At 33.9% G+C, this 72,089-nt stretch overlaps 2 protein-coding genes and 1 non-coding gene across 5 annotated transcripts in view; 1 reads left to right on the forward strand and 2 right to left on the reverse strand.

Annotated features, from left to right (window-relative positions):
- The first annotated feature begins 1,143 nt into the window (after positions 1-1,143).
- On the forward strand, positions 1,144-1,248 carry LOC114186434. Its single transcript, XR_003605092.1, has one exon. It is a non-coding gene; the product is annotated as a small nucleolar RNA R71 (small nucleolar RNA).
- A 10,328-nt stretch (positions 1,249-11,576) lies between these two features.
- On the reverse strand, positions 11,577-35,576 carry LOC114185116 (chromatin modification-related protein EAF1 B-like). Of its 3 annotated transcripts, XM_028072642.1 has the most exons (24): positions 35,105-35,576; positions 33,063-33,254; positions 32,904-32,958; positions 32,720-32,817; positions 31,190-32,588; positions 30,974-31,093; positions 30,632-30,838; positions 29,641-29,814; positions 28,950-29,030; positions 28,729-28,786; positions 28,119-28,630; positions 27,958-28,011; positions 25,317-25,374; positions 25,024-25,220; positions 24,873-24,926; positions 24,683-24,763; positions 21,584-21,721; positions 21,360-21,479; positions 19,677-19,768; positions 19,278-19,490; positions 18,799-19,183; positions 16,746-18,525; positions 12,348-12,461; positions 11,577-11,969 (listed from the first exon to the last, which is right to left on the reverse strand). In XM_028072642.1, the coding sequence occupies exons 2-22, from the start codon at positions 33,203-33,205 to the stop codon at positions 16,828-16,830; spliced, it is 5,937 nt and encodes a 1,978-aa protein (XP_027928443.1). In that variant the 5' UTR covers positions 33,206-33,254; positions 35,105-35,576; the 3' UTR covers positions 11,577-11,969; positions 12,348-12,461; positions 16,746-16,827. The 3 variants fall into 3 exon arrangements, with proteins under 3 accessions (XP_027928443.1, XP_027928442.1, XP_027928444.1); XM_028072641.1 differs by lacking the exon at positions 12,348-12,461 and having other exon boundaries at positions 35,105-35,575; XM_028072643.1 differs by lacking the exon at positions 12,348-12,461 and having other exon boundaries at positions 21,360-21,476; positions 35,105-35,574.
- A 32,370-nt stretch (positions 35,577-67,946) lies between these two features.
- The window catches only part of LOC114183066 (pentatricopeptide repeat-containing protein At5g48730, chloroplastic), a 5,294-nt gene continuing 1,151 nt past the window's right edge, over positions 67,947-72,089 (reverse strand). The window contains exons 2-3 of the mRNA XM_028069917.1: positions 69,129-69,535; positions 67,947-68,694 (exon numbers count right to left, since the gene is read on the reverse strand). Coding sequence (XP_027925718.1) covers positions 67,980-68,694; positions 69,129-69,535 — 1,122 coding nt within the window. The 3' untranslated portion in view covers positions 67,947-67,979. The remainder of the gene's footprint in view (positions 68,695-69,128; positions 69,536-72,089) is intronic.

Here is a 72,089-nt window from a genome sequence, read left to right on the forward strand (position 1 = left end):
TTAGGAGCTCTTTCATGAATTTTGCATATGTCGGCATCTACTCCATAGCCTCCACAAAAGAGATGTTAATCTGCAGTCGCTTGAAAATGTCCATGAATCTTGCAAACTGCCTTTCCTTGTCTTTTTTGGAAGGAGTTTGAGGGTATGGAAGGCTCTTCAACTGAGGTACATGTTTCTCACCCTTCTCTCTCTTTTTCTCCTCACTTGTATTTTTTTCTTCTTTTTCTTCTCTTTTATTTACAAACTCTCTTTTATTTTGTTCTTCCTCTCCCTCACACTCATTTTTTTCTTTCTCTCTTTTTTTCCTCCAACACTTCCTCCTTTACACCCAAGTTGTCTCCAATCCCTCTTCCCACAATTTTACCACTTCTGGTGGTAATTGATTTACAATGCTCCTTGGGATTAGTCTGTGTGTTGGCTGAAAATTGACCTGCCTGCTGATCTGATAATTTTTTTGCCAATTGACCAACCTGTGTTTCAAGATTCATGATTGAAGCTTCTGTATTTTTCTGATTAGTCAAAGAAGCTTGCATAAAATTTTCTAGAGTATCCTCCAATTTAGTTGTTTTGTCATGCACCGAAGGATAATGTTGTTGTTGTTGTTGTTGATAAGGAGGTTGTTTGTTTGAAGGACAAACATCTTGCTTCCATCCAAAATTCTGATTTTGATTTTTTCTCCACCCTTCTAAAAAGTTATTATTGTTGGAGAAATTTCCTGGTCTTCCTTGGTTACTCACATATTGAACTTCTCCTTGTGAGCTACTCTGATAAGAACAATGACCATTTGGATGATCGCCTCCACAGAAGTCACATCTCCTGGGTTGTTGACTGGGAGAAGATTGCACAACTTGCAACTACTCTGGTAATTTAGACATCTGCTTCGTTAGTGCTTCAATCTGTTAAGTCAGAATTTTATTCTGAGCTAAGATCGCATCTGTAGTACTAAGATCAAACACTCCTTTCCTCTGAACAGTTTGCCTATTATGCTGAGCTTGATGATTCGTGGATGCTAATGCCTCAATGATTCTTGTTGCTTACTCTGCATGTACACTCATCATTGTTCCACCTGCTGCTGCATCTAATATCATCTTGGTATAAAGCCTTAGACCGTTACAGAATATGTTCAGTTGAGCAATATCTTCAAATCTGTGATTTGGGCATTTCCTCAATAAAGAATTGAACCGCTCCCAAGCTTCACAAAATGGCTCATCTGGTCCTTGCCTAAACGTTGAAATATCAGCTTTGGCTTTGATGTAGCAAGATGGTGGAAAGAATCTACTTAAGAATTTCTCCTCAACATCCTTCCAACTGTTCAAACTCTGATTTGGATATGACTTAAGCCATTCCTTTGCTTTACCTGCCAAAGAAAAAGGAAATAAACGCATGTATACATGCTCAAGATCTCCTTCTTGAAAGCCCATGGTTCCTATCAATTCATAGAATGTAGAGAGATGAGTATATGGATCTTCATTATCGATCCAGTGAATTGATGAGAACTGATTAAACTGAGGAAAGCTGGGTTCATCTCCAAAGTTTTGGTCGTGGGTGGTATTACTATGCTAGAAAAATATCTTGGCCCTTGTTGCATAGCATAATCTCTAAGTGTCTTTCTGGTTAGAGCTGGTCTTTGATTCTCCATGTTTTCTTATGGAAGTACTGGAAGGTTCTTCCCTTGTCTTTCCTTGCTTCTTTTTGTTTTCTCCTCTGTTTCTTCTCATTGTCTTTTCTATCTCCGGGTCAAATGCTAATCGATCTTCAAGAACCTGACCTCTTAAGAGCATAAATCAAAACAGCTCAAGCAAGGATTAGTACAAAGGAGAAAATTGAATAAGCTATCTAATTAAGAAAGATATACTTGTTGGTCTCTTGGCAAGCGTACCAAAAGTCAACTGTAGTATAATGATTTAAAGTATGAGTGTCGAACCCACGAGGAACGGATTCAGTTAAAATAAATAATTATCTCGATCAGCATATATATATATATATATATATATATATATATATATATATATATATATATATATATATATATATACAAAAATTTCAATTTGATAGATCACTGGTAGTTAAACTAAATTACATAAACAGAATATAGTAAAAACATAAAATTTAGATGAAAGATCGGTAAGAAAAACTGAGATTGAATTTCATCTATCTCTCTTGTCTGTAATCTGGATGAATATAATACAGAACATCTGAAAATACCAATATTGATGAACATTCAAAAATCATTTATATCGATCGCTCGTTTATAAAATTCATAAGATTAGTTCCCTGAATATTGATTCCTCTCATATTCAGCAAACTATCCAACATTACGGTCAAATGTTAAAAGCAATTGATATATTGAGATCTATTCCTAGCATCACAGTATATCAAGTATCATTATTCAAATCAGATTTTCAGAAAATACTTCCCAGTCAGATCTAAAAATCAAAATCAAACATCTATTGATCAGATAGAATCAAGCATTAAGAACAGAACAATAATACCAATATTGAGTAAAACAGAAATGCTATATATAATTATCACCAGATTACATTCAAGTTTGAGTAGATTACATTCAATCTCAAAGGAGAAGATTAGCCACTCATGACAACCATCAAAACCTATGAACTAAAGAAGAATAAGAAAATATGAACTGTTTTTATGCTCCTGGTCGCAGCTCCAGCAAGTCTGCAGTTCTTCTTCAAATTCCCCAGCTAGTATGCAGTTCTGAACTTCCACACTATATATACAACACGAACTCTCGCTTGGGTAAGATAGAGTACTTCAGCATGAAGAAAGGGTATCGCTTAGGCGACCCAATTCTAGCTTGAGCGAGAATCATATAACTGCAGAGGCTCCTTCACGAATTTTCGCTAAGGTGAGCTAAAGCTCGCCTGAGCGAGAAAGGTGGCAAGTGTCTCGCTTAGGCGAGAAGACTTTGGCTTGGGCGAGCATGTCCTAGCTTGAGCAAAACATCTATGCTTTGAGCGACCTGTTGCACACATTCCTCCTTTTCTTCTTTATTTCTTGCTTTCTCCTTCGATCTTCTTGAGTTCTCTTTAATCTTTCCTGAAAACACACAAAATAGGATCAAATGATTTCTTTAAATAAAAACTTGGAAGCATGTGATTAAAACTCAATTTTCTTAGATTTAGGGAGAATCAATATGAAATGAACACAATTTAAAAGCATAAGTGCCAGACTTTGCTATGAATCTTTACTGAATTTTGGCACTTATCAAACTGTCGGGCAATAGCTACAAACACAAAAATCTCTGGACAACTTAGCGCTTGGCGATGTGGACGATCCCGCCAGGCGACAGCTAGGGGAGTAGTGGGCACTGCAAGATGTGGCGCCTGGCGGTAAGGGAGGTTTTGCTAGGCGATACCTAGAAATCCAGAGACCTCTAGAGCGACTGGCGCCTGGTGACAAGAGGCTTCCGCTAGGTGGGTTGCAATTGAATTTCGCTTGGCGACACTTATGTAGCGCCAGGCGATAGCGTGGTGGATAGGGTTGTTCACTTGGGAGTGGTGTGTGGTCTACAATGCTTTGGATGGTACCTTAAGTATGAAGCTTGCTAAGGCATTCCTTGAGTTGCGGCTCGGAATTGAGGATAAACACGTGGCGATCCCGGTTGTGGCCTGGTGATATTGGATAACCGATGTGAGTATGAGAGTTGTGGCTCATATGGATGGGCTTCACTTAATTAGGCAAATCACATGTTGTGGCCAATGAGGTTGTGAATCTTGTGTTGAGAATACAAATTGTGGTTCGTATTGGGAACTCCCCCTAGCGTTATGGATGGTGGTTCGTAACAGGATAGTCTCGAACATGTGTCTACGCGTTATGGCTTGTAAAGGTGGAACCACGAGTTGTGACTTGTGGCAAGAGATGGTAAATAAACCCGCCCCCGTGGGTATTGCTCGAACTTGCCCCCGTTTTGACGGGAAATTCCCGTATTGACTGGGTATGGGTATGGGTATGGGGAATCCCCAATTTTTTCAATTGGGTATGGGGATGGGGATGGGGATGGGGATGTACATATCCCCGCCACAATACCCGTCCCTGCCATATCTCTATCCTCGTTTAAATTATTAAAATATTCACAACTAATTAACCCTATATATATATATATATACTCTATTTTTTATTTCTTTTAATTATTTGGTCTATTATGAAACTCATTCGCATCTCCAATATATTTATTATCTTATCATAACTTTTATGTAATTATGTTAAAATGATGTATGTCAATTAAAAAAAAAATCATTTCTAACATTTGAATATTTCTATTATTTTTTAATATTTTTATTTATTGTATATTTTCCTTTCACATGAGAATGTTTAATACTCTCAATTTAAAGTGTTTGATAACATAAACATTTCATTACTAGGTAATATAAAAAAATTACTTATTATTATTAATTTTTGTTTCATTTGAAGAACTTTTTTGGTTGGTTAAAATAATTTTTGTTATTTCTCAACCATTAAGTTTATATGTTGATATTTGAAAAGTTTTCTTAGACCTCTGAGATATTTTTCCTCTTATCATACCCTTAATTATACATTTGTTTTCATTTGTGCGATTCCTTTCAATAGTCTCCAAATTGTTTATAAGATACAAATTTGTTAATTTGTTAATATTTTTATTTTTTGTGTATTTTCATCATGTAAAATACTATTTCGATATATTTTATCTAATTATTTTTTATTTTCTAACTCATTACAATCATACTTTAATTTTTTCACTATAATTGAATACATAATTTTTATTTACTACAATATAAAAATTTAATGTAATTGCCATGAATATTTTTTTATCACCATCCAACATATATTGGAGTTCAAAAGATACAAGATCTATGTTAAAATTTTATTATTATGTTTATTATTTATTCTTTGTGTCATTTTGATCAAGTGATGTATTATAACTTTTATTAGTGTATAAAAAAGAGATTCATTATAATTTAAAAAATTAAAGTAAACAAAAATTTAAAATATATTTTAATTTGAATATTTTTTCTCCTTTTCTATTTTTTTAAAATAATTTTAAAATTTATCAACTAGGTTACATTAATGTTTGCAAATTTAATAAATGTTTTGGTTCTCATGAAATTTTATTTGGTATTCTAATCTAAAATGTAAACAATTATAATTTATTTTAAAGTATTTGATATCGAAAAAACAATCATCCTCCTAATATTGAATATCTGATAATATTATGTTTCTTTTACCGTAATTTTTTATTATCTTATAAAAATTAATTAAAATTAATATTAAAGTAGTAAGAAAACGGGTACGGGTATGGGTACGAGATTATACTCGGTGGGGATGAGGATGAGACAAAAGTTTGATACCCGTTGGGTTTGGGTATATAGGAATAGGGATGAATTTTTTTTACGGGGATGGGTGTGGGATAGTGAAACCCGTCCCCGTCCCGCCTCGTTGTCATCCCTACTTGTGGCAGCAAGGGCTATCTTAAGGTCATCATCCAAGGATGTAGAACGTGGATGAACATGGTTATGACCAAGTTTTATGGAATCGAAGGATAGAGGTTCTCTGACGAGTGTGTGCGCTTTATTTTTTTTTGGTTATGTATATATTTATATTGTTGCTCACCCTATCTGCTTGTGTTTGGTGATGATCGTGTAATTCGATACACGGGAGTAAATGATGTTGCAGGTAGAGCTGGTGAGGCATAGTGCTAGAGAGGGGCAACATGGAAGTTTTATTTTTATGGTTTATATCTACTATTTCTAAACATGAATTACTATCAGTTTTTAAATATGTAAACATTGAGTTAAAGCACGAATTTTAGATTTTAGCATTTTTAATAAAGTTGAAATTTTTCTGCGTTTTGGGAAAAAGGTTTTATAAAATGCGATATTATTACTATTATTATTTCTATTTTATTTAAATTAGTAATATCTGGCTAAGATGTTACAGGAGATATAAAAAGAAAATGAACAAACAACAAACAAATGCATAGAATTCCTCTAGAAATGAAAATAAAGCTAGAAGATTGAAGGGAAGATTTCCTCCTTGTAAGCATTGCAACAAAATGGGTCATCCTCTATTCAAGTGTTGGAGAAGGTATGATGCTAAGTGTAACAAGTGCAGCGAACTTGGACACTAAGTTGTGATTTGCAGGAACAAAATCCAGTAGCAAGAAGAAGATACTAAAATTGCAAATGAAGAAGAGGAAAATCAATTTTTTATGACAACTTTTTCTTCAAGCAATATCTCAAGTGAATCCTGGCTAATTGATAATGGATGTAGCAATCACATGAAGGAACTCTTTAGGAAACTTAAGCCTTCAAAAATTTCAAAAGTTAAGATAAGCCATGGCGGTTATATTCTTGTAAAAGGAATCAGAACCATTCTTGTATGTACCCGACCTAGAACAAAATTTGTTGAGTGTCGATCAACTATTAGAAAAGGCTTTAAGGTGTTTTTTTGAAGACAATTGTTGCTTAATTAAGGATGTTTAGGTAATGATTTTTTCAAAGTGAAAATGAGAGGCAACAGTTTTTCACTCAATCCAACTCTAGAGGAGCAAGTAGTTTTCTCAATAAAAGAAAATGTTGTAGAGTTGTGGCATAAGAGACTTGAGCATTATCACTATCAAGGGCTTCTCAAATTGGAAAAATGTGAAATGGTCAGAGATTTGCTTGATTTTGAAGTGATATCTACAAATTGTCGTGCTTGTCAATATGGAAAGCAAAGTAGACTTCCATTCCCAACAACCACTTGGAGAGCCAAAAAGAAGTCGTAGCTAATTCACATTGATGTAGGAGGACCTCAAAGAACCGTCTCCGTTAAAGGTAATCGTTACTACATTATTTTTGAAGATGATCTAATATGAATGTGTTGGATTTATTTTCTAAAATTGAAGTTAGAAGTTAAAATCATTTTCTAGAAGTTTAAAGCAAGGATGGAAAATGAAATTGGTTGTAAAATTCAAACTTTAAGGTCTGATAATGGCAAGGAGTATACCTCACACCAGTTTAATTCATTTTGTGAGAAGGCTAGAATTGAACATCAACTTACAGTTCCATATACTCTAGAACAAAATGGAGTCTGTGGGAGAAGAAAAAAAATGCTCTGGAGATGGTTAGATGTATGTTACATGAAAAGAATTTGCCAAAGATGTTTTGGGCAAAGGTTGCAAATACAACTGTGTTCTTACAAAATAGACTTCCTACAAAGTCATTAAAAAGTAAAACTCATTTTGAAGCATGACATGGATACAAACCTCAAATGCCTTTTCTCAGGGTGTTTGGTTGTCTTTGTTTTATGTATATTCCATGGGTTAAACAAGATAAACTAGACAAAAAGGTTGATGTTGGACTCTTTATTGTGTACAATACAATTTCAAAAGCTTATAAAGTTTTCCACCTTGAAATTGAAACTATAACAATTTGTAGAGATGTGTAGTTCATGGAAAATGAAGAATGGGATTGGAAAGACTTAAATATCCCACTACCAAAAGGAAGTTCATGGCTAGATGAAAGGGAAGATGATCTGCTAGTCAGAGGCACTCAACTGATTTCGGAAATATATGAGAGATGGAATGTTGGAATATGTGAACCAACTGATCATGAATAAGCTTTCAAAGAAACCAAGTGGAAGAATGAAATGAAGGAGGATATGATGGAAAAGAAGAAACCATGGGAACTTGTTGATAAACCACAAGACAAAAAGATAATCGAGTGAAATGGGTATTCATAACTAAATTAAATGTCGATGGCTCAAGTAACAATCATAAAGAAGGCTTGTACTTAAAGGGTATGCACAATTTTTTTGTGTTGGTTATTGTGACACATTTGCACTAGTTGCCAGACTTAATACAATAAGATTCCTTCTTGCAATTTCTTCTCAACTTGGCTGGAAAATTCATTACATGGATGTCAAATCATCATCCCTTGATGGGATACTTGAAGAAGAAATTTATGTTAATTGAGGTTTTCGTAGAATGAGTTTAAACCATATTAATGCATGAGTGTCTTTGTTTGAAAAGTCACAGTTTGGTACATTACAGATGAAAACTAGAGATAATGATAGGATATCTGGAAGTACTTACCAAATAAGTGGATATCTGAATACTTCAAAGTAGCACCTTACTATAGGATATTTATAGGACAAACTTGTGATTATTTGATTCTAGATGAGCATTGGCTAGGTTAAGTAGTGAATATATATCTTCAAGAAAAAAGATTGCACCAATGTTTATAATGATAAATACTCAATTATCGAATCACTCCCCAAGTAACTTATGATGTTCATTATAGATCATCAAAAGTGGAATATGGATGGATATGTTTGATAAAGTGAGATTGAGTCTTATTGTTGTAGGTCACATCTTAGGTCCTCATTATATATATATATATATATATATATATATATATATATATATATATATATATATATATATATATATATATATATATTACATATTAGGTTTGTTAAGAGGACTTATAAATACCTCAATCACACCCACATTTATAAGGTTATGTTATAATTAATGTTTTTTTATGCGAAAACCTTCATAAAAAACCTCTTAATTTCTAACTAAATAACAATTGCTTAGATTATATAATAAGGTTGTTACATAGTGGTATTAGAGTAGTTCATCCATGACTATGATAAAATCTTCATCACAAAAAAAAAACTCTTAATTTCTAATTAAATAACAAGTTCTTATATTATAATAAAAGGGTGTTACATTTAGTAGTATCAGAGTAGTTCATCGTATCATGACCTTGGGTATCGACTTTTCCATGTTCTGTAGCTTTTTTCTAATAAATAGAAATACAAATTGTTTGTTCTTACATTTTCTTTTAAATAAGAGAATTTAGGGTAAGTAGAGTGATAAGATGATCATTAAGAGTTGTTCTAAAAAAATTCAAATGATCTTCCTTAAGATGATCCTTCATAAAAGACTTAGTTATAATATCCGTGAGAGATATCAAATTTATAAATATTAATATTTCGATGTAGAAACCTTATTAATGTAATAAAAATTACTCATAATTTCTAATTAAATAACAATTGCTTATATAATAGTGGAGGTGTTGCACTCTCCATCTACAACCATTCAATTCAAGACTTTGATTAAGATATAGTAAGGAGAACCTGTTACTAATATTTCAATGTAGAAACCTTATTAATGTAATAACAATTACTCATAATTTCTAATTAAATAACAATTGCTTATATAATAGTGGAGGTGTTGCCCTCTCCATCTACAACCATTCAATTCAAGACTTTAATTAAGATATAGTAAGGAGAACATGTTGGCTACTCAATGTTGAAGGTATTTGGGTGTCTTATCACTTCATACATAAAATTAAGTTTGAACCCACGTTCAAAAAGTTGATAAAACAATTAGTTGTAGAAGGGAAGTGGGGGTTTAATAGGGCCTTAGACTCTTTTCGTATTGTTCTGACTAGACTACTTACTTCAAAAAATCAAGAACATATAGAATTTTATATTGGTTCATTCACACTCACATGTTACAGTTCTCCCTTAAGAACATAGCTTAAAAGGTTCCATTAAAAAATCAAATTATTACAACAATAATACAAATATCTCTAAGTTACACCTTTTTAATATAAAAAGTATAAAAAGAAACAATCACATAAAGAACAATTAAAGTTCACTTGAAAAAGCTTCACAGTTGTACCCTGTAATGAATTTAAGATGATTGATATCAATGCATCTTAGAATATTAGACAAAGATCAAGAAGGATTTGTTCTTACGGGACCAAGTTGTACCCTGTCAATTTTTTAAAACTCTTCTAGTACCCGCGGTCTTCAAAAAAATCATCCTCTGACTCCAACAAATCTCATCCAAAAAGCGAGGGGAAGGTACCTACAAAAGGCACTCTGATGCTTAAGTTAACACTGGTGATATAAGGAAATAGTTAATGCGTAATGAATGCATAGGATAGTGTGCTATTTATACCTTTTCACTTATGGATCACCCTTGATAGTTGTTGGTAGGCGGCTGTTGATTGGCCAGGTCGTGTATTGCATATTGTGAGGCAGGTTAAAAGCACTCAGTGCCCGGTATGCGACTATGTAGGATTCAGAAGCTGGGTACTTCATGTTGGGTGAACAACTGAGTGAATAGGACTGGCTAGTGTATCAAGGTTTCATAGTATGTAGTAGGTTGTTTTGCAAAATGCTGGTGACCGCATACCCCTTACTATGTACTGAGGGGTTCCTTAGTTCAAAGTAAGCGGTCTAACAGGTGTTAGTGACCGTGTATCGCTTATTATGAACTAAGGTGTACTGGGAGTTTCCTTAATATATGATAGGCAGTCTAATAGGGATTGGTGGTCGTATACCGCTTACTATGTACTAAAGGATTTAAATAGTACTTAGTTCATGGTGTGTTTGGGACAGGATAAGCCCAAAAGAAGTTCTTTTGGTGTCAAAGATAATACATCCAAAAGGTTCTAGGATGTTTTGGACTGTGCCTAATCATACGTTTAACAGCGTCTATATGTCTATTTGAGTTCAAGTTACTTATTGATGAGGAGAATTAATACATATTGCATGCTCCTTGTACTAATATATAGTAAGGAGTCTGATGTATATGATGATATAAACAAGTTGCTTAAACAATTAGTTGAATAACCTGGAGAAGGTGCATTAACAAGTTATAAAATCATAAGATCCATAACAAAAACTAAGGATATTAGAGTTATCCTCAAGATTGATTCGCGATATACTCCAACAAAACTATGTAATCAAATAGATGTCTTCATGGAACCAATTCTAATGAACAAGTTCATGGGATGCTTGAACTTGCTGAATGTGAAATTTTAGTAGCAACTTCAAAAATAAAGAGGTTGAAAACAAATTTGAGGTTTTGTAGATTTTACCATACTGAGATATATCTAGAAAAAATAGTTTGATTATAGACATGTAACAAGTAAACAGTATAATAACAAAAGTCAGATGTGTTAATAACCAATTGTATACAATGTTAGTTGTGATTTTTTTTTTTTTTTCACTTCTAACCAATTATTGTGTCCCTTTGTAAGAGTGATTTATACCATAAAACAGAAAAGACATTAAATGCAACATAATACTTATTTTGTATAATATATGATGCAAGTAGGTTTTATTTATTCTACCTTTTCATTTGTTTATATTTTCATTGGGCGTGATTCGCAATTCACTTTTCTGAATCTTGTTTCATTGATGTTAGGCTTAATTTGACATTTGATATACAATGCAAACTTCCAAAAATATAAACATAATTTGGCAAGGATTGATCACCGTCAAACTGAATACCAGTACACTGAATAAAATAATCAGTAGAAATAATATTAATTTAAATAAGACAATTATAAATATCAAAGTTTACACTAACGATCTTTTACAACAAGGACGTGCAATCATCTACGAACTGAATCAAATTCCAAAATTTGATTCTTGTACATCAAACAAATAATACACATGCAAAAATAACATAATCAAGGTCTTGTTCCTCAAACAGTTTTTTGTCCAATTTCAGAAAGTAAAAAAATGGTTAGAAACTCGTAATATCAAAATATTTGCATACACCAATGGCAGATATTCACAAAACTTTGAATTGGCTTTTACTCATAAAAATGATTCCTATCCCAATTATCTAACAGGCTAATAATACATTCACTAATCTAGAACAAAAATAACGAGTTCCTCTGCACAAGGGCAGGGAAAACAAGACAAAAAAAAAAAACGAAAAGTAGGGAGGGGGTTACAAGGAAGAGACGACGCTGTACACATACCTCTATATTCGTCTCTTACCTAAGAAAATAGTAAAAATACCCTCTAAAAACAGCGGTAATATACAAGACCTGTGAAATGAATAAGTAAGCAATGATGCCTACCAATACAATTTTTCCTAATTTTTAACAGGACCTACTGAAAACAATGGATATCTATCTCCATATTCCAAAGCCCTCATGTATGACCAGCATCATCTGCAGACAAACCAAAACAAAATTGAAGTCTTCTTTGCATACTGCCATGACAAATATAGATAAATGCACCAGAAAAATAAAATTGAAGGTCAGATCCACACGAGTAAAAACGATGCATCATTAATAGGAATCCGATATTAAGCAATACATATAACAAAAGAGTAAAATATTCATCAGTGAATTCTCAAGGAGAAACAAATCACCCCATTAAGCATAAATGTTAGTCAAATATTATTTGCATGTAAAATCATCAGTCATTCGAGGGGCCAAGTGTATGGGTATGGTAGTGACGGGGAAGTGAAAGGAGGGGGAATTGGTATCAATATTGGCTACCCTGAGTGAACAAGCTGGCTCTTCCTTAGGAAAGAGGTAGTCTACCTTTTGTTTTTCTTGGGTCGCAGCCCTGTAAGAGATTAATACCTCGGATAAAGCTCAACTTCAGTATCGACATTGCTTTAGTTTTACCATTCCAACATCAAAAAGATATATTATCTGTATTTTAAAAAATTCCATTGTCATTAAACACATAGCTGCATACAGTTAACAATGTCACATTAAAAAGGGACCATCCTAAAATGACAACAGCAGAATCGCACAAATAGGATGGCTTCTACAATATGAACTAAATATTTATACCTCACATACTAAAAAAATCATTACCCAAAATTAAAGAAATTCATTATAAACAAGTCATAATTTACATTAACAATTGTAAGAACCTAGAAATTGTTTTAAGAGTAAAAATGGTATACCTAAGATGAAGTATGCATATTTTATTATTAAAGCATTTAGCTTAGAAATAGAAAAAATTAAGATTAAATTATGTCCTTGATCCCTATTTTTGTTCAAAAATATTGATTTGGTCCCTCTATTTTTATAAGTCTCAATTAGGTCCCCAATTTCGATAATGCTCAGTTAAGTTGGGGTAAACAAGTTAAAGGAACAGTGAGGTGATATGATTATGTGTGTTGAAACAGTGACAAGGAAAATAAATTACTGACGTGAAAAAAAGTTATTTAATAATTAAAAGTAATTTGGAATTTAGGGTTTTCTAACTACCACAGATTGGGAATTCTGGCCAAATTGGGTTTCTAAAAGAATGGAACATCATGGTAGCCATTGACAATGCTGTGCACAAATATGTCAGGGTTTGCCTTCGTGATCAACCTCAAAACAGCATCCCTTGGATTATCCAACACCCCATACTCGTCAAGTAGATGCTCCAACTGAAACATGCAATTCACTACTACAAATTCGTTTTTCTCTATCTTGAGGTCCTCGAATCTGATGGTATCCCATTTCCTTGCAATGGCATTGAACTCAAATGGAACATTAAAACACTTGCAATAATGTTCGAGTCTACGCCCTGTTTCCAGAACCCTCTCCTCTGGCCTGAAACTTGCCTCTCGCTGATCTATCCCCGTGATGCAAAAGCATGAATGAAGGCGAATATTGGAAATTAACTAGGTTTTCAGATAGTGAAACGCATTGCATTATAGTGGAAAGCAAGAATGAAGGCGAATAGAATAGGTTAGTTTGGAAGAGGAAGAGGAACTTACAAAGAGAGTGGAGAGGTGAGAGAGAGGTTGATTTAGAGAATGAGACGAAGAAGAGTGCAGTCCACTCTCAGAAGGTATGGATTCCCACGTGTTCGGGGAAAGTCGTGGATCCTCTACCTTCAAATTCTCCAATAACTACACAAATTTCGTATCAACGGCCATGGCTTTCCCTTCTCTTGGAGTGATGAAGTAAAGTATCAAAGAAATTTCAAAACAAATTCACATTGTCAATCCTCTCAATCAAATCCCTCTCCGCTCTTCCCTTCCCTTTCTTCAAATTCTAATTTTAGAAACCCCAATTTGCCCAGAATCCCCAATCTGTGTTATTTAGAAAACCCTAAATTCAAATTACTTCTAATTATTAAATAACATTTTTCCACGTCAGTAATTTATTTCAATTTTATTTTCCTTGTCACTTTTTCAACACAACCATGTCACCTCATTGTTTCCTTAATGTCGTTTACCCCAACTTAACAGAAAGGCATCACTGATATCATTTATCAAAATTGGAGACCTAATTGAGACTTATAAAAATAGAGGGACCAAGGGCATAATTTAACCAAAAATTAACTACTCAAACTTCATTTCAGAAAAATCATATCTCTAGAAACTTCTTTCACTTCTCTCTAGATTTTTGAAAAATCTACTCATTCTTTTGTATATTAGAGCATTTCATAGGAATCCAGATGGAGAATAGAGCAAGTTTGTCAATCATAATTTCTTTCTAAGTTAATTTTGGAAAGTTTTGCATGCATTGGGATTGGGATATCATGCATGGGGATTGGGATATCATGCATGTGACTTCTCTAAGGCAAATCTGAAAGACTTTTTATTTTCTCTGACATGATTTTGACATGACTCTAACACAATGTTAATAAGGACAAATGTAATGATTTTCTAAAAACCCATAAACTTATTGCATAAGTTTCTATTATGATTACAAATATAAGGAACAAATCGTATATGATTACTACTTTTCACTTTTTGGATAATAAATAGATGGATTAGATTCATTTTTGTATAAGGTAACAATATGTTTAGATTATTATATTTGACTAACCTTGTTTATAGATAATTTTGAGTGTACAAATATTGGTTTTTAAATTAAATAATTTATAATGATTTAATATATATAGATTTATGTCCCCGTGTTCTACATTTTGGAGACTACAATGTTGAAGTGCCCATGTCTATGTCATGTCAATTGTTCATGTCAGTATTCGTGCTACATAGATTTGAGTATATAAATATTGGTTGTTAAATTAAATAATCCATAATGATCTAATATATAGATTTGTGTTCCCCGTGTCCTACATTGTAGAGACAACACATGTCAAAGCATCCATGTTTGTGTCCGGTGTTCATGTCAGTATTGTGCTCATAGATGTCCCATTCTCTTATAGTATGAGCGTTAAGGACAACCACTCCTAACACAACGTCCTCAGATTCCAACTTCCTCCTCCTTCACTAGGTATTGTCATGGCAAAAGTTTCAATAACTTCGGTTTGATTGTCATCGTTCATTAAGTTAGGCCCATGGATGAGTCTAGTGATTAAAACATCCATAGAAGATATTTGACCACTGGCTAGAATCTGATCACAGACAGGATCAAAATCCTATGTTGGCTTCTCAGAATTAAGACCATATAATATCTATCAAGTTTCTTGTTGAGATCCTCCACTGAGTTCACCACTATAAATCTTTTAACTCCTGCAACAACCCTAACCTTTGTCATATGTGAGACCATATCATGGTTAGCCTGTTTGAGATAAGATACTGAGTTGCATCAAAGTGAGGCTAAATATCAATAGCAAAAAATGTCATCACATTCTTCTAAAGAGAGAAATTTGTTTTGAAGGATCTAAGCATTTCTAAAAACATCAGGGTCAGCTAACTACCATAAAACAGCACATGGTTGGAAGTCAATCTTTTGCCCTCAAATCTATTTGCATCAAGAATAGAGCTGACTTTAGATTTTAAATGATCGTGATATTGTTGACCAAGGAACCAAAACTCCACATAGGCAAACCAAGGTGAATAATTCTTCCAAGTGAGTCTTGCACTTGTAATGGTAGCAGTAGCAGAAAAGATAGGAGCAGAGCCTATTGAAGCCATCTCAAAGATGAAGAACAACAACCAAACTTGAGAAGAGAGAAGAGGAACCCTAAGACGCTAAAAGGGAGAATGTGTCCCAACACCAAAGTACATTAAAACAACGAACTGAGGTCAGAAATGAAGACAAAAGAGGCCAACGAGTTAGAAAATTGAGCACAGTAAGTCAATTTTTTAACTCTCCAGTCAAGATCATTGTGATATAGCTGTACAAATACGGAAGTATATTAAGAATGCTCCTAGAAAGGCCTTATTTATATAGAAAAGAGAAACAATCAAATTGTTGGGTATTCCAACGCTAATTGGCAATGTCACCGAGTGATAGATTCTCCACGTTAGGGTGTTGTTTTGTTGTTGGATGTAATTTAATATTATGGAACAGTAAGAAACAATGTCATAGCAAGACCAAATGTAAAAGCAAAATACAAGGCAATGACCTTAGTCATTTGTGAGCTCAAATGGCTAAAGCAACTCCTCTAAGATTAAATTTGAAGAAAATTCCCAAATGCACCTTACATTACACATTGCCTCCGATAATGTCTTCCATGATGTCTTCCATGAGAAGACCAAACAAATTGAGGTAGATTATCATTTCATAAGAGAAAAGTTGAAATCCGGAGACATCACTAGATTTTGTCAACTCTAATGAACAATTGGCCAAAATGTTCAAGTCTATAAGGTGCAGATCTTTTATAATAAAAAATATCTAAATTATATTCCTACTCTTGAGAATAATGTGTTGATAACTCCATCAATTAGTTACAATTATTAAGTTGGATTGGGGCCTTTGAAGTAGGGAGGTGCAAACCCTATAGTGCATTCAAGTTTGTAGCTATCTTCAGGGGATATATCTCCTATTTGTTAAATTCCAGGTTTCTCTCACAATGTCACTGTTGTCCAAGTGATAATCAAATACCAAGATTACCATCGAGGGAAAAATTCTTCATAAGCATCAATAAATAAATTTTCAAGATAAAATTTTACCTATTTCTCCCATGAAAAGTTCTCAATTTTAGGCCATCCTCCACAAACAGGATTCAGCAAAAATATGTATTTCAATAGTCACTAAATTTTCATAACACAAGGACATAGAAAATAAAAATACCTGTACAATGGTAGTAAAAGGGTATAAGACTCCAATCCAGACAGAACCAAGCACACTCAGCTGCTCCATCCATCAGACATCATCATTCCACTTTAGAATTGGGTGGCCGGATAAGCAAACTGCTCTGTCCCTGTTGCTTGTGTTTCACTTGTTGCTGAGGTTGATGTTGCAAAGCTACATCTTTTGGAGAATGCTGCTCCTGCTCCTGTTGCTTCTGATGTTCTGGAGACTGATATGACTGTTGAGTTGGGATAGGCTGTGGTAAAGATTGTTGTTGGAGAGTCAGTGGCTGCTGCTGCCACTGCCCTCCAGAATTATGTGTATGAGAAGGTAAGCTAGTTGATAATTGTTGTGGTCCCATCCCTTGATTAATAGTCGGTTGCTCATTTCCAACATGTGTTGTACTGCCTAGAGAGCTTGCTTGAGTAACTGGATTGGCCACACTGGAATCAAATGATGATTCTGACGTTTTCCACTGAGAAGATGCAGAAGGAGGAACAACAGTTACACTAGCTGCATCCATACAACCTGGAGACATTGCAGTGTTTCTACCAACTTGGGAAGCACTGTTTGCAGGATGTTGATCAACTTTAGGTGAATCAGATTGAGACAAGTTTGACAACTCAGAATGCACCTGACAGTTTTGTTGTAAGATTCTCTGAACATTTGATTGAGTTTGGTTACTTTGCTTACACTGTGGCTGAGATTGCAGTGGCAGTTGTTGATGGTTAGAAGCAACTGCTGTCTGTGGAGATGATGCCATATGGCCAGCAGTAACTGACAAAACATTTCCTGGAATGCTATTATCAGATACAGATACCACTGGCTGAAGTTGTTTCAAAGAAGTGTTTGTTGGTCCAGAATGTAGCTTTTGCTGCAACTGGGAATGATTTGAAGAATGAGCAGGAACTACTGGCTTGGGTGGTTGATTTGGATTACCAGATCCAGGATATAAGTTTTGACCTTGCATCATGGACATGATTTGGTCCCCTTTCTCAACAGTTTGGCTTCCTGGAGGTACAGATAACCCATTTAGATGAGAAGAATCAACAGAGTTGTTCTGATGGACCACCATGTTTCCTCTTCCTAGTCCTTTCAGAAGTTTCGCCTGCTGTTGAGCCTGTGCATGCTGTGGCTGATTAGGATGCTGCCGACCTGGCTGTGGATACTGCCGCTGCTGTGGTTGCCGCTGCCGTTGTTTGGCTGCTTGGTTAGTCAATGCACTAGCACCGGGATTCCTGCTGAAACCATGTGGTAGGTGATGTTTCTGCTGTTGTTGCTGAGAAGAAATGGGAGTCAAAGGGGATGTCGGTGTTACAGGGGAAAGAGATACTTGCTGCGATGAATTTTGAGGTTGTGCCTGGGAATTATTTTGCACAGGGGATGGTATAGGAAGTTGGGACTGTGCCTGACCATGTTGAATCAAGGCACTCGATGCAGCAAGCTGCTGCTGCTGTTGTTGGTGCTGCAGATACCGCTGATGTTGCTGCAAGTGTCTTTCCTTTGCCAATCGGATAGCGTAGGCCTGTTGTGGATTAGTAGTATGATTTGAACCTTGAAGGGGACGGGGATTGCTGAGATGGGACTGTTGCTGAGATAATTGATGTGGCTGCTGGGCATGCCCTGCATATGACTGAACTGATGGTGGAGTTGTCTGATTATTAAAGGCAGAACTCATCCCACTGAAAGCAGGAATGCCTTGACTGTTTCCTTGTGTAACCTGCATCGTCGGAAGTTCTGGAACCATGGTTTGTCTTTGGTGTTCTTGATTATGGCCAGGCTAAAGAAAATCAGAAGAAAAATTATTAGTCAGAATAAAATTGGATCACAAAAACAATGTTGACTGAAGCACAAGGTCAAATCGTTCAAAATAGAACCAACTTGCTAAAAATTACCAAGTCAATAGAAGCCATTAGAAACATTGTTAAAAAGCTAGGATGCTGGTTGGATGGATATTAAGTTTCATTGCCACAAGAAATTCCAACTTCTAAATGTTAACTGTTATCAATAGAACCCAAAATAAATTGTAAGAGAGAACATGAACACTTCTCACCCTCATCATGTGTACAGTCTCCCGTGGTCTCAGCATTGAGTTGCTTTGTCCAGCACCAACTCCAGAGTGAATATTTACAGGGCTTGGCATCCCCACCATACTAGAAGAAAGCATGCCCCCAGAACTAAGCATAGATGATGATGGAATTGCTTGAAACCCTGGCCTAGGCATTGTAATGCTTCTGTTGATCCCACTCATCATGCCCATACCATTACTGCCAGGCAATATTCTCCCACCACCTCGATCACTTCCTGAAAGAGACCCAGGCACGGAAATGGTAGATTGCTGCATGTTTCTACTGGACAACATCTGATTATATTGTTGTATTCTCTGCTGTTCATCAACTGATAAAGGTGGAGTTCGTGAAACTCCGTATCTACTATCCCTAAAAACACATGTGATTCCCAAGCATTGAATAACTAATATTCTTACATTTAATAATTGGACAGCAAGAAACTCTAGTTATAAAACATTCTAACCTGGCAGAGGCCCCCAATGGACCAGATGATGATAAGTTATTGCTAAGATTCACACCAGAAGATGATGGAATAGATGAATTCAACCCAGCTGAAGGATGAACAGGAGGTACAGAACTATGATTGGACATTGGTAAACCACCAGTATGAGATCCTTGATAACCAAGGGACAGACCATCTGGGCTTGTTTGATTTGTGTCACAAAGATCAAGTGGCCTTCACCAGAAATCAAATATGATTAAAATACTAGAGCAGTTGTGCTAAAAAGAAAAAACAATGTACACAATGTGAAAATTACGAGACAAGCCAAACTGTGCTAAATGAGAATAAACAGTAATTTAATAATATTCAAAATTTCAAACTTCAAAGTACACGACCCCCCACAAAACAAACAGAACTTACGTCAAAATACTCCCATTCAAGTTGTTCGGACAGATTTGGGAAAGAGCAAACACATGCGAATTATGGACAGGTACTAATGGTTGATTATCATTCTACATACAAACAAAAGCATTTCAAATTAGTGGTCAGAAATTGAAAGAAGGGAAGGGGACAGGAAATAAAAAGGTCAACCAGGTAATCACATATTGTAATCATAATTAAAAAAATATGAAAATTACAATTAAATGTCCAACATCCTCAGAAATAACTGCACTTTTGGAATCATCCAGGAAATAAATCAATAGATATGGCAAAGGCCAATTCTCAAAAGGTTAACCTTATAAGTGCAGGAAGGGGAAGTTAACTAGGATAGCTAGGATATTAGTTTGTTTGAGAAAGTAATAAATAAGTAGGAAGACTTATTCTCGAGTCTCAAATCGGAAACCCCCACAAGCCTGAATTGGATTTATTTGGAACCCGAGCAGTGGACCTCAAACAACACTCAATCAATTGTAACAACTTTAACTAGCACAATTTTATTTCAAGCTGTGCATTGAGCCCAATCATGAGCCAATTTGGCCCGAACTGAACACAGATGATGGAAAAAAACCAGGGTAACAGCAGTGGTTTTCAGTTGACTTTTAGAGCCAGCCTTTCGACAGATGTGTCTTGGGATGAAGATGCAATCATGGAATACTGCACAGGTAATGTTTGGGGAAACAGTATCATGCAATTTATCTGTTATCAGTTGGCTCCATTCAACCTTGAGAAGAAATGTTGACTGTTGGGATGCACAGAGTATTCCTAGCGTTGTGAGGAAGACCAAGTAAAGATAGCTAGAATATTAGTTAGTTGTAGTAACTGACGAACAAATTAGAGCAGATGAGAGAGGGAATTCAAATCTACTATCAATTGTAAGTTGACAAATAGTTCTTTGTAAAAGGAGAAATCCTAAGAGAGGCAGTTGCGAGAGAGATTTTTCTCCTTTTTTCTGTTCTAGGCTCCCAACAATAATAAAGCACAAAATGATAAAAATTTGAATGGTAAATGTCAAGGTAGATTATGTAAGCACAGATTTCTAAAATCAAAGCAACAAGTTCTTGCACAAGAATGTCAGTAATGTTTTTAAAACTGAACAGGTCATAGAACCAATCAAAACAATTGTTCAAAAATCAATGTCAAACTGTAATTGAATTGTTGTTGAACTGATGTTAATAAAAATTGAAAATAGACACAAACAATATCAAAGAAACAGAACATCTTAACATTCCTAAAATTTAAAAAGAAAACACTGATATAAACTCATAATTGAAAAATATTGAAAAGACTATATAAATTTATTGTGGTTTAAACCAGTTGGTTCACCAATTTTTAGACCAGTTCTTTTACAGGCAGGTCTGCTGGTCTAATTGGAACGGATGCAGGACCAAATTTCCGCTGAACCAACCAGTCCAGTCCTGTTTTCAAACCATAAGCTGTAACAAAACTAGATCTTAATGTCCCTTCAAAAAACTGCAACCCGCGTTCAATTGAAGTTGACTCACAAAAATTCCACAGTAATCGATTAAGTTCATCAGTGTTAATTGAATTAACCATTAATCATCTGATTTAATTGGTCATAAATGTTAATCATGTATAATAAATACCATCTTCAAATGTCTTGCACATTAGAAACCATCTAATATAAAAGCTTTTGCTTAAAACCTGATTCCTGTGGAAACGTTGCTTCTGCCCAATCTTGATAATTTTATCAAAATGAGACTTCAGAGTATCCTCCTCCATTGGTCCTTGCAAACGCTGAAACAACTGCCTGGCACTGCCCTGCTAAAGATAGAAAATAACCAACCAAAGTTGAAAACTTTTCCAACAATGTGGAACCAATAATATGTTAAGGCATAACATGAAATAAATAATAGAAGTATCCATGCCTTTGGAATCCCAGGCAGTGTAGATGGATAAGACTGAGAAGATCCTGAATCTTCAGCACTATCTGCACCGTCCCCAGCACTTCTATCCATCAAAATCTTGTGACGCTCCTTGCACTCTTTTGGCTTCCGAAATATACACTGGAAATATTGCAAAATTGAATTACAGATCCATGAAAAAGAAACCTGAGAATTAAAGGAGAGAAAAGAAAGAACAGTTCTGAATTCTCTCTTTTTTCTTCCGATATATTTGGACAATACCACAATTTGGGAATGACAACAATGGTTTTGGCGTCGACCACTCTACTCAACTATCTGGGGGAAGATACCACCACCCACCATCAATACCCTAAATGTTTGATGGACTAAGGATTTGGACCAATCCAATAACCTAATCATAGTTTTCATTCCCAGCTAGCAGAGCATGGATAGCAGGATAACCACTATGCTAATATTTTTTAAATATATGAAATAATTAATAATTAATAATATATATATATATATACATATAAAATTTCAGAAACAGAAGAACAATTTAAAATTCATTCACAATCATACTATCCTGTTCCAGATTTTTATTTTTATTTTCCTTTCTTTACCATTAACGTATATAAAGTCTATAAAATTGAAAAATAACACGATCCATGCACAAATGATGATAGCTATTTTCGTTCAGTTTTATTCCACGTTTCTATTTTATTTCCTTTCTTTCCATTTTCATTTTTTCTTCCCTTCTGAATATTAAATCTGAAAAGTTTATAAAAGGAAAACAAGTAAAGGGGGTCAACAGAGCAAAGAATGGGAAATATAAACTGTGAAGGTTCAGACTTTATATATTCATAAGAAAAAAAAAGAGCAACATGAAAGGAAAAAAAACTGAAGGATCACCAGAGTGTGCTGGTACACCGGAGAACAAAGCTGGGTGGATTAGGGACAGCAGGTGACTGTGTGGGTTGGAGAGGAGTGCTTTAGGGGTATAGTAAAACTCAAAAAGAATGTAAATACCCAAAACTACTCTCACTAAAATTAAAAAGTGAGGTCTTTCTCAGATTTTCACCCAAATTTCAGATCCGAAAACCTAAACAACTCCTTACCTCATCCCACACTCTACTTCAATATACAATGCCATAAAGTTTTCATCATAGTTCGCAATAGTGGCCACTACATGCGCCATTGACTATCAGAACCCAATGAATACAAACCACAAAATTCGGATGGGTTTGGAACATTAGTTACAATAGGAATGAAGTAATGAACTTCCGTCAATTGGGTTTGGACCTACTATTGACTATCTGAACCTAATGAAACAAAACCACAAAACTCGGATGGGTTTGGAATATTGGTTAGAATAGGATTGAAATAATATAATTCTGTCAATTTGGTTTGGATCTCGGAATTTGATTTTGAAAACCCAAACAAATGCAGTCCACCCAATTAAAAATATATCTTTATATTTTTATTATTAACCTTTAAATTAAGACTTTAAGACTTTAGACCATAGTCTGCCACTATTTATTTAAAATTTTCATTTTTCAGTTCACATTTCACACTTAAAATTTCCTAATTAATATCTTTTTTTTTTTCATTTTAAAAATAAATTTGAGAAAAGAATCAAACCAAATCCACTCATAGACAGAGAGGCTCGGTTTGAGTTGGAGACACAAATAAGGGAAAAAATTAATCTGAACAGAGCCAACTAAAATTGATTGGCTCAAGTAAAAAAATGCCCTGAACTAGATCCAAACCAACTAATGTTCATCCCTAAGAAAAGCAAAGAAAAGAACAGTTTAATAAACGGGAAAAAGAAATGACTAGATGCAGAGAACACGAAAAGAAAATAGAAGGCTTCATTAGTAATTTAGTCCCCTATATTTAAGCCTTTGATTTGTTTCGGCCCCTATAATTTTCTTTTTACTCAATTGAGTCCCTGTTTTTTTAAAAGGACTAAATAAGGTCTCTTCCGTTAAATTGACATTAACGTCGTTTTGAAAGTGTCACATGTCAAAATCTAGATTATCTTCTATCTTGGAACCCCTTTGGTTTTTTTTCTCCCGCGACCTCCCACCACCTTCCTCCACCCCAACCTCTAGCAACTTTGTTGAATTTGATCTGTTTCAGGCCTTTCTGATTTAGGGTTTAGGCAGGCTAACCTTACGTTTGGAAGGTGGTGGGAGGTAGAGGGAGGTGGAGAAAGGTGGTAGGAAGTGGAGGGCGGTGGAAGGAGGTGGAGGAAGATGGAGGGAGAGAAAAAACAGAGGTGTTCCATGGTAAAAAACGACCCAGATTTTAACATATGACACCTCAAAACGGCGTAAATATCAATTTAACAGACGTTGAGTCCTTTTAAAAAAAAAAAAATAGGGGACCACATCTTTTTAAAGAAATAGAGACTTAATTGAGTCAGAAAAAAATATATATGGACCAAAACGAATCAAAGGCCTAATTAAGCCAAAATAGAATCTAAAAAGAGATATCAATTTTAATGGAGATGATTTTTGCTTTCCTGAGGTTATCTCTGAAGAATTCCTCACAGTTGTTGAGGCACAACTGTTGGTTTAGTAGGTCACAGTTTTGAATCTCAAGAATACAAGACTCTATTAGGGTTTTGTTAAAAATTTTCTGCTTTTGGTAGGATAATAAGATACATGGCACAAACTTCTTTTCTTAGATCTTAGGCGTAATATTGGGCATCTGGTTCCAAACATTTCTTTATTTTTCCTTGATAAATCTTATAGCTTATGTAATAGCTGCCGCACACATGCCATCAACACCACATAAATATCATGCAAACATTAACTGCAGATGATGCCATTAAAAGTGACAATGAAATGGAAGAGACACTCCAAAATGGCATACCATACCACCATAGTGGCCATAACCATTCTTTAACAGCACTATTCTTACTCAGCATTAAATGAGAGATGCTGAATCTCTCTCTGCTTTAAAATCTTGGTGAATATCAATAAAAACAGACATTATATTTTAAGATGAAAACCTTTTTGTGATAGAATGTGACAATAATCGAAGATAATTGAAGATGTATTTATGTCCTACAATCATAGCACCTTTCCTATCTGATTAACTATATCAGCACATAATTACCTTGAATTGTATAGTACTGTTGATAGCATCACTAACAAGCTCCCAGTTTGGACCCATATCATGCACCAGGACAACAAGAGCCTGTAACAGATAAGAACACATACCCACTTAATGTATGTCATGAAGTTGAAATATGTATTCTGAAAAAGGACATTAGAGTTAACTAAGATAACTACGAACAATAAACAACCTGGTCTTCAAATAGTGACCATGGAGTCCCAGAACCAGACTGTCCAGCTGAAACCTATAATCAGTAAAACAAAAAGCAAAAAAAATCAATCAGTACAGTGACAAGAGACACTTTGCCACCACACAACCATCTTTGTTCTGAACAAACTTACCTTGAGTGCTTTCGCTTTCCTGCCCCTATCTCGTCCACCACTAATGATTCTAATAAATTTACTTGGATTAGACATGTTACTCATTTGCGAAGCAGCAGGGGAGGGAATAGAATTAGTTATCGGAGCAACATTGTCAAAATTATCAAGGGATTGCTTTGATGTCTTCATCTTCTTCACACTATGCTGCCCATACAAACCTTCAAAACAGGACAGTTGATTTCGTCAAACAGACAAAATATAATATTGAGCAAGAAAAACAAAAAAAAAATGTTACACATAACAAGGAAACTTACCACTAACTCCATTAGATTCAAGGTTATGACTATCCAATCTCTTTTTAGCATGATCCCTCTGCATTGTGAATACATTAAAACACCATAGGATAAGTACTGTAGAAAATATTGAGAACAAATGTAAAGTTCTCCAAAGCAATATTAAGCATTATAAGGTAAAAACACCATACCCATCTAGACATTATTGATGCAACCACTTTTCATAGTACAAATAGTCGATTTTATTTTAATTGGTCAAAGGGAAAGAAATGAAAGAAATTGGGAAAAAATGGAATGGAGTGAAACAGAACCTAATGGAAAAAAAAAAACATTGATTTCATTGTGAAAACATTTTACTATGGAATGAGAATGAAAATAAAGTATTCAATCAATTTTTTGAAAACTAGACCGATCCAACTGATCAATCACAAAAACCGGTGAACTAGTCAAGTGACAGGTTCAAACAAATGATAAAAATAGACTCGGAGAAAAACCAAACAAAGAATTGGAAAACTCTAAAAATTCAGTAAATCTAGTAAAAAAAAAAGCACAATTCCCGAGATAATGGGAAAAGGCTTAATACATCATCACTTTGATTTTCTGTTAAAAAGAAAAAGGAAAATCAATCTAATATTTTTATTCTAAACCTATGCTTAATATTGTGAATTAATGTTAACACTTAAGTATCATAAGATATTTTATCTCAGCTTTTATATGTACTTTAAATGTTAAAAACTATACAGTTATGTTATAGTTGTTAAGATTATAAAGGTATGGTATTATGTTCTTTTAATATTATTTTACACATTATTTAATTATTAGTTTTATTTTATCAATACCAGTTTGACCATGGCTGAACCTTAAACCTATGTTTTACTTGTTCATTGACCAGTCTTGGTTGGAAACCATTGTTCTTGATCGCTTGGAAAGTGGTTAGATGAAATTAGTGATAACTTTTTATTTTCATATCTTTACTTTAAAAATACCAATATTTTATTTATGAAAATAATTTTAATAAATAATCCAAGGCATAAATAAAGGGTCCTAGATAAATATTAAATTTTAATATAAAGGTCCTACATAAATAAAGGGTCATTGAAATACATTAAGAGAGCAAAGAAGAAATGTGTGGCTGAAACAATTCATTAATAATTAGGGTAAAGATAGAACTGTAACTTCATAATTGTACAAAGAGAGACCTCTAGCTAGCTTCATCTCACTCCTCCCAAATTGGGATAGGTTTTACCAGATTCAATTATATTCCATCATCATTTCACCAATCCAAACGATGAAACATAACACCATTAAATTTCATCAGAGAATTAGATAACCATGTAAATAGAGTAGACTAGCCAACCCCAAACCACTATAGTGGAATAGCACATAATGGAGCAACACCAACATCAAATAAATTGGATGCACAACTAAGACTTCACATTAATATAATGACATGTTTGTAAATGTGATTTACTTCTTCCCTATGATGCACGAATGCAATATGTGTATCAGATACGACACGTATCTAATATGCCGATACAATTATTTTAAAAATAATAAGATACAATACATGATATATGCATATTTGAAAATGTACAAAAATTCTTAAAAACATGATAAATATATGATTGTTATTATGGGAGTCCAAATTAAAATCATATGTATTAAATGTTAAAATAAAAACTTATAAATTATTGTCATCATAAAAGTATTACTAATTCAAACAATAGATATTTTATTGATAAGTATCAGTAAAGTATTCAAAAGCTTCGGATACAGATACATATCGAACACAAATACATGACACAAATTGAAGTATTTGTATCTATACATCATATCTGCCTAATTACAAAATTAGAAATTCAAGTGTAGTTTCATCACGGCTAAGTGGAAAAATGAATATTGTCAGAGATCACACATCATGTAAAGATGTGACCAAATTAAAATATATAAGTGCAAGTTTCACCTAACAAATCGATTTTGTGAGGTCTAGTTAAGCTTTAAAGTCTACTTTCTAACTAGTATCTAGATCCTTCGTGAAAATTGTGACGGCCCGGTAAACCTCAAGATTTTTCTTTATCTAACCTTTCTCCCAATTTCACTTTTATTCTTCCAACACCGTCTCCAATAAGTTTTCTGACAGCCTTCATCTACCATAATTTTCTTTGGCGCACATAAGGTTGAGATCGTGTTGCACCAATCTATCCAACTGTCCAAACACCCATCAATGTGCCCTCACATGCAACTTTTCACCCTCTTGATAATACTAAGAAGATGAACATTTTACTATTCCACCTGGGCTTCCAAAATGCGGTTATAGTTCATGGGGTTAGGCTACAAATAATAACAGTAGTTGAATCTGCTCCTATAAAATGGGATCGATGATATGCAAGTTTATCCCAATAAGGACTATTAGGCTTATCGCACCACCAGCTATAAGGCCACTATCAAACCACCCAAAATTATCTATTCCCACACACAAAATGTTCAATCATCAACATGAGAGGGTATATTGGACATTTTACATCGACTAGAGATATAACTAAATTGTAATATGTAAGTGGGTATCAGCCTCATCTTACAAGGAAGTTTTGTGAGATTGAATTAAGCTTAAAGTCCACTTTGTAAGAAAAGCCATCAGTGGAAAATTATTTATAAAGAGTACCTGTTCACTTAGGAGAACAGAATCCAATTGCCATCCCTGATCATAAGCAGAACCCTGTACACATAACTGTTAAGAAACTACAACAGAAATACAGATTAAAAAAAAATATCCGCAAGTTTCAAAAGTCTGCCATCATATAGATGAAAACAGATTTTGATTACCAGATTCTTGGGCTTCTTCTTCTTTGTTTTAACTGATGTTTCTCCACAATCATAAGGTAATTGCTTTTCAAACTCTCCAACTGACTCCACCTCCACACTTTTCTGAATCTGTGGTCCAACATGTAAAGTACTCTGGTCATCTGGAAAGGAATTGGTATCTCCACTTGAAGCATCTGTCTTAGCTTGAGCCTGTAATGTCCCAGAGACCACAGCAAAAGGACTCACAACTCTCTGCCTAGAAGCTGTACGCATGCGTTTCGTAGGTATTGTTCCAACATTTAAACTGGATGGCCTTTTTCCAAGAAGGATGGATGGTTGAGCTCCAGTTGAATAATGCCCGTAAGGCAAATCGGTCCCAATTTCACTGGGCTTAGGAGTGTAAGACTTCATTCTATTCCTGTGTTTCTTGTGCAATGATTTTGATGATCTACTACCCTCGTACACACCAGGCAAATAATAAGTGCTAGTTTCTCCTTCATCCTCATCATATGCACCCTCTTCATGCCCAAACTCTGAATATAAATTTGAGGAGGAAAAGAAATTGTGATTTATTCGAGAATGCTCAACAATGCACATATAAACCAAATAATCCAAATAATCCCAAAAGTACCTGCTGCAGTATCATACATAGATGTATCAACTTCCTCTTGAATGCTACTACCAGTTTTCTGAGGATAATTTGTATCATCAAAAGTATAAATAAGACTTAAAATAACAACGGCAACACCAAGTATATCTTCAAACTAATAAAACTTCAGCAGCAGTCATGAAACATTAAACCTTTGCTAACATAAGGTAGAAAAAGTAGAGCATTTAAGAGAATAAATCTACCTCATACTGTAGAAAGTGAGATTCAATAGACTTCCTGTACATTTCCATTGCAGTAGGAGGAACTGTATAGAATAGGCTTTCCTGAAAATTAAGATACATGTAAAAGAGATGACCAGGTAAAAAGCAATTGCTAGCTATAACAAACAAATGGAAATAGTAAACCATAAAATCATCTATTCCATTTTCGAAAATCCATGTACAAATTTATTCAGTCCAAAGTAATCAATAACTATTACAATAATTATTAATGGTGTCATAATTGTTCATATCTAATATTCGTAAAGTTTACCTTAACGATTTACATCAATTTATAGATAAATATTTTCTCATTAAAAGTACTTTTTACCTCATTTTATTGGACATGTTCATAATAATATCTCCTCTATTAAATTTAAAAATCAATAATTTAACACATTTTATATTATTAGTAATATTTGATTTTACACATGGGTGATACATACAGCATGTAAAAGAAGGGTCTGGATAAAGGAATATAGCTTACTGTAACAAACAAACAAACAATGAAAGTAACCCACAAAATCATCTATTAAACTATATTAAAATGACAACATTCCATAGACTTCAAAAACAAGATTTTGATTTGGCAAAAAGTGAGAATACACAAGAGAAAGGTCACTAACATACAAACTAATAAGCTAATCAAATAAGGATAAGGTGACTTGGCCCATACTTCAGTAAGATGATCATCCCATGACATATTAACAATGCCCAAGTCCAATACTTTATCAGGTGTTGCCGGCGCTTCTGCTTGACTAGAAATTCCAAGAGATCTACTGTCCTTTAAGAATCTCACAGCATAACTATGCACCTTATGTGCCGCTTGTTTAGTGGTATTTTGTTCATCCTGTGACGAAAACCACAAATAATTAAGCATCAGTAACCAATACCTAAAATAATTAGTATCAAAACCTAAAGCTGGGAAATTTTAGAAGTATATAAAAACATCCAGATCATAAGCACTACAAAAACATTCAAATTATGCAATAGTAACGAGACTCTCACACGTCTAAATCTAAATAATGTAATTATCTTAAAACAGAATGTCAATTAAACATAAATTAGCAAGGATGACTACAATGAGCAAACCAAACTGAAAAAGCAAAGAATACTATAATCAAAACTACTATACAAATGTTCTAATATCAAACGCTCTTAAGCTACATCTTCAAATAGCACTAAAATGCTTGTATATAGTAAGCCAACAAAATATATTGTGAAATTTAGTCTTCCAAATATTAGGAGAAATAATAGGAGTACCTAGTCAAATCAAGTATAATAAAGTTCATCCAGAAAGTAATAGCTGATACATAAAAAAAAAAAATCAACAATAAACCAGAACACTAGTAACCACACATCTAAACCATTTTTATTTTGAAGCACTACATTCAAGATTCCACAAAGCATAACATCTAGGTTGCTCTTTCAAGTTTACATGATCACAGTACATTTCTAAAAGCAAAATGCTTGTTAACAATTGAATAGTGTGTTATAGCCTCACTTTACTCCAAAAGGGTATTCTCTCAACAGCAACTAACTAAATGAGTTTGCAATTGTATATAAGTTTAGTCCTATCACAACACCAGCCAATCTTGCGGCCAACAAAAAAAGAAAACACTTATTTAAAATTAGGACAGTAAAAGAACAAAGTAAATAACCAGCACCATCTCGGAATTGCTCCTCTTGTCCCTAGAAGCTTCATTGAGTAACTGGAGCTCAATTGAATTCCAGAACTGCATGACAGCCTTTGCCATGTTGTGAGACAAAATTTTCACCCCAAGATGTTTACTTTGTTTTTCAAATCTTAACCGAGAAGCAAAGGATGCCTGTTGAGACAATTGTGCAGCAGCAGTTATCTTCCAAAGACGCTCCTACAAAAACAATTTAGAGGAATAAAAGGATGTATCAAAAATCAGTTATCAATTTGATATAACAAAGTTTCATATTCTTCAAGTCCTTATAACTATGATAGAGCAGAGAATCACAAGTAGTCTAGAGAATATAACCTGCGCAAAATCATTCGCCAACCATGTCATTTCCTCAAGGACAAAACCCCAGTGAGATTTTCTATGGATCTGTGATGGCAATGTGCGAAGAGATAACTCTGCAATCCTCTTGCGCTTGACCTGCATTAACATATGATGTCAGAAGTTTATAGTTTACTGACAAACCCACAAAATTTGCAACAATAATCAGTAGAAACGAAAACAAATATTTAAGACCTCTATGATTTTAGCCTCTTCCAATATAGAATCCTCATGAGCCTTGTCTGGTATCCTCAAGTTGTGTGTGCTACATGGTTGACATTCAGATGCAGTAGTAGTAACCTTTTCAACAGGAGCAATTTGCGGAGTTGAAATTGACACATCCATAGGAACTTTAAGTCTTTCACAGTTGTCTTCCCTGATACAATTAGCCTGATCCATCGGAACACCCCTTTCCTCTTTATCAGCATTTGATATGCAGCTTTCATTGTGCGGCAGTCCTTTAATATTGGAGGAATCTTTCACCTTATTTTGCATGCAAGAACCATTAGTATGGATGTTTTCCTCACTTTTGACTATGTTACCACTACCAGAATGGTTTACATAAGCAGTAGCATGTTCATTGTTCAAAGTAGCACCACTTTCACCCGTGTTGGTATTAATTCCTTCTTTTACAACTTCATAGCCAGTTAAATTCAGCTTCTTCTCAAATTCTGATGTTTGTTCCATAGTATTTCCATTTGCACCAATATTCTTAGAATTACTACACATGTTATTATTATTTACATCTCTAGCTAAACTAGTTTGTGCACAGGAAGACTCCGAATCAAAATTCTTCATGCCTAATGCAGCACTGCAATTTTGGTCTCCATTTGCTACACCTTTCCTGTCTACTTTTATGTTGCCAAACCCATTTGGTTGGCCAGAACAAGATTCAATTCCAGGTTGTTTAGTAGATGCACAAGGCTGAGGCTCAAGATCAACTGATGCCCCCAGATCCCTTTCTCCAACTGCTTTAGCTTCCCCAGAAGGCAAGACAACTGGATTTTGTATAATATCATCTTGAGAAGGCATAATTCGTTGATCCTCTTTGAATTTTTTATTCACGGCACTATCCAATTTGTCCTCAGGAACACTAGCACTGCCACTAGCTGTTTGACATGCTTGGACACCATCCAATTCATTATCCACTGATTTATTAGATGTTGGATCTTTAGAAAGTACCTCCCCATTTAAACTTGTAGGCTTTGGCTTAGAAACAGAAAGCACATTGTTGTCCTTCTGTTTGTTTGTATCAGATAACATTCCCTTTGCATCTCTTGAAGCCCCACGAGGACCATGATTTGGTTTGGACCTGTTCCTTCGTGCATATGGCCGGAAAATAGCAGAATCTTCAGTCTCCTTTGCATTCTGACTCCCCCCAATTCGAGAAGACTGTTCTGAAGGAGCAATGTTAGTTCTTTTAGTTGAATGTAGAGACCTCTTTTCTCCTTCAGGCAACTCATTTTCACCGTCAAAAAGTAAGAGGTTATCAGCAGTATTTGGTTCACTAAGAGAAGGGACCCCTGGTCTAGCACTACTGTCCACAGAGTCACCATGAGGGGAGGCAGTCAATACAAAACTACCTTTTGCTTCACTGAATCATATTAGGAGGGCAGACAAGAAAAAGGAGGTGATAGGGCACCATTAAGCGAATTAATACACAGTAGATAAACAACTTACACGGACTGGTGACAAAAAGGAAAAAACAATTAAATAATTGCCAACCTGGTCACAAACTGCTCTTGATGCTGATCAGTGAGGGAAGTAGACTGAACACTAACCGAAGCAGCATTCCCTGATTTAAAGTCCAAAGGATTGCCTCCCTGAAATTACAAAGCTCAGCTTAACTGCTCATCATTTACATAGAAAATCTACTGATACAAGATTGCAAGAGAACAAATCTTCTTACTTTTTCAAGAAATTCTAGTTCCCTTCTTCTTTCTTCACGAACATCATATTCCAGTCTGTATCAACATGCATGAGTTATTCTTCATGCATATGATTACATTGGCACTCAAAAAACACAACCAGAAAAATAACGCAAGAGCAGAAACAGTTTTGCCTTCACCTGAGCTCTGCCTGAGCCTTCTCAATAGCAACTCGACGCGGAGAGGTTTTCAAACCTATACCAACTCCGCCATCAACAACACCTCCCATGGAATCAACCTCAGCATTTACAAGGAAGACAGATCCTGAGTCACATCCATGCATCCCACTCTTAATATCTAAGAGTGTCACTTTCCATTTATCAAAGAATCTCCTAGTTTTAGAAAAGAGGGCAAATTAAAGATGTAGATCCAATAAGGCCAATAAATTTCCTCAATGATCATACATTAGAAACGCAAGCAATTAATCAACACTCGAAGCATAGACAGTAATTTCATCTGTGTGATGTAGAAACGTACTTAAAAACAAGTTGAAATAAGTGAACTACTTTTCAGCAAGAATTAATCACTATCAAAAAGATTCCCCCATATTGAAAATGTGACATACTCAATGCAAGCCTGTTACAGTAGGATGTTCAGAACTTGGATCTCCCGAATTCCAAAATTGCAAGTCGTGCAATTTGTAGTTAGACTGCTCTAGTATTTCCTTCCAATTGGGTTTATGATCAATTTTGATTATAAAATAATTCGGTTTGGATGGTTGAGATCATAGACAGTTTTCTGAAAACAGTTAACCATCTTAATTCAAGATGACTATATGCCCACCTTGCAAACCAAGGTTGCAATGTTCCATATTTAATAATAAATATAAAAAAGGTAACAGGTGAAGGAAACAAAGATAGGTTATAAAATTATAAATATGAGGAATTATGTATTTCCAAGCAATACATAAATAACCTCTTGGGAATTCAGTACTGTCCTCATTGTATTTACTGAATAATAATAATAATAATAATAATAATAATAATAAATATACACCAAAACCAGAAGAAAAAAAAAAGTAGAAGCAGAAAACATTTCATGGATACATGGCATGCACCACATTAGCATTTAAAATATTTCAAATTTCAATTCTTATACATTTGGTATCAGTCCAACATATTCATCAAATGATATGTATCATGCACCCCATTAACATTTCAAATCTTTCAAAGCTAGGCAACGACAAAAGTTTTAGATCCTATATACTAATTACTCTCAGCATATGTTATCAATCGAATATAATTTTTCATTTCCATTTCAATTGAGATTCTATAATTTTTTTAACACAAAGGTTACATCAGCTTCCACTGAGTGAATAAATGATAATTGATAAGTGATAGTCATTCCACATGAGCCACATATAAGTATTACTGTAAAAAGGAGATGTAATGTAACCAAAGAAGAAAGACAATTATCTAAACCGTTTACTGAGCGAAAAAATGACCTTATAATCAAATCCCTCAAAACATTCTGAGATGCATGCTAGAAAGTATCTACAACATAGTTACATAATGAAATAAAATACCATAGGTATCCTCACATAAGTCACCAGATTGTATCAACTGTTTAAAAGATAAGAATAACATATATATAACTAAACAAATTGTAGGAAAGGTCAGAATATGTCCAGGTTTTGAAAGAATAAGGCAACCTCCCCAGCTTAAAATGTTTGCACGGGACATGAAATTTGAGACCAGACATAAGAAGCACACTATATTCGGTAACATACCAACTAATAATATAATAGGAACATATTAAAAATAAAGTAGTGAAACGTAAAGTTATTAACACCTATATTCGGTAACCATTACATACATGAAAAGGTTGCCACCAATGATTCCCTCCAAATTTTCAAAGTGAGATCACTATCCCCACATGTATAGTTCAAATTACTAGCTCCCCATTTAAACACCGGCATTCTAATTTGCTACCCCGTAAGTGTTAAAAACCAAAACTACCAAGTTTTTTTTTTAACAGAACAATGCAGCACCACATTAGCAGACACAAACTCGAGGCACCAAGCCATTCCATTCTAACACAATGCATAGCACACACAGCGCTCCACAATTCGCCCAAACATTCGAAACCCTAACCTCGACCATTTCCAGCAATTTCCCCAATTTCACAATTCTAGGGTTTCGAGTAATGGCAATAAAACAACAATTAGGGCAAGAAATAGCACCTGAACGCGGAAATGAGAACCTAGGGCACAATTCAGGCGCGTCCTGAGTCGAAATTCCTCTCTCCTAGGGTTTTGGAAATTAGGTTCCCTTCGCTCAGAGGGGCAACGATAGCGAATTTTCCCTAAAACCTAACGCGTAAGGCAACGAATGTGAGAGCCATGGAAGAAGGTTTTGTTTTGTTTTGTTCCCTCGGCGAGGAAGTGTGTGTTTGCGTGGTGGAGCAATTGGGGTTGCGTTGAGTTTCTCTCTCTAAAATTTGTAGAAAGAGAAAGGTCGTTTTGGTGTTGCGGGTTGTCGTTGATGATGTTGCGGGGTGAGAGAAAGAAAGAGAGACTATGCAACCTCTGGTAGAGTGTTGTGGGCTTTGGGGCATCAACACCACGATTTACAGAGGAGAGGGCTCGTAAGAAAATGGACGTTCATTTTGGGCTTTTTATTGTGCACTCTTTCTTTTCATCAGAAGTTTGTGTGATTCAGAATCAAAATAGGTTTAATTAATTTGGTTTAGTTCTTCTAATCTTGCTTCTCATCTTGTCAATTAGGACAAAGGTTTTCATTTTATTAGGTTTCGTTTTATTGCAACGAAGACGACGATGTGATACGCCAAAACTACATAATCTTTCTCATATGTTTATTACAATATTATTATTAGACTCCAAAATTTATTATTATCAACTAAAAAAATATTGGATTACCTAATTTTTAGTAATCTAGATCACTAACATTTTTTTTATCTTTCATCCTTGAGTTAAACTTATCTTTTAAAATTTTGAATCATAAACATAAAATGATTAGAATTTTGGAGTGTTGGATTATCCAATTTTAAATAATAATAATAGTAATTAAGTAGTTTTAGTAATCAATGATGAGGGTCAACTACATGAAAAGAAAATTCTTCGAAATAATTGATAATTTTTTTAAGAGGGTGAAATTGATGTTGTTTATTTTAAGAGATTTAGAGGTGATTTTAGAGTGGATTAGTGAGTGAAGTGTGTGAAAGTTTCTGACTGAAATGAGTGATATGACATATTAAAAAAACTTTTAAAAGATAAAAAAGTTAGATTACCAAAATGTTTTTATTGTTATTGGTTATATAAAATTATATATAAATGATTTAGAATTATTTCTATAAATTTTATTCAATGATTGAAATTATAAAAAAATTATTTAAAAAAATGAATAATATAATATATTTTGTATGAAAATAAATTTAATATGTAAGGTGAAAAATAAGTAAATATTACGAGAGTCGTGTGGGAACAAATAAATACGAAGAACATAAATTAGTCATTTAGCATCTGTCACCCTTGAATCTCACTAAAACTAGAAGGATGGTATTTACTATGAATCTTGCTAATCCTTCCTCTCTATCCTTTTCCATCACCCCAAAAAAACAAGACAATCACCTTCTAATACTTGCTTCCCATTCCTCTTGAGTAGTGAATCCTCTTAAAAGAACATAGTCTTAAGTCTCTCTTTATTACCTATAAATACCCCATATTTGTGCGAGAATACACAACAAACACCAAAGATCATATAAAAGTGTTTTGTATTCTTTTCTATATTATCTTTGAAGACATTGGTGTTCATAAGGTTCAGAGATCCTTCATTGCACTCGATTGATCTAACAAGTTATTGTATCTTGGGAGAGAAACATATATGATTTTGTTTTGCTATGTGTAGTAAGGGTGTTTTGTCTCTAAGAATAGCGCTCTGCGTGCCTCAACCTAAGATATTTCTACTCCTCTCCTCATTTATTTGTTATCCATTATTGTTATAAGTTGTCGTAAGAACTATTGGGTCTGATTAATATTCTTTGATTCATATATATGTCTTAGTATTATTCTTCTTCTAATAATTATTTTATATTATTAATATTTTTATTATTATTAGTATTATTTCTTTAATCATTTTCCAACATTCTTTTAGAGAAAAACTTATTCATTTAAAAAATTAAAAGATAATATATAGAATAATACAAAACACTTTATATGACCTCTATTGTTTGTTGTGTGTATTCTCGTACAATAGAGGCAGACCTCTGTTGTGATAGGGGGAGCCAAGCCACGACTCCCCAACGTTTTATATATATTTAAAAAAATTATATTTTTATATTATTTATATGAATTTAGTTTAAAAAAACTTTTTTAAAATTTCAAAAATAAAGTTTTGCCTCTTTTATGTAATTTCTTTTTACTTTTTATTTGATGTCTTTCTTCTGTACCTCCATCTCTTACTCTCCTTCTGTTTCTATCTCAATTTTCATGATCAATCTCTTATTATTTTCAAAAGCAAATTGTAGCAAGACAAGATTGAGGAGTTAAGAAACATTTTGGACTAAATAATTTTTTCTTTTGAGTAAGTTCATTTTTTACCCTTTTTTTTAAGCAATATGTTTTACTCTTGTATGTGGTTTTTCTATGCTCTAGGCATATTTCTATTTGTTAGAAATTATAAAATCATGCTCTAATTGTTTATCAAACTTTTTTTTTTGTAAATAGAGCTATTTTATGCTTTGAAGTTGGGAAAGGGAAGAGCAATATTAAGAATATATTTTAAGGTTAAGGAAGTTAATCATTTAGAAGTTGTTAATTTTCTTAAAATATTGAGTCTTGGTTTTGAAATTTGATTTAGGGTATTCATAATTTTATCTTTTTCCTACATAAGACAAGAAGTAGTAAATGAGTTGGCATGCCTATTGGACAAACAAAATCGACTTTATATCGACTTGCTTCTTCTACCATCGGACAGGTGAGGACCTATGGGTCTCTACCATTCTATTTATAGACCACGGTTGTGACAAGGAGCAGTTATCTCAACATTTCTCAACTGCCATATCTTCTTCATCCAACAATCACGTAGAAACCTTAAACATTGGACTAGGAGCACAAAGGATCTTGCAGGACAACCCAATACCATACAAGAACAAGACTCAATTGATGATTTTATTTAAATATTTTTACTTTTAAAATAAAAAGAGAAATAATTTAAATATATTTTTCTATTCATTTTTCCTTCTTGTTTTTTATTTTCCTCAGATTTCCTAATAGATGAATTTTCAAATTATTGTATCATATGCTTAAATTGGATCTTAACAGTACTATTATTACAAGATCATGTTTAAAAGTATAGTACGTCAAAAGCATCATCTATAACTATATATAAAGATATACATCTTTTTTGTGTCCTCTTTTATTTTTCCAATTTTATCCTCTTAATAGCCACTTTTTAAATTTAAATAATTATTTATAATAAAAAACTATTTTTCAATTTTATCATTTTAGTAACTTTTTTAAATCAAATAACTACTTATTATTAAAGAATTATTTACTATTATTTTAGTAACTACTTTTTCGAATTTAAATAATTACTCATAATACAAGAATTACTTACACAATATTATTTATACTATTTTTTATTTCAATAACTAAAATTTATTTTAACTATAAACTATAAACTATATATTTTCAACTATATGCACTTTTTAATTTTTTAATTTTACCCTTTTAATTATTATTTTTTAAATTTAAATAACTTATAAATATTTAAACATGTACACGCAAGCGTGATAACGCTTGTGAGTACGCTAGTCATCTATAATGACTTATAAGAAAAATAATAATACCCTATTTTAATTGATTGAACAATCATATGAAAGTAACTACTAAAGTAAAACAAAGAAAATAATGTATGAAGAATTAGAAGAAGTAGAGCAAGGAAACTTCTTACTCTTTTATTCATATGTCACTCATATATATACATCAAATAATGTCCATAATTATGTTAATCAAATATTATCCATAATTATGTCCATGAAATAATATCCAATCAAATATTGTTTGTAATTATGTCCATAAAATAATGTCTATAATTATGTCGATAAATAGGCTAAGAAAATATCTCCTAATTAATTAATCATAAATAACCATGATAATATCTCAATAAATTAATCATAAATAACCAAGGTCTTTGTAAAAATGTCTGCTAGTTGTACCTTGGTATGAACATATGAGTAACAAATGGTTCCAACTGTTATTTCATTACGAACAAAATGACAATCTACTTCAATATGTTTTGTTCTTTCATGAAAAATTGGATTCTGAGCAATATGTAATGTTGATTGACTATCACAATACAATCACATCCCTTTTAAATCATTAACTCCCAACTCACTAAGTACATGTTTGAGACATTTTAACTCACATGTGATTATCGTCATTGAGCGATAATCTGCCTATGTAGAAGAGGGTGAAATAAATGATTGTTTCTTAGTTTTCCAAGATATTGGAGACGAACCAAGAAGCACCACCTAATCAATCAAAGAATGTCTTGTAAGTGGACAACCCGCCCAATCTAAATCACACCATCCTTGTAGTTCTAGATTACTATCAGACTGTAGTAAACTACCTTTTCCCGAATGTTTCTTCAAATATTTAACAACCCTTAAGTCTGCCTCTCAAGGCTCTTTACGAGGATTTTTGCATAAATTGAGATGAAATATGGATAGAGTAAGCAAAATCAGGTCTAGTCACAAACAAATAGATTAATCATCCAATCAACCTTCGATAGGGTTCTGGATCTTCAGGAGGTGTACTAGAAGGCAATGCTAGCTTATGGTGATGTTCCATTGGAAAATCCACAGGCTTATCACCTAACAAACCTATGTTTTCAATGGTTTCAATGAATACTTTCTCTGACAAAGATAAAGCCCTTCGGGATTACGAGTTACCTCCAACCCTAAAACATATTTTAAGATTCCTAGATCCTTCATATGAAAACAAGAACTTAAGTAAGCTTTAAAAATTTTACTGTTTGTAATATTATTTCTTGCAATAATTAAGTCATCCATATAGGCAAGCATATAAAGATCTATTTCCCCTTATGTAATATAAACAACGAGTAATCTGAATATGATTGAACAAAGCCATAGTGTTTCAATACAGTTAACTTAGCAAACCAACAATGAGGAACTTGTTTTAGGTCTTTCAATGACTTTTTCAACCTACAAACCAAATTTGGGTCAGAGTTTTGAAAACTTAGAGGAACTTTCATGTATACCCCCTCAACCAAATCACCATGGAGAAATACATTATGGACATCCATTTGGTGAACTTCCCACTTTTTAATTGTTGGCATTGGCAAGAAGGAACGAACAATCACCATTTTGTTGGCAAAACAAGAAGAGTTGTGTTGCAAGATTCTGATGATGACAACTGCAAGGAACTTCAAGAAATAAATTGAAACATTCTGGTATGAATTTGTTTAAAGCCTCTTGTAAAGTTCTTGTTTGTGAATAATTTGTATGTAGAAGTTAGCTTAGAAAATCACAAAAATAGCAGCTTATACTTGACCACTCTAGGAAGGTTTTTTGTTCTTCATAAAATGTTCTTCATAAAGTACTTATGATAATTGATTATCATAAATACTTTTTTAGTTTTCAAAATTAACTTTGGAATAATCGATTCTCCCAAAGGATAATCGATTATTAACATGAAACAATGTTTTTAGAAATTGCTCTAGCATAATCGATTATCATTAGTGATAATCAATTATCTCTAGTAGTTGTAACTTGTCTTTTCAGATTCTTAACCTACTTTTCAAAATTCTATTTATAGAGCATTAAACCCATTTTTGAAAACAACCTTTTTTAGTATTAGAATTTTAATGTTATGCTTGCAAAGAAACTGTCTGAGTGTTTTGAAAAGGGGCTTTGAAAAATCTAGTGTGGGTAGAGAGATAACTTTCACCAAATAGGTTATTGGGAGATTGAGTGTTGTTATTGTCGCTAGGGAATTTGTTTATTCTTTGTGTGACTCAAAGAAAGTGTTTTTCATCTCTTATGTCTTCAAGAGAGATGTATTCTAAACCTTTTAACTCTCTTATATATGATTGTTTTGTGGTTTATTTTAATGATATTAAGTTAATCTTTCTATTTAAGAGATTAACAACTGGACGTAGGGTCTTTTTGATCTGAACCAGTATAAATACTATGACAGTGGGTTTTACCAATTCCTGTTTGCTCAATTTTCCTATTTTCGTGATTAAAAGAATATGAAAGTACGAAACGGTGTCCCCAATATTCTCCAACTTCGTGTTTTACCAATTCTCATAGTATGACAATTAAATTTGGAATGAATAAACAGTAATCCTACGCGTTTCATTGATCAATAATGGCAGACAAGTGGTCCAAAACAACAAGGACAGTGTTTGCTTTGATTGAATACAATAATGCAAAAAGTGGTCCAGGCATGTGGTCCATAACTTTAACTACAATATTGAAATAGCACTTCTCCAAAACAAAATATTGGTCCACTATCACTATGCCCAACGTTATAGCTGTCTTGATTAATTACAGATGCGTTTAAAAAAGCAAGAAAAAGTTGGAATCTTCATTCATTTTCACGTGGGTTGTGCACAAGTTGTACTACTACTAGCTTAAGACCCTAATGCTTGTGCTGCCCTACTCCTTGGCTGTGTTCTTGGTGCTCTTTCACCTTCATTCACGTTTGCAACAACTATGGGTGTGGATGTCCTTCTACTGCAGCTTTGGTTTGATGGTCCAGCAACGTTGGTAGCTGTAGTGGCAGTTGGAGTGCGTTGTGTGTTTCCCTGTCCATTCAGTATGTTTTTAAATTTCAGATCTATAATTTACAAAACAGAAATCAATAAGAAGTAAAGAACATTACTCAATTACCTTTCTGAATCTCATCCCCCTTCTACAGCTTCTGATATTATGTCCTATTTGCTTGCATCTACTGCACTTCATGATCAGATTCTTCTTTGAAAGTTTTGAATGACTCACATTTTCATCTGCTTCCTTTCTTCTAAGTTTTTTTGGCCTGCCAGGTGGTGTTTTGTATATGGGTGGGAACAATTCAGGTTCATTGCTTCTGGGCCATAGTTGTTGTCCATGTATAGGGGTGATTTCTGGGCTATAGCAAGCATGATAAGCTTGTCTTTTGTAGCATGGATGCACGTATGCCTCAGGATTTTCTATCTTATAGTTAATAGCAGCCACAGCATGTCTACAAGGAATACCTACCAAATCCCAAAAGTAACAAGTGCAGCTATGCTTACTTAGATCAACTACAAATTTCTCCATAGTGAACCCCTGAGTGACTTCAAACTTAGAACCCCCTGCCCATACTGGAAGCCAGTTCCCACTTTTTTCCACCTCCCTATCAAGTCTTTTTTGAGGCTTAGGCATTACATTACCATGATATGCATTCAACTTTTCCCTAAGTGTAACAAATCTACTCATTGTGTATGATCTAATCCATTCCATCATACTAATGATTGGTTTATCTCTAGCCAATAAAATTGTACTGTTGAATGATTCAGACAAGTTATTCATTAAAACATCACATCTAGGGTAAATGCTGAATGCATGTTTACACCATGAACTTCTAGGAATGACAACTAACCAATTATATGCTTCAGGGTTGATGTTTCTTAACTCACCCATTTTTTTCTCCCAGGCTGCGTAAAAAGTAACCTTTGCTGCTCCCATCATAAGATCTCTGATTACCACCCCACCACCAAATTTCTTCTTGAAATTGCTGTACAGGTGCCTCAAACAGAAACGGTGCTCTACACCATTCAAAATTTCATCAAACACAGACATAAGTCCCTGCAAAATACAATAGTTATTAATCAGAGGGAAACAATCAATTAATTGTGTTTGTCTAAAGGAAAATTTTATGTTATCTAAATTACCTTCTGTTGGTCTGAGATGAATACCCAACGATGATCTGCAACATCTCCAATATCCTCCAGCAATAGTGTTAGGAACCATCTCCATGTCTCTTTACATTCATTCTCAACTGCAGCAAACGCTAATGGATAGTATTGGTCGTTGGGGTCCCTGCCCACTGCAACCAAAAGTTGACCACCATATGCTATTTTCAAGTGGCAACCATCAACACCTATGAAGGGCCTACACCCAGCCAAGAAACCAGTCTTACAGCCTGCTAAGCACATGTAAAAACAGCCAAATCTTGGTGGCAGACTTGGTTGGGGTTGATTGATCTTGATCTTGACAGTTCCAGCCTTGACCCTGACTAATTCAGCAATATAATCATGTAGTCTACCATATTGACGTTGTCCATCCCCCACCAAACAGTCCATTGCAATTTGTTTTGCCTTTCCAGCCCTCCATGGAGTAATGCCTACACTATATGTCTTCTTGATTTCATCAATTATTTGACTCACTGTCATGATACCTACGTTCATGTATCTATCTATTAGAACCTGTGCAATCCAGTCCTTATTTGCATTTTTATTTCCAAACACCCTCCCACACCTGTGACGCCCAACCAATGTCTTAACTTGAAATGTTTCCCTACCTCCAACCTTACTCACCATGATTAAAAAACCACATTTTTTTACATACAGCTCTGACTCTCCTCTGATCATTCTTCACAAATTGTACTTCTTTCCCATTCAAAACACTATGCTCCATCAATGCTTGTTTAAACTCCTTCAAAGAACGAAATTCCATTCCCAATTTGAACTTGAAGTCTTTAGTCATATCTTCTGCTCTGTACTTCGAAAATTTGGGCCCATCACGAACCATACCATTCTCACTATCAACATCAGACTCTAACTCATCAGTATCATACTCCTCACTTATGTCATGTACTCCAATTTCAGCATTAGTGACAAATGAACCTTCTCCAACATCCTTTTTAGTCCTCACTGTGCTTGGATTGCGTTTCATTGCTTTCCACCTATCCCAAACAGCTCCAAGTTTTCTCACGGGTGGCTGAATATCTACACCAAATCCATCATCATCATCTGCCACCCTTTCTTCTTCATTATCATCCAGTTTGTCTGCACCAGCCCCTTCATCATTTTCAGACTCAACCTCTTCACATATAACATCCTCCTCACCCCTAACTTCTGCCTCAACCACCCGTTCTGCCACCCCTCCCAATTCTGCCTCAGGATCCACATGAGCCTCATCCTCCATTTGGACCTCAGTCACCACATCACCCTGACCCATCACTTCTGCCTCACCCATGACTTCTGCCTGAACCCCTACAGCTGCCTCACTCACCAAACTAGCCTCACCATCAACATCAACCTCAACCCCTACAGCTGCCTCACTCACCAAACTAGGCTCACCATCAACATCAACCTCAACCACTTCAGGTGCCTCATCCACTACAGCTGCATCAGGAACCACATCTTGTTCACCCCCCACGTTTGGCTGACCGAATTCTTCATCCAATTCAGGACCAGTTATAAAATGCACCACTTCGGCCTGACAAGGAATGTGTTGAACATATATATCCACCTCTTCGTTCCTTTCCTCTGCATACTTAGCCAAAGCTAATGCCTCCTTATCATCACTCAACAATCTTAGATTGTTTAACAGCTTCTCTTTGGAACCCTTCCACCACACTTTAACATCGCCAGCGTATTTAAAATCCTTCACGATGCCTAATGCTTCAAAGAAAGACCAAAAATCTAGATCGATCCCTTTCACAACGTGGATTTCACCGCCAACATATTTCAATCCCCTATTCCTTTCAAACCTACCCATATGATGAAATGCCACCGCAAACCCCATTTGCAACCCTATATTTCAAATAAAGCACAAACCCAACAAAAACAACAACAATCGAACTTTAATAACAGCAAAACCAGAGTAAATCGAACAATGAACGAAACAAAATTTGTAAACAATACAACTTAACTTACCTCAGTTCACCAATGTTGATTTCGTCGTTCAAATATCACCAGAAAACCACTTTGATTTCGCTTTGTCAATGAAGTTTCTGTATCCTTCGCTGAGTGCAACCCACTTCGACTTCGTCGTTCACCACCTCAAGTTTAGGGTTTTTAGCAAAAAGCCCTTTCTAATTTCAAAGGTTATGCTTACTTTCGCAGAATGTTAGCTGAAAACATTACTAACTTAACCATACTTCTTTAATTAATTAACACGTGACTGAAAACATTACTACTATAACAACACTTCTTTAATTAATTAACACATGAGCTGAAAGCATTATTACAGTCTAACCAAAACGTGCATAATATTGTAATTGAAGAGAAAGCCTTAAACGGGATCCTTACGTGGCCATCCGTTAGCCAGGTGTCAATTCAACCTAACAGAGTTTAAAATCGGGGACCAATTCCATGCAATTTAAAAGGTCAGGGACTGAAATGGATCAATCGTTAGATGGGGGACTAAAACCAAAAAACACTAATAGTTGGGGGACGAAAAACATAATTAACCCTTCATTTTTTTATTTTATTTTTCATTTTTTTTAATTTATTTTTAAATTTCTTTTAAATGTCCACGTGTCAACCCAGTAGTGTGCCACGTGTCAACCCAGTAGTGTGCCACGTGTCAAAGTTAATGTTCTATATTAAATTTGGTCCCTATATTTGTTATTTTTATTCAATTTAGTCTCAATTTTTGTTAACATTAACCAATTTGGTCCTTTCCAAATTGAAATTAAATTAAATTTTTATATTAAAATTCACATTTTTTATTAAATGTTTTTATATAATATACTAAAATTCACATCATTATAATTTCGATAAAAAAATTAAATTTGATCACATCTTTGATAGGGACCAAATTGGTTAATGTTAACAAGAATTGGGACTAAATTGAACAAAAATAACAAATATAAGGACCAAATTGAATATAGAACATTGACTTTGACACGTGGCACGCTACTAGGTTGACAAATGAACATTTAATTTTTTTTTAAAAAAATAAAAATAAATAAATAAAAAAACCACGAAGTGACACGTGGCACGCTATTAGGTTGACATGTGTACATTTTAAAAAAATTCAAAAAAATTCAAAAAAACCACGAAGTGACACGTGGCAGTCAATGTTCATGGTCGTTAATGATTTAAACGGTGTTAGCTAAAAAGGACCCAATTGAACAAAATTGACAAAAATTAGGAGGTATTTGAACAAAAAACCAAAATTAGGACTTATTTGAAAAAAGGGTATTTTAACCAAAATTGGGACCAAAAAGGTATTTTAACCTAATTTAAATGTAAATAAGTAGTTCAAAAGTTCCATTGATAAAAGTAATAAAATAAAAACCAAAGTTCCAATTAATAACTAGAAAACAAAAGAAACTTTCGTAGTCTTCAACATTTGATTGAAATCAACTAAATAAATAATAAACCCCCCGAGTTCATTCCATCCCCTCCGCGATCTACTTTGTGCCAGATACATCTGCATTACCATCTGCTCCCGTATAACACTTCATCGCACACACTACACAAACAAATAAGGGTAAGCTAACAAGAAACAATGATATATAATAAAGAAATTCGTAAATAAAGCATAACAAATAATACTTAACATCGCATTCAAGTAACACTTAAGCATTATGATCACAATCAATCTTTGGTTTGAACACACAACCCCCAAATTTTAAACAACCATACCAAACCAAACAGACTATCACATTCATCTAGAATCCTTAAACATAGTGATCATAATCAAGCTTTGGTTTTCCGCGGCCTTTTACCCCACAACAACATCTAGTTTCCTAGAAATAGATTGTTTGGCGTGTCCCACTATCGCAACCAGACTGTCTCCCTTATTCCTCAAGGAATTATGAGTAAAAACGTCAACCATCGCACATCGGACACTATACTCGCAACGAGCTGAAATAAGGTGAAATATTTTTCCCCTCCCCACTGCTTCACACAGGCGAGAGAGTACAACACTCGAACAAATCCTCTACCAGTGCTTCACGCAGGCGAAGAGGACCCATTTCCACTACTTCACACAGGCGAAAGAGTCTTCATTGGGTCTCTAGGTATGGAAAACCTCACACAACACTTAATTCCACCAAGAGTCTTCAAGAAAGCCAAAACACTCTCAACATGCAACGCACTAGAGTTACAGATTGCCAACAAAACACACACCATCTCATCATGCATGGAAACTAAAGTTCCCTCAAAACCCATCAATTTACCAAACAATACATTCAAGCAACGAACTCAACGAATGACATTCATTCAAACACAGGCATAACATCACATGCAAGTAATTATCCTCATACCACCACTTAAACTCCATAACCATGCAACCCATGAAAACCAAGAATGACCACCAATCACGTAACCCATTTATTGACGTCACTTCCTCACCGTGAATCAAAGCTATGCACCCTTCACGCTTCCAACATCCTCACTTAATCTCTCTCTCCCAACCTACCTACATGCATACCGTGGGTCCTATCTCAACTTAATAAAACTACATACATGATATGCCCCTCACATCAACTCTAATATAGCATACTAGAACTTACAATATGATACTCCTGGAACCAATATACTCTCGGCCCCACCACCCCATCACTTATTACAATTATAACACGTTAGGTTGCACGCGAAAAAGAAGAAAAACATTAATTATGCATGTACGTGGTTAAAAAGAAAGGAAACAGAAGCACGTGACCTATCAAAACAAAAGATTATATACAAGGTAAGCTATCCTGGGATGTGCCCTTTAGTGTGATATGCACCAACCATAAATAAGGAAAACCTAATGCATAGTATTGAAGGAAAAAGAAAATTAAAATCATGTGTGATTCATGGTATAACACGAAAGTCAATATCAAATTAAAAAGATAGAGTCATGCAAGCAGAAACATGGATATTACACCGAAAACATATTGTTTACAAAACCAAAATAAGAAGTAAAGAGAGAGAAGTAAATAGGGGTGTAGGCCCCATGCGGAAATTGTAACCCAATGCATGTGATACAAACTAGCAACGCTGCAACAAACTTATAAAGAATGGAAAAGTTAATATGGTCAATGGAACAACGCCAAAGAAAGGAAGAATTATGTTTATGGAACACTAATGTAACCCACATGGTCACGCACTACCCCAACTCATCAATGTCTTCAAGCTTTAAATATACTCTCTTATAATTGGCAAGAGACAGAAGCATATGGTCTGCATGCATTAAAAAGTGAACCTAAAAGGAAAAATAATGCACCGCAAATGCAGAATGTGCATACTATGATTTTCAAAATGTTTTGTACTGCAACGTTAAAGGCTTAGGTGCATACTATGATTTTCAAAAGATCAATTAAAGAAAGAAACCAACTAAAATCCCTTACCGCCATACGTTCACGTGATTAAGGAAAAGGAAACAAAACATGTGAGAGAAAGTACTCATGCAAACCAAAAGCTTTAAGATGAAAACTTGAATTTTCATGTGGCACGAAAATGAAGAAAGAGTGTGCACATGAATAAAATAAAGAAAAGAGAAGTCCTAGGGTCCTTCGGAAAAGCTATGGCTTCTTTTTTTTTCTTTACCATGCAATGCTACTCCTCCAAGAACAAATCTCAATGTTAAATAAAAGGATTTTAAAAGAAGATTGAAGAAATGCAATGGTTATTCAATGAAAACATGCAGTATCCATTTACACCTGTAACCCCATAATTGTGAAACCCTTCATGATAAATCCCAATGACATGCATCTACATATCCGTGTGTGTGAAAAACATGCATGTACATGAGTAACTAAAACTATGAAACTAATGCAAAGTTAGAAACGCGTAAACAAAACTGCCACACAAAAACCCCCTGCATTTATGCATGTTTAAGAACTCCAACGAATAAACAAACTAATGTGCATTGTGAGCTCCTACCAAATTATAAAACATTACTATAACCCGAAGACTTAAAGAAGGAAGTCCAATTCAAAGGAGACTCTCGTCATTCAAGCAATCATGCATAACAATCCTTTACAAACCCATAAGGATTTCTGTAAAGAAACCAATAGTATGTGACCATTACCACACGTTTACATCACCCACACAAACCACAACCATCAATCTCATGTAGACTATAGTACCATGAACGTGAACAAAGAAATCACATAAAAAGAGATAAAGAAATCCTTGTAAACGCTACCATGTTTAACCAACACATAAAGAGAGATAAGGTCAAGCTTCAAACAAAACAGAAAGGAAAGTTAACTTCCCCTACCTAATGGGTCTCTCTAGAACGTTTCTCTTCTCTACCACAACCGTTGGAAACCCTCTAGCTTGCACCCTTGTTCTCTGTTCTCTCTCTCGTCCTTATTCTTCTCACTAAAACCTTATAGGGTTTGTCCTTATCTAATCCTATACTAAATCTTTTAGTTAAGATTCTAAAAAAATCCTATCTATTTTTATCTATTAACTATATATCATACACACTATCTAAAACAAAACCCAACTATATGATTTTTTGAAAATAATTGTGAATCCTGTACTAAGGAGATTGAAAATCCAAATACCAACTTCGTGGGCCCCACAACTTAATGGAGAGAGAAAAGATAAAACAAAAAAAAATGATTTTAAAACCAACATTACCAAATCTCAACCATCTAAGTTCGAACCCTAATCCTGCACAAATCTCACACCACTACCACCACTAAGCCACATGCCATCACATGATATAAAACACATTACAAATATTAAAACACTTCTTCTCCACAAACTATAATTAATTAAATTAGACAAATAGCAACTTAAATCATTCAAAATTTTTCATAGGTCTTACAGGATTGAAATGGTCTAATTATACATTTTGATCATAATAGTGCAAGATAATACTGATACCTTTTCATCACTCTTAGTATGACAACTATCATCACTTTGTGAGGTAAGTGAACTCAACTCGACAATCTCACTACTATCAAAACCATTATACCTATTGGCAGAATTACAAGAGGAAGAAGAGGATGACATACTTGATTATTCACACTAATAAGCTTCATATCGGAATGGTCGTCGAAAATCTCGGACAAATGGTGAGGAACCCTTTGGTCCTCACCCCTCTATTTATAACAAAAAATGAAATCCCAAAAGGCAAAGAGTTCAAAGCAGGTACATCTTAATCTACAAGGCTAGCACATTGTGTCCATTTTGGAATATACAACTCATGATATCTCAACCTAAGCGATTTAATGCCATCTAGACACATTACAACTCTTCACTTCCTATGCACCACCAAATGTCACACATACTCATGTCCTAATAACTTTTCAACAATTTCCAACCAAATACGTCTCAGATTAGGAGGCTAACACATTAGGTTTTCATATTTGGATATGAGATATATGGCCCATCATATCTGGCCAAATGGTTTGATACCATACATTCATCCTTTGCTACCAGCTAAAAGTAGGAACATCTCTGCCTAACCTATTCCATATAAGACCCCTGCCACACTTCATTTACTTCGAGCCTTGGGGGACTAGTGTACTATGTAGGAACGAGATCATCTTAGTCACCATTACCTAAATCATCTCAACCAACACTCCACGTTGGTAACACACAGGATTGTGATGATCTCGACCAAGGTAATATCAACACCAAGGGTATTGGGCTCATCCCAACCAAAATCCTAATAACTATGTGTGAGTAAGGATCATGTTGGCTTCAAGATTACCAGCACCTTGTCAACCTCAACAAAGTGACACATGACCCAATATATCTTGGCCTACACATCACTACCAATGTGTGAAATCGAGTGTACTTTGGCTTATTTGACTACTATACATCATGTTCACAAGATGGGTAGGGGCCATTTGATATAAGGTTGATGGTATACTGGTAAATAACATTAATTCTATTTTCAATTATCATCACAAGGACATAAGACTCTTGCTACACTTTGTTTACTGTGAGCCTGGGGGCTAGTGTATTGTGTAGGGCCCAAGTCTAATGCATCTCGACTAAGGTAACTTAGTGATGAGTGCGTTTTTTTGCCCTCATTCAGTGTTTAATTTTAGGTATTTAATTGAATTTGTGTGCTTAAAGAGTGATTTAATTGATAATTTTGATAATTAAGCTGTTTGAGCTTGTGTGATAAAAATGTCTTAAAAAGTGATTTTTAGTTGCATAAATTATTTTTGGATATTTTAACGTTTGTTGATGCAGCTGAAGTTAATATTAAGCTCATTCAAGGTGGGAAAATAAATTGATTAAAGTTGCAAACCACCTTTAAATAAGGCTGAAATTAGCAAGTTTTGGAAAAATCACTTCTGCACCCCCTAAATTACATATGCACTCCCCTACTTCTAAAGTGGACCACCAAAAACCTGTTCTGCACCCCTAGTTTTCACTAAGTTGCACCCCTCCTACCACTTAAACTCCACTCAACCAGATGCTGCCATGTGGCAATCCTCAACTCTTAAAGTTGGCCAACCAGTACATGCCACGTGGGCTTAATCTCCACTAAAGAATTTGAGCCAATAACATGTTGCCACGTCATCATCTTCATCTCCACACAACCAGAAACCCTAGCCTCCATCTTCACCATGTTTCCGCCGCCGGGAGCACAAGCACCACCGGTGGTCGCCGCCTGCATCAAGTCCGGCCACCACAGTTCAGTCTTCTTCTTCCCGCACCAGCAACCATGGCAGCTCCCCTCCATTCTTCATCTTCTCGCGCCATCTGCACCGCTGCAGCAACGGAAGAGCTGCGTTGCTGACAGCAGTACAGTCCCGCACCAACAGCCGCAGCTGCATCTCCATCATCACCAACAATCTTGCCGAAGAAGAAGAAGAAGACCGCACCAGTGACTTCACCATCATCCTCGTCCATCTTCTCGCGTAGAGCGCACCTGTACTGTTCAACCAGCGGAACCACCTGCACCATTGACGCTTACACGCGAGAGCTCACATAGCAGATCCAGATTCGCACCAACTGTTCGAACAATTACCACGCAGCACGACAGCCACCACGCACAGTGACGCGTTCCGTCATTCATGAACACACTACAGTCACGGTTGAAGCAGCAAGGGACGAAGGAGGAAGAAACCCTAATTTGGGAGAGAGAAGGACCGGCCACGTGTCAGTTTCTCAATGGACAGTCAAATGGTCAAATTTGGTCAAGCATTCAAAAGCTGGTCAAACAGTCAACTCTGGTCAAAGACTTGTCAAAGGAGAGAGGTTTAACTGCAAATATTCATATTTTTTTATCTCTCTACAAAATTGGACTACAGAATTGAAAATGGGCTATTTAGAAAATTAATACAAATATTATTTGGTGATAATTTATCAGATATCTTTAAATAATTAATTTATTTAATTATATCATAAATTATTAATCAATTATATTTGTTAAATTTTCTATATCTTGCCAAATATCTTTGAATATTTATCTTTATCTTTATTTTAAAAGATATTTGAGAGGTTTTAGCAACAGAAAAGCCTAGTCCAATTCCTATATAAAGAGACTAAGGGAGAAGCAGAAGGAGGACAGGCTCGGCACGTCAGAATTTAGGGACCCTTAGGGGGGCCTAATTTCTTTATCTCTCTTTTCTTCTCTCTATTCTTCTTTTATCTTTATTTTGCATTCATGGAGTTTGGGTTGATTCCATTGTAATTTTATTATGGATTTTGAGGTTAAAATGAATTAATTTCTTTGTTCTTTTTATTGTTGTTGAGGTTTTAATTTCATCTATGTCTTTTATCTTTGAATCATGTAAAAAGTAATGATTTTAAATCTATACGCATGTTGATCATATGAGTTCAAGGGTTTTTAAATTTATTTGAGACTTTACTTTGATTTTATTTAGAAACTTTCATGTGATTAAATGAGTTTCTACCAATAATTGAGACTTTACTTTAATTAAAGGTATTTACTCTAACTACAATTAATTGAGACTTTACTTTGATTAATTAAGCTTTTTATTTGGTGAGGAGATAAAAGAATAGACATGATTAGGCATAGTAAATTTGATTGAGACTGTACTTTGGTTGAATTTACTATGGATAATCTAAAAGTTCTTACTTCTAATTGAGACTGTACTTGGGTTAAAAGTGAGAACGCCAACAAATTAATTGAGACTTTACATTGATTAATTTGTAAATCTACAACAATAATTAATTGAGCAATAATCTTTAGATAATCGATGATGAATCTATTTTTAAAAAGCAATGGAATCAATCTATTTACTTTACTATTGTTTATATCTTATTTTATCTTTTAATCTTTATCCCTCATATTTTTATAATTTTATTTGACTAACTCTTGTATAGTTTTATAAGAACTAACTTGTTAAAAATCAATTCCGTGTTCGTTGGGAGACGACTTTGGGTTACTTTACTCTTACTATTTTGTTGACTACTTTCTTAACAATACTGAAGTTGTTATAGATAAGTAGTATTAATTTGATCGCGTCAACGACAGTGTTATCAAATTTGGCGCCGTTGCCGGGGAACACAGTTAGAATTTTTATCATTTTAGTTCTTTTTTTTTCTTTTGATTTTATTTTTTTGTTTATCACTAACATTTTTTTTCTCAAATTTTTTTTCTAACATTTATTTTATTTTCTTTAGTTATTTTTTTTTAGTTACTTGATTTATTTTTTTTTAAGCATAATTTTTGTTTAGGATTTTTGTTGGGAAATTTGTGAAACTAGTTGGGAAACACTTTGGCCAAGGAAAGACAAGGTACTTAAGGGTTCCATTGAGACGCACCTCTCTTTTCTGGAAGTTTACTCAACAAGCTTTCAACTTATTTCTTTTCAGAAAACCTCTTTAAAAAATGTAAAATAATTTTTCATACGAAAGTAATCAACATTGTAGTTTTCAAATGGATTACAATTGTTATCCACAGCAACCACGTGATTTTCAACAACAAATTGTCACACCTACTTCTGCACCTGATATAAGTGGGTTAACTTTACGACAATTTAATGATCTATATCCTAGATCATCTTTTTTGGGATATGAGCAACAACCATATTCTGAGTGTCCACCTCAGTAACCATATATTCCCAATAGTTTTCAGCAACAATATGTACCACCACAACAAGTTGAAGCAACCAATGGACCATCCTATAGGGAAGTTATGATATTAATGGGTGAAGTTATAGAGAAATTAGAGTCCATGGATGAAAGGTTGCGAGTTGATCAAAGATGCAGAAATATTGAGCAAGAATAGTACGAAAATAAGCAAATATTTGTCTGATATGTTGAGGGATGCAAGTAAGAACAACTTCATAGAATTACTTGTAACTGTTAATACCACCCCTCAACCCCATCAGAGATTTCCTGAAAATCCAGATTTTAATGCACTTCGTCATGAAATCAAAGATGTGCTTCTGAAGTTGGCCATCAAAGCTGAACAAATGTCTGAAGATTTGAGTCAGCTAATGAATGATGCAGTGAGACAGGTCACTTTGGAAGATATGATGAAAATGATGACTGAAATGATGAAGATGAATCAGACAGATCAGAAAGAGATGATGAATGCCGCCACACAAAGCTTGCAGAATCAGTCTGAAAAATTGATAGCGAAATCACATCACATTGATATATCTACTGATGGATATATTGATTGTCATAATAATATGTCTACTGATGGACATATTAAAGATGTTGTTGAAGTTGATGAAGAAATTAAAGATTCTCACACAAACATATCTACTGATGGATACGTTGACGATGCTCAATGTGAATATAGAGTTGTACCCGTTGATGAGGATATGAGTACAAATGATCATTTTCAAGAGCAAAGTTGTGAGGATAATACAATAGAGGAACCAAGTGCAGTTGAAGAGCCAACAATATTCGAAGATGCAACTGAAGCATCTACTATTGCAACTGAAGCATCTACTATTGCAACTGACTTGGTTAATGATGAAGCAGTAGAGTCAACAACACCAGGTGAAAATTTTTGCTCACAAGATGAGATTACAAGGATTACTGATGATCTGCTTAACCATTCAAATGCACTTGATGATGCTCAAGTTGAGTTGAAGCCACACACTCCACACATCAAGTTTGTTGATGTGAATGATGCAAATAAGTTTTCAGTGGTTATCTTTGTTGACATGGCTGCAGAAAAAGAAGAAAGGTTGTTGCAACAGGTAAAAAGCTTAGATTCATATTCTTTTAATTTGCATACATGTTTGTTTTTTGTTTATGTTTTTTAATTTTAAAAATATTAAAAAAAATTCAAAAATATGTGTTTTTGTTATCTTTAATAAAATTGTACAAGCTGATTTGTACTTTGTAAAATTAAAGAAAATAAATTTTGACATATGGCCAGATTGAGCCAAAAGTCATAAAATTTTTTGTTTCCTCCCCAAAATAAGCCCATCAAGGACATTTTTTTTGAAATAAGTGTGGGGGAGACAAACTGTAGGTAGGATTTTTCGTAGGTAGGATTTTTCTTTTTTCTGTTTTTTCAACTTTTTGTTTTTGTTTTCATTTAAAAAAGAAAAAAAATTGTGATTTCTTTTTGAGAAAATTGTGAAAGTATTAACTTTTTACTAAGTGAAACTTTTAAACAATGTCTCATAAGAAATCCATAAAAATATTTCCCTGCTTTCAATAAAACATATTGACATTGTATTTTTAGGATTTGATTCAGTAATTGGGATGATCATAATTCTAGAAAAATAAAAGTCATGTTGATATGAGTGGATTGTTTCTATGATTTGCTAATTGAGTTGATTTTAGAATTTCTTGATTAAATCTTTTGTGAAAGAGTTTGACCTTGTGAGTCTTGAGCCCTAATGTAAAGGATGGTTTACCATGTGCCATTCCTATTTTTTCTTGAGTGACTTGCTCATGTTTGTTTATACTCAAATGTTTAGCTTGACTCTCTTGTTTTGCATCTTAGGTGAATATGCATGATTTGATATGACTAAGGCATTTCTTGTTTTAAGCTACTTGGCCAAATAAGCCCACCTTGATATTAATCCATTGGTAGCCCCTTTGAGCTTTAAACCTCTTTTTCTTGTTTTAAGCCTATTGCATAACCTTGAAAAGAAAAATACCATATTCTACCGTATGAAGAAAGAGGAGCTAGTGGGTTGTGTCAAGAATGGTTGACGAATAAAGTGTGTGGGTGAGTACCTCACCCACAAATTAATAAAAATGGCAAAAGGAAAAATTGTTGATGAAAAAGTGTTAAAATAATTGCTTTCTAAAAAAGAAAAGAGAGAGCAACAAAGCAATAAACGGAAAATAGTTTTTTTTGAAATTATGCTCCATTATTCTTCTTACATTACTATTTCAAAAACCCAAGAGTCCTAAAATTTTTCCTACCTTAGCCTTTGCCACGTTATAACCTGTGAAGAGTCCTCATGATTTTTGGTTGCATATTTTCTGAAAGTTTGTGAATATTAGAGTCTTGTTAAATATTATGAGAGTTTACTTACATGAGTATTTTGAGTGAAAACACAAGCCAAAACACTTGAGAGAATTTTGGTCAGAAAATACACATTTAACTTGAGTGTTTTCTTTCATAATTGATTGTCTTGTGAATTCAAAAGATTAACTCATGTGTGAAAAATAGAACCTTTCCGTTTGTATATACATGATAATTTGATCTCTAGAGTATTGATTTGTTTCCAGTGATGTTCATTCCTTTGATCCAATGTTGATGTGAAATAAAATACCTCGGATTAAGTTTTGAAATTGTTTGATTTTGACCAGGAGTGCAAAAGGATAAGTGTGTGGGTATGATGAGTGCGTATTTTTGCCCTCATTTAATGTTTAATTCTGGGTATTTAATTGAATTTGTGTGCTTAAAGAGTGATTTAATTGATAATTTTGATAATTAGGTTGTTTGAGCTTGTGTGATAAAAATGTCTTAAAAAGTGATTTTTAGTTGCATAAATTATTTTTGGATATTTTAACGTTTGTTGATGCAGCTGAAGTTAATATTAAGCTCATTCAAGGTAGGAAAATAAATTGATTAAAGTTGCAAACCACCTTTAAATAAGGCTGAAATTAGCAAGTTTTGGAAAAATCACTTCTGACCCCCTAAATTACATATGCACTCACCTACTTCTAAAGTGGACCACCAAAAACCTGTTTTGCACCCCCAGTTTTCACTAAGTTGCACCCCTCCTACCACTTAAACTCCACTCAACTAGATGCTGCCATGTGGCAATCCTCAACTCTTAAAGTTGGCCAACCAGCACATGCCACGTGGGCTTAATCTCCACTAAAGAATTTGAGCCAATAACATGTTGCGACGTCATCATCTTCATCTCCACACAACCAGAAACCCTAGCCTCCATCTTCACCATGTTTCCGCCGCCGGGAGCACAAGCACCACCGGTGGCCGCCGCCTGCATCAAGTCCAGCCACCACAGTTCAGTCTTCTTCTTCCCGCACCAGCAGCCATGGCAGCTCCCCTCCATTCTTCATCTTCTCGCGCCATCTGCACCGCTGCAGCAACGGAAGAGCTGCGTTGCTGACAGCAGTACAGTCCCGCACCAACAGCCGCAGCTGCATCTCCATCATCACCAACAATCTCGCCGAAGAAGAAGAAGACCGCACCAGTGACTTCACCATCATCCTCGTCCATCTTCTCGCGTAGAGCGCACCTGTACTGTTCAACCAGCGGAACCACCTGCACCATTGACGCTTACACGCGAGAGCTCACATAGCAGATCTAGATTCGCACCAACTGTTCGAACAATTACCATGGAATCATCTTCCATCTCGCGTATCTTCATTCTCCACCATTAGAAGCGCGCAACTGTAACACCCCAAATAGATATTACTAGATAAAACTGATTTTTCACAAAGTATACTTTAAGAAAATCAGTCATTTCAATAAATTCCCAAGCGCGGGAAATTTCAAACTTGTCTCGCTATAATCTATTCGTACTGTCTCATCTTTATTACAAGTTCATAATGGATAAAACATCATAATGTCTATTACAAAAAGTAGGAAAGCATAACATAAAGAAAATCCCCATCGATAGCCCCGCTCTACTGCTAAGCATCAGCATGATCACCTAACTTCACGTCTGCTCCCACGTAACAAGTCACGTGATCATCGCCAAACACAAACACACAAACAAGCAAGGGTGAGCTGAGAAAGAAAAATTATACAAATAATAAGATAGTAAGAATTGACCCTCACCCAATCTAACTTAGTCAATTTTAGTTTATCGACCTTTTTATAACATTATACCCCAATCTCATAACCTATATGAGAAAGATCCATGCACAACCTTGGTCCTTAGGGATTATCATGCTCCCACGAACCTACCCGCTCGTGGTCCAACTCTACGGACCTCCCCGCCCGTAGTCCAACTCTACGAACCTGCCCGCTCGTAGTCCAACATGCGTGAACACCTACTATGAACCTCCCCGCTCATAGTAGCCTCAAGTGTGAGCACGGAACATACGAACCTCCCCGCTCGTATCCCCACACAAGAGTACAACAGATACAGACCTCCCCGCCCGTATCAATCACGCATCTCAAATCTCCGTTACGAACCTCCCCGCTCGTAACTAATCCAGCATATCCCCGACCAAGCCATCAAACTCATCCATGCAAATCCATCTGCAATGGACCCATGCCCCCTGCACTATCGACTGACATTGCCTAAGCACCGCCAGGCAAAATTTAGTTGTAGACCGCTTGCCGATCCAACCCACACCACCACACGCTACTCTAGAAACACAAATTGACTGGTTGTACCACTCCTAAACAGATTTTAGCATACTCCAATCATGACATACACACCTTAAAACACCCAATGGAATATATATATATATATATATATATATATATATATATATATATATATATATATATATATATATATATATATATATATATATATATCACTTCCATTCAATTCCTATTGCACCCCCACAGATCATATTCATAACATGAACAAACACTTATACATTCATAAATTTAAACCAATGACATCACTTGAGTTTTGATCAATAACATACATTGCACATATAAATTAAAACAAAAGAACAAATCATGATAATTTTTTTTTTAAAATAATATATCTTTTTCCTATATATTATATGACATTATACTGCAACCAACATTTATTGCAATTTCTCTCTTTTTTTTTTGCAACTAATATAAACAATTAAACTCGCTAGTTTAATACCAACCTAATAATATATACATTTATAATGGCATCTGATATTCTTATCAAATGTGGCCACCACCGTGGGAATGAAAATACCCCATCATACCAATAGTTTGTTTACCTTTTAAACCTTTAAAATTAAAGTTTCTGATTTCTTTTTCCTTTTTGAATAAACTGGCAAGAAACTATCATGTACCTTATTTCACCTAAAATTAATAAATTAATATGTAAAATGAGAATTCTTTATATTGTCCCTGTACCAACCTAAAGAAAATATATTATTTATTCATTTATTTATTTTATCCCTCCTACCAATTATTTTATGATACTATCACTTGACTTTTGTATTATCCTTTTAATTTCACTGTAATTCTATCTAATCTCACTCAACTCTATAATGTGCTTGTTCTCCCATTTCATGTGATGCCACCCCGACTCCAAATTATCATCAGAACCATCACCTTTCACTAACCAAAATAAAAATGTCGCAAATTATCGAAAGCCATAATCTTTTGAAGTAACCAATATTATACGTGTTACAGAAACCCACAATTCCCTTTTTAATTATAGAAAACTAAGATCGAGTATAAAAGAAAAAAAAAACTAAAACCTTTTACACGTTTATTTATATATATATATATTTAAAATAACACCGATACGAAAATATATGGTAGAAGACATCAAAATCCCAACCATGGAAGAATCATCATATACATGAACAACCACACAAAAAAATTCAGAAATAAACATGTTAGCTCCCCTTACACAAATAATTTAACTCCAAAAGTAAATTTCACAAATTTACCATCCCATAATCACTTTGAAATCTTGATTTGAACAGAGTCAAACAATAACAAAAAGAAGGTTTAGCCCCCTTACCTGGTGTTTTAGCTTCAACAATTCCAAATGAATTCTTCCTTGTTTCCCAAAGCTCCCCTCCTTGCCTCCACTCTAATTCCCTCTCTGGATTGCAATTTCTCAGAACTCCCTAGCCACACAATATGACTCTTTGTTTTCTCACTCACTCCTCCCCCTCTCACCAATTCACCCCAAAATAAATAAAAAATTATAAAAACGAAATTAATTTAAATTTAAAGTTTAATAGCCATTACTACACCTAAACTGCTACCTTTTTTATTTCCACTAGATCATTTAACCACTTGGCAAAATAGTAAAACATAAGGATAATATATTCGCTCTAGCCAAGATTCAAACCCATATCCTTCCTACCCATCAAACACATGCACACCAACAAACTATCACATGATTCCTGTTAATTCACACATTCGTATGAACCTAATTCATGCTTTCACGTTCACGATATAATTGCAAAATAAAATAGAATTAAATAAATCTACTAATGACATACTCAGGACTTGAACCCAAGTCCACTCAACATAATCAAGTACTCTAAACCACTTAGGTTAACATTATTTCTTGTCTAAGATTTATCAAAGAACTCTCTTATGGTAGTCTCAACCCCTCATTTCTTATACTCTATTAATTATTAATTTTTATGAATTTCCTGGATCTCACAGCAACCACCAGCATACCACCACTGCAGCACTTCGCCGGAAAACACGAACCAGTCACGGCCGCCATAGTTCCGTCATCAGCTCACGCACCTCCATGCCACCAGCATTCTCCGCAACGCTTCATGCATCCACGATCAACACCTTCGCATCACCAACCTCGCGAATCTGCTACCACCGCGCCTCCACACACCCTGCAGCAGCACCCATCTACAACCGTTCGTGCAGCCTTCGCCGGAGAAGAAGAAGAATCACGCAGCACGGCAGCCACCACGCACAGTGACGTGTTCCGTCATTCACGAACACACTACAGTCACGATTGAAGCAGCAAGGGACGAAGGAGGAAGAAACCCTAATTTGGGAGAGAGAAGGACCAGCCACGTGTCAGTTTCTCAATGGACAGTCAAATGGTCAAATTTGGTCAAGCATTCAAAAGCTGGTCAAACAGTCAACTCTGGTCAAAGACTTGTCAAAGGAGAGAGGTTTAACTGCAAATATTCATATTTTTTTATCTCTCTGCAAAATTGGACTACATAATTGAAAATGGGCTATTTAGAAAATTAATACAAATATTATTTGGTGATAATTTATCAGATATCTTTAAATAATTAATTTATTTAATTATATCATAAATTATTAATCAATTATATTTGTTAAATTTTCTATATCTCGCCAAATATCTTTGAATATTTATCTTTATCTTTATTTTAAAAGATATTTGAGAGGTTTTAGCAACAGAAAAGTCTAGTCCAATTCCTATATAAAGAGACTAAGGGAGAAGCAGAAGGAGGACAAGCTCGGCACGTCAGAATTTAGGGACCCTTAGGGGGGCCTAATTTCTTTGTCTCTCTTTTCTTCTCTCTATTCTTCTTTTATCTTTATTTTGCATTCATGGAGTTCTAAACTTCTTGGGTTGATTCCATTGTAATTTCATTATGGATTTTGAGGTTAGAATGAATTAATTTCTTTGTTCTTTTTATTGTTGTTGAGGTTTTAATTTCATCTATGTCTTTTATCTTTGAATCATGTAAAAAGTAATGATTTTAAATCTATACGCATGTTGATCATATGAGTTCAAGGGTTTTTAAATTTAATTGAGACTTTACTTTGATTTTATTTAGAAACTTTCATGTGATTAAATGAGTTTCTACCAATAATTGAGACTTTACTTTAATTAAAGGTATTTACTCTAACTACAATTAATTGAGACTTTACTTTGATTAATTAAGCTTTTTATTTGGTGAGGAGATAAAAGAATAGACATGATTAGGCATAGTAAATTTGATTGAGGCTGTACTTTGGTTGAATTTACTATGGATAATCTAAAAGTTCTTACTTCTAATTGAGACTGTACTTTGGTTAAAAGTGAGAACGCCAACAAATTAATTGAGACTTTACATTGATTAATTTGTAAATCTACAACAATAATTAATTGAGCAATAATTTTTAGATAACCGATGATGAATCTATTTTGAAAAAGCAATGGAATCAATCTATTTACTTTACTATTGTTTATATCTTATTTTATTATTTAATCTTTATCCCTCATATTTTTATAATTTTATTTGACTAACTCTTGTATAGTTTTATAAGAACTAACTTGTTAAAAATCAATTCCGTGTTCGTTGGGAGACGACTTTGGGTTACTTTACCCTTACTATTTTGTTGACTACTTTCTTAACAATACCGAAGTTGTTATAGATAAGTAGTATTAATTTGATCGCTTCAACGACAGCGTTATCACTTAGTGAATCTAGGATGTAGGGCCTGCACTTGATAAATCTCAGCCAAGGTAACTTAGTGAATCTGGGATGTTGGACTTGAGCTTGATATACCTTGGCCAAGACTTGATAGAAGTGTATTGTATAAAGGGCTTGAATCTAAATTAGCACATAATTATACCAATTTAAATAATTACATAATTAATAATCAACAACACACAAATGTAAATCTATATATTAAGTATTCATAGTCCTCCAAAATTATAAGTTGATTTAAAAAAAAAAATAATATCAATAAGGCACTGTTGACACTAGGTATACAATAATATGCGTCCATTCCTATTCACCAACCCACAATCTCGTTATCGATCATCAATACTACCTGCCAGACCCTCTACTCACGTATATTACATAAATATACCATCATCGTAGGTCGAAACTATATCCACAAAAACATAAGGGTAAGGTAGTGAAATTATAATACATTGTAAGAAAACAAATAAAAGTTATTTACATAATATTAACATAAATCATACTAAAATAATCTTACATACAGATTCTATATCGTAAACCATTCATAATTAACCTTATGTAATTTTTTCACAGAATTCATGTACATTAAACCATATCCACCTAATTGTATAGGTAACCTCAATAACTATCCATTTATGGTAATTGTACCATTCCTTCTTTCTAAAAAATCTATAAAGATTAATTGAACTTTGCAGTGGCTAGTCAAGATAAATGAGTAAATAATCAACTCATTTAAATCCCCAAGGTATACCTCTAACTACGACAAATCAAATTTTCTTTATTATACTTTGTAGTGGCTAGTCAAGATAAATGAACAAGTAATTTACTCATTTAAATCCCTAAGGTCATACCTCCAACTACAACTGATCGAGTTTTTTTAATTATATTTTGTAGTGGCTAGTTAGGATAAATGAGCAAGTAATTTACTCATTTAAATCCCTAAGGCACACCTCCCGCTACAATAGATCGAAATATGTATTCATAGGAAATTATATCATTTCACACTTCATTGATTCAAGAATCAAACGTATATCACATTGCATACCTATACCGATATCAAATAAATACCGCAGCCAACTCAACATTAAAGGATTTCTTGAAATATACTTCTGGGAGACAAGTATACTTCTGACTCTATATCCAAAAACTTGTTACCAATGAGACCCTAACCACATAAGGCATTGACACCACTTTCAACCCAAAACCTTAAGGCAATGAGTTTATGGGTCTTTATCCTTATATAGTGCTCCATTTCTCATTTCTAGCCAATGTGGGACTTAGACTCACACTTGGATTGTTAACAATCTTCCCCTCAAAGGTGAGTCCCTTCAACCACATTGGTATACTCCCCTTCCAGCGAAAGCGTTCCCAACCACGAGTATTCTTTTTTCTGCCCTTTTATGTACCGTCGTTTTTCTTAACGGGATACGCTTACTTGGAATCCTTGTCAGGAAGACTTTCGACACAAGGACCATACTGCACTCGTCTGAGCCAATTTTTTTAACCATGGGTTCTGATACCACTTGTTACCAATGAGACCCTAACCACATAAGGTATTGACACCACTCTCAATCCAAAACCTTAAAGCAATGGATTTATTTATCCTTATATAGTGCTCCATTTCTTATTTCTAGCCAATGTGAAACTTTGACTCACTTGGATTCTTAATACAAAATATGTGTCATTTCCAACTCTACTTCCGGGATACATGTAACAATTATAACTCTACTTTTAAAAGTTACATATTACTTCTAATTTTATTGGGTTAAGTATGTTTTTAATCCCTGAACTTTGGTCAAAATTTGGAATTCGTCCCTGGTCGAAACTTTGATAAATTTTGGTTCCTAAACTTTAAAAATAAATGAATATAGTCCTTTTAACCCAATTATGTTGACTTTTTTCAAGATGTTGAATTCGTTTCATGTTAATATTGGAGTTGTTTATGCCGTTTGACACATTCTCGACTCAATATTTACCGAGAAATACGTTCGAGACCTAAACAAGAATTTAACAAAATTGGGTTAAAAAGACTATATTCATTCATTTTTAAAGTTTAGGGACAAAAAATTATCAAAGTTTCAGCCAGAGACAAATTTTAATTTTGGGTCAAAGTTCAGGGACTGAAAACATACTTAACTCAATTTTATTTCTCGAATTCAAGTAATATTTTCAACTCTATTTTCGAAAAGTTACTATAATTACAATAATCACATTTAATTCATTTTATAGTAATCAAAACTTATTCAATTAAAATGTTATAAAACTTAAATATACTATTTTTTCTCAAAATAATATTATCATACAAATAATAATATTAACAATAGAATATTAAAATCATCATTATATATTTTATACTAAATTGTGGAAAATAAGTAATATATAATTTACTAATTTCTCTAACTTATCCAATTAGCTAAATACCATACCATATGATATTATTGAAACAAGTTTCATAACAAAACATTTTCAATTAAAATTATATATAGAGAGGGAGAATTATTAAAATATTATTATAGATATATTATAAATTTCTAACTCGGTCAACGATAGATAATTTATTAATTATAATTCATATATCGGATAATCATAATACTAAATTACAATTAAGTTATTAACATAGATAAATTTTAGTATTTAAATTAATTTCCCATTTATTTAAAAATGGTTTTTCTTAAGAATTAAAATAAAAGAATTTTACAAAATATTTTATGTTAGACCCGACAAGAATTAACTTTTTTTTGTACGTAAGTTAGGTACACGTAGTTCAAAATTAGAACAAAACTATTTGAGTAAAAATAACGAGATATAAATATATATTAAATAAACATATCAGTGTATAACAAAAGGTAAATATAAAACTAGTGCATAACTGAAGATAAATAAAAAATTAAATAAATATAATCAATGTATAATTGAAGATATTAAATTAAATGAATAGAACAACTACATAACTAAAATAAATAAAAATTAGAATAAAGTTAGGATATTTACTTAGTATAAATTTATAAAAATAATTATAAATAAATAGTAAAATAAAATAATGTATCTCCTTCTCTTACCTTAGTTATGGAAGATATACTTTAAACATTTGAAGATGATCTATATATTTTCTTTTTCTCCTCTTTCTTTGCTCACACTCGTATGACCTCTGTTCTTTTCTTACAACCTCTCTTTTCACCTCCCATTTTCTTACCACCATGTATATAAAGCTAACTCATTGAGGTAAAAGGTATCCTAATCTTACTATCATACTAAAGTGATCATATATTTTTTATTACTAACTTGAGTGTTGGAATATTTGTAGGTACTCACTCCCTTATGGTTCATTATATCAGACTTGGTGAGGACATCTCAATCTTGAAGACACAGTACATCTCGACAAGCAACAAGATAACAATACCACTTGCGAGACAAATTGGTTCCATACATAAACAATTTGCAAACTCTATTTAGTGTATTTATATAGGTAGCAAACTATTTCATATTAAATAATAAAAAAATCATAAAAAGTTGCTTGCAAATTTAAAAATTGGCTATTATTTTTATTTATCATTGGTAAAATTGTTAATAAGTTGAAATCAAAGTTCAGCAATTAAACTTATAAATTATAAAGATAAAAAATTCTCGAATTTTTTCTTAAGTTATAAATTATAAAGATAAAAAATTCTCGAATTTTTTTTATATGAATCAAAGTCAAATTACTCAAATTATTCGCCATCGTAGGCAATAAACTAAAATCAGACTTAAAGCAAGGAATCAAACATCATTGACAGGAACAAAGAATTGTATTCGCCAATTGCCTTCTTCAAAGCATGGAAACTTCAGCAACTTAGTGCGGTGTGCTCAAGTGTGAGACACTTAATGGAGGAGAACGGAAAATAATACAAAATTTGCAGGATGTCAAAAATAACATTTACATAACATAAACATTACTTTGTGAAAAAATTAATGCCAAAATATTTTTATAGATTAAATCATGTACAAATTAATTTTAACCTGTTAAAAAAGTTTATTCTAATTTTTTATGTCTTTTCCTAAAAATACCTTTGAAAGTTTATTCATCGGATAAACAATAAGAACCACTGATGATGTATATTTTTCCAAATATACCCTATCATTGGCTTTAAGCTTACCGAAAACAATAATATACAAAAGACTCATTATGTATATATATATATATATATATATATATATATATATATATATATATATATATATATATATATATATATATATATATATATATATATATATATATATATAATTATATTTTTGTTTCCATTTTCGTAGAAAATCTCAATTTAGTCTCTCTATTCTTTGTTGTTTCAAGTTGGTCCCTTCCGTTAGTGGTACAGTGATACTGTTAAAGGAGTGCCACGTGTCAGTTTCTGAATTTTTTGACTTTTTTTAATTTTAATTTTTTGATTTTTTTGATTTTTTTAAAAAAATAAAAAAAATTGTCACGTGTCAAGATGTGTCACGTGGTAGTGATAGAGTGATGTGGCAATGACAGTGACACGTGTCACTTATATGTCAGGTGTCATTTTCACTTTCTCAATTTGATCCATTTATTTTAATTTTTGTCTCAATTTAGTTCCTATTTTTATATAAATACGTACAAATATTTCTATCAAAATTGATATTTCAAGTAAATATTTTTAACAAAATTAAGTTTATTTAATTAATATTTTATATTGAACTTTATTTAAAATTGTTTTAAAGTTGTCAATAAGAAATTATGTTAATAGAAAAAAATTCATAAATTATATTAATATTTTATTACATCGTACTTTAATATTGTATTTTTATTTAAATTTATATTTTTAATAATTGTATATTTTTAAAACGTGTAAAGTTCAATAATTTGTTCACAAATGTTTGAATTGGTGTACAAATAACAATTATAAAAATTTTAAAAATAATTTTAACTAGTTCATTTAACAATAAAAAACATATAAATTTAAAATTTGGAAATAAATTTTAGTAAAATTGAATGTGAAACACAAATTTAAATAAACTTAGTTATGTTAAAAATATATAATAAAATATCCATTTGAACAAAAATATCAAATTTAATATAAATATTTGTATAACATTTATATAAAAATTAATTTTTATTTCAATTTGAAGAGAAAGGAAATTGCACTATTTTTACATAAATAGGAACTAAATTGAAACAAAAATTAGAATACAGAGACTAAATTAAAAATAAAGAAAATAACATTTGAGATGACATTATCATTACCATATCACTCCGTCACTGCCATGTGACACGACGACAGCTTGACACATGACAAATTTTTTATTTTTTAAAAAAAATTCAAAAAAATAAATAAATAATAAAAAAATTTCAAAAATAAATAAAAATCCAAGAACTGACACATGACACCTCATTTAACGTTATTACTGTACCACTAACGAAAAAGATTAAATTGAGATCAAATTTTCCAAAACAATGACCAAATTAAGATTTTGCTATGAAAATGGGAACCAAAGACATAATTGGCATAATTATATATATATATATATATATATATATATATATATATATATATATATATATATATATATATATATATATATATAGCAACCCGCTTGAAGGTGAAAAGTTTGAAAACAACCCGCTTGAAAGTAGAAGGCATACAGCAAGCATGGAACTAAAATGATCATTGGCAGCCAAACAAATTGGAGCAAAAATATGAGTATATTTATTTTTTATCAGAAGTCAGGCTTATCCCTTTTCAGTGAAGGTCTAGTCACTGTTGGAAGGAGTTCTCTGATTTCCTTAGCATGACTATCCATACCATTAAAAGAATAAGCTTTAATCATGGTTCTATAAGTAATGATATCAGGTTTACAACCACTCTGTTCCATCATCTCAGGCACCCCTTTCATCTCAGCCAAACACCCTAACCTCCCATAAGCATCCACCAAGCAATTAAAGAATACAGTGTCCAGTAATACATCTGAATTCTCAACAAAACGCAGGACACCACCAATTTTTTCAGGCTTACCTGCATGTGCATAAGCCCTCACAAGTGAGCATAGTGTAACACAACTAGGTTTTATTCTCTCTGAACGCATTAGTCTAAACAAGTACTCCATCTGTTTGAGATCCCCAGCCTTCCCAAAAGCATCAATCATAATATTGAAGGTCACAATTGTCCAAGAGTAATGGTATCTCTGCATGTATTCCATCACAGCACTCATTTTCTTGTATTCCTCAGCCTTGCCATAGGAATCCAACAGAATGTTGAAGGTCTGAACATTAGGTTGGATTCCAGCAGTTTGGAACTTCTCATAACACTTCTCCATTGTTTCAATTTGTCCAATGTTGCCAAATGCCCTTAGTGTTGAATTCATGGTCCATGCATCAGGTTGGCAATCCCGGTCAGCAAGCATTTCCACAAGTATAGACTCCATTTCTGAAAACCTTTCAGAAAAAAGATAATTATATTACAGATATGCAAATATGATACTAAATCATGCTGCAGCTGGTTGCTGAAAGAATAACAAACTTAACAACTATATAAAAATGAAATAACTTGTATAACTCAATTTTACTTGGAATGGAAGAGGCAGGGGGGATTCAGGAATGCATGATGGTGCATCAGTGCCCAACATAAATACACCGTGAGAGAGCTCAGTTATGGCAATCATAGAGGCTAAGTGTACCAATACATTGACTACTTTTTCACCTCAAAAAAGTTTGAATCTCCGCTCTCTCAAATGCTTTTATTGTACCTAAATTCTAGAGTATGAGGTAAAAGTAGGGTAGTCAATTTAATAAATTTTCCAATTTCTGTTAGCAACCAGATTGTGGATGTATTACTTTCAGAAGGTATAGAGAGACAGGTAAAAGCTTACTTTCTTGCCTTCCCATAAGCATCAATAAGAGTATTGTAGGTAACCGTGTTGGGTTTGATTCCATGATTGGCCATGTCAGATAAAAGACTCTGAACTTTGTCAAAGGCAAAAACCTGTAAGCAAGATTTTATGAGGATAGAATAAGTCTGTACATCTGGCTGACAACCAGATGTATTCTTCATTTCGTCAAGAAGAGTGAAAGCTTTGTCCAAGAGACCACTCCTACTGTAGGCAGACAACAATGCAGTGTATGATTCACAGTCCAAAACACAACCCTCATCAACCATGGCTAGAAAGAGCTTATGAGCTTTCTCAGGTTGCCTACATTTTCCAAGCATGACTATTAACTTGATGTATATACCAGTGTTAGGTCTGTACCAGATCTGTTCACGCAGTAGTTCAAAAACCTGAAACCACGAGAGTATGCTTTAATATTATTACGAAGTCTTCCTATAGAAAGATAGTTCCACCAGAGCGTTTATGATAGAGTAAGTGCAAAAACATTTCAACCATAGTTTTAAATTCACGTTCTTAAATATGAAAACATACAAACTAACTTTTCACAGCAATCCAGTAAGATTTCCTCCATCAATTTAACTCTTCCTTATGCTGCCACATTTTTCAACTTATCTTCTAGATCCCAATGCAAATATGCTCCCCTGTATCTTTACTTTCTCCCTTCAACATTTCATATTTCCTGAACATGACCCAAATAAGTATTGACACTTACTTGCTTCCCTATATACTAGGGTACACACAGGTACAATGTATATGCATTTTTTAAATATGAATGATAATATATTAATAGGTGATAATAGTGTAATTTTATTAAATTAATATGTAAAATAAATTTATATTTATTAAGAATGAAGTGAAATGTTAAAAATAAAGTGAAATAAATAGATAAATTAATTGTTGATGAATGAAAAAAAAGAAAAAAGATAAACAGTTATATAGAAAATAGGTAAAAACAACCGTTAATTTTAAAAAATTTAATAAATAATTATATTGTAAAGGGTAGAATTGGTATTATGAAATGTGGACACAAAAGAGAGAATCATCTTGATATATTGTTATAGATATAAATACAGGAATAAAATAAAATATATAAAAGGAGGCAGAGAGGGGGGGACACCAACCTACTAACATACTCTTCAGCTAGCTGATAAATAAATGACATAAGGGTGAGAGGAAACATATAGCAGGATATAAACTTGTTAGGACTATGCCAATGAACACATTTACCATGTTCTACTACACAAATGAAAATAATCCCAATCCTTTGTTTTTTACATCTCTACATTAAGTTACTCGATTAATAAATGAGCTTTTTCAAGAAATATGCTTAACTCCCTTTACATCTAGCCAATGTACTACTTGTCCAAAAAAGCTGATCAATAGTCAATTAAACCAAAAATTAATATGGCCAAAGCTTTCTGTATGGGTATTTTTATCTACAGAGATCTTAAACAAAAGATAAACACTCCATGTGTTTGTAGGTATTTTTTCCTGACCCAGTATTTGTACAGGAATTTGATAGGCCAGCTGCATTTGATGTATGGCCAATTCTAATTTAGCAGAGAAACAAGGGAAGCAGAGACAGAAATATTGGGAATTAGAATGCACAGGAAAAGCCCGCTACAGTTCGGTCTAACTGAATTCACAGGAGGCAGTAGAAGATTAGAGAAAGGAGCGAGGTAACCATGGGGAATGGGGAAATTATGTAGGGAGCTAGATGGACCATTAAATCTATGATGGAAACTCACGAAGGATTAGTCCTTGGGAGTAGAGCACATTGAATTTGTGACTGAAACTCATCAGGGTTTAGTCCTATGGGAAGAGTAGCACTCTGTGCCTTTCTCCTTATTTTCCCCATGTTCATCTGCTATTTTTTGTTCTTTCAATTGCTGTATTTAGAGCATAATTATATATTTTTTCCTACATTTACGTTGTTAGGGAAACGGATATATTGTTTCATCCATCAAAGTTACACTTTCTTATGAATCAGTCTCACTTGTTTTCCTCTTCACATCCATTTATTGAACTACTTACTTAAATGTTAACCAAAATTTAATTGTAAGATTATCATAATCAAAATTTCTCATCCTTCTCATCCTTTTCTTTTATATTCTAATTTTCCCTTCCCATGTTTTTATGGAAAAGTTGAGTAATTACAATCTCAAACAACTGAGCAAACACCAAATTCCAAACTCATTTCCACGGCCACAAAATAACCCATTTAGTTTGAATTTGAACAGAAACGTAGTCAACTCCAAAACTTACAAGCATGGAGTCCTGCGGTAACAGAAAAATCCGAGACTAACGATTCATAGTAAGAATACTTGCCTAAACTCTATTTGCATTCTCTAGCCCAAACTGCTGTAGAATCAATTGCCACATGATGAAAACTCAACTTCCATCCCTCACAAATCATTCAGAGTCTCATACATATCAGTTTCCTTCCCTGCTTTCCATCTTCAAATCTTTGCACTATAACTTCCATATCTGAAAAAATTACACACCCATCTATCTGTTTCACCTTAAAATTCAACAACGCTATGTTAAATTAAGCCCAACTCTCATTTCATTTTTATCAAATATAATCACATAGTGTAAAATATAAAAAAAATGGGCCTGTGTTCTCTTCCCTAAGTCGTCAATCCAACACTAAGTCTTCGTTTATTTACTGTTTTCGAATACAAGTTCTCTATTTTCAAAAATTTAGTTTGTTTTATAAACACATTAGAAAGTGTTTGCTTCTACATACATTTCTGTTTTCTAAAAGTTTGTCAACACTTGAACATAGCACAAGTGATGGAAAGCTTAGAACACTGGAGAAAGGGTTGAGGAGGGAAGCTGGGAGTGGGGGGAATATGATGGATGGAGCTAGTGAAGAGGGGCACAACGAATATGTTATTATTAAAATGCAACTTATCACCTACATATTATCATTCAAATATA

Source organism: Vigna unguiculata, chromosome 5 (assembly GCF_004118075.2).
Source record: "Vigna unguiculata cultivar IT97K-499-35 chromosome 5, ASM411807v1, whole genome shotgun sequence".
Lineage (NCBI taxonomy): Eukaryota > Viridiplantae > Streptophyta > Magnoliopsida > Fabales > Fabaceae > Vigna > Vigna unguiculata.

Bases quoted from the DNA above. Each gene is read 5' to 3' on its own strand.
- LOC114185116 (XM_028072642.1), bottom strand. From the start codon at position 33,205: ATGCATGGATGTGACTCAGGATCTGTCTTCCTTGTAAATGCTGAGGTT. The intron at 31,094-31,189 runs GTCTTAAATATT...ATGTTAATGCAG, and splicing joins AAGAGGCTAAAATCATAGAG to GTCAAGCGCAAGAGGATTGC. The intron at 24,927-25,023 runs GTAAGTTTGTTC...TACTGATTATAG, and splicing joins GGAAAGCGAAAGCACTCAAG to GTTTCAGCTGGACAGTCTGG.